At 36.9% G+C, this 70,286-nt stretch overlaps 6 protein-coding genes and 2 long non-coding RNA genes across 12 annotated transcripts in view; 2 read left to right on the forward strand and 6 right to left on the reverse strand.

Annotated features, from left to right (window-relative positions):
- The first annotated feature begins 2,842 nt into the window (after positions 1-2,842).
- On the forward strand, positions 2,843-15,679 carry LOC129740502 (lysM and putative peptidoglycan-binding domain-containing protein 1). Of its 3 annotated transcripts, none has more exons than XM_055732196.1 (4): positions 2,843-3,028; positions 3,248-3,745; positions 12,577-12,804; positions 13,396-15,679. In XM_055732196.1, exons 2-4 carry the CDS (start codon positions 3,683-3,685, stop codon positions 14,071-14,073), a joined length of 969 nt encoding a protein of 322 aa, XP_055588171.1. In that variant the 5' UTR covers positions 2,843-3,028; positions 3,248-3,682; the 3' UTR covers positions 14,074-15,679. The 3 variants fall into 3 exon arrangements, with proteins under 3 accessions (XP_055588171.1, XP_055588172.1, XP_055588170.1); XM_055732197.1 differs by having other exon boundaries at positions 3,431-3,745; XM_055732195.1 differs by having other exon boundaries at positions 2,843-3,745.
- A 4,102-nt stretch (positions 15,680-19,781) lies between these two features.
- Positions 19,782-37,284, reverse strand: LOC129740504 (TRAF3-interacting protein 1). The gene is made up of 5 exons (XM_055732199.1): positions 37,007-37,284; positions 36,647-36,764; positions 31,819-33,185; positions 31,549-31,751; positions 19,782-20,033 (listed from the first exon to the last, which is right to left on the reverse strand). Exons 1-5 carry the CDS (start codon positions 37,136-37,138, stop codon positions 19,883-19,885), a joined length of 1,971 nt encoding a protein of 656 aa, XP_055588174.1. The 5' UTR covers positions 37,139-37,284; the 3' UTR covers positions 19,782-19,882.
- Positions 37,285-40,619: 3,335 nt separating this feature from the next.
- Positions 40,620-41,179, reverse strand: LOC129753123 (uncharacterized). Its single transcript, XR_008738908.1, has 3 exons — positions 40,999-41,179; positions 40,812-40,929; positions 40,620-40,754 (listed from the first exon to the last, which is right to left on the reverse strand). It is a non-coding gene; the product is annotated as an uncharacterized LOC129753123 (long non-coding RNA).
- Positions 41,180-41,782: 603 nt separating this feature from the next.
- LOC129749547 (uncharacterized) lies at positions 41,783-42,375 on the reverse strand. The gene is made up of 3 exons (XR_008738080.1): positions 42,162-42,375; positions 41,887-42,097; positions 41,783-41,822 (listed from the first exon to the last, which is right to left on the reverse strand). It is a non-coding gene; the product is annotated as an uncharacterized LOC129749547 (long non-coding RNA).
- Positions 42,376-47,774: 5,399 nt separating this feature from the next.
- On the reverse strand, positions 47,775-51,409 carry LOC129738028 (uncharacterized). The gene is made up of 3 exons (XM_055729201.1): positions 50,315-51,409; positions 48,541-48,972; positions 47,775-47,783 (listed from the first exon to the last, which is right to left on the reverse strand). The coding sequence occupies exons 1-3, from the start codon at positions 50,978-50,980 to the stop codon at positions 47,775-47,777; spliced, it is 1,107 nt and encodes a 368-aa protein (XP_055585176.1). The 5' UTR covers positions 50,981-51,409.
- Positions 51,410-52,099: 690 nt separating this feature from the next.
- On the reverse strand, positions 52,100-56,742 carry LOC129739564 (uncharacterized). 2 transcript variants are annotated; one of them, XM_055731042.1, is made up of 7 exons: positions 56,632-56,742; positions 56,443-56,570; positions 56,250-56,351; positions 56,064-56,192; positions 52,847-53,039; positions 52,437-52,784; positions 52,100-52,377 (listed from the first exon to the last, which is right to left on the reverse strand). In XM_055731042.1, exons 1-7 carry the CDS (start codon positions 56,735-56,737, stop codon positions 52,340-52,342), a joined length of 1,044 nt encoding a protein of 347 aa, XP_055587017.1. In that variant the 5' UTR covers positions 56,738-56,742; the 3' UTR covers positions 52,100-52,339. The 2 variants fall into 2 exon arrangements, with proteins under 2 accessions (XP_055587017.1, XP_055587016.1); XM_055731041.1 differs by having other exon boundaries at positions 52,100-52,386.
- Positions 56,743-59,713: 2,971 nt separating this feature from the next.
- On the reverse strand, positions 59,714-60,656 carry LOC129739543 (uncharacterized). Of its 2 annotated transcripts, none has more exons than XM_055731022.1 (3): positions 60,525-60,656; positions 60,157-60,306; positions 59,714-60,082 (listed from the first exon to the last, which is right to left on the reverse strand). In XM_055731022.1, the coding sequence occupies exons 2-3, from the start codon at positions 60,286-60,288 to the stop codon at positions 59,876-59,878; spliced, it is 339 nt and encodes a 112-aa protein (XP_055586997.1). In that variant the 5' UTR covers positions 60,289-60,306; positions 60,525-60,656; the 3' UTR covers positions 59,714-59,875. The 2 variants fall into 2 exon arrangements, with proteins under 2 accessions (XP_055586997.1, XP_055586998.1); XM_055731023.1 differs by lacking the exon at positions 60,525-60,656 and adding an exon at positions 60,415-60,508.
- A 7,847-nt stretch (positions 60,657-68,503) lies between these two features.
- LOC129738615 (protein suppressor of hairy wing) overlaps positions 68,504-70,286 on the forward strand; it is a 2,787-nt gene continuing 1,004 nt past the window's right edge. Inside the window, exons 1-3 of the mRNA XM_055729849.1 lie at positions 68,504-68,686; positions 69,302-69,582; positions 69,900-70,286. The exon at positions 69,900-70,286 is cut by the window's right edge and continues 212 nt beyond it. Coding sequence (XP_055585824.1) covers positions 69,313-69,582; positions 69,900-70,286 — 657 coding nt within the window. The 5' untranslated portion in view covers positions 68,504-68,686; positions 69,302-69,312. The remainder of the gene's footprint in view (positions 68,687-69,301; positions 69,583-69,899) is intronic.

Raw genomic sequence — 70,286 nt, forward strand, 5'->3', positions numbered from 1 at the left:
TTTTTTTACAGATCATTTTGATGATGTTCATTTTTTTTCTTGTTTTTGTTGCTAGATGATTGATATGAGGTTTATGTGACATTTTACTATCGATTACGTATCCTAAGTATCTATGGTTCATTTTTCTTTCAATTGGTACTCTGTTTATGTGGATATTCATATTATCTCCTAATCTTGCATAGAAAAGAATGTAGGCTGATTTTTCCGGATTCAACTCAATTTCAAGTTTTTGCAATTCGTTTTTGAAATTATCTAATATTATATTTGTTGTTATTTCAACTTTTGTTTTTGATAGAACGCGACGAGCTGGATTTTTTGTTTTGTTTTGTGTTGCTTTCGCTCTGTCACTTGTCAGCTGCACTGAAACAAGAACTCTTATAAAGGTCCGCAGATAGATAGTTTAATCCTATAAGAGGCAAAATTGATTTCCAGAAGACTAGTTGTTCTTAAAATGGCATTTTTACAGAAAAGTTGGACTTGTAAATGGTTTATTCAAGTTAAATAGGTATTTGAATAAATCGCCATTTTTTCAATTGAGTAATGGAAATTATCAAATTTGTTTTTATTGAATATTATGATTTATGATGTGTATTTGACTAAATCACATCATGTTTTACTCGCACTGAATATCTTATCAAATAATACCGTAGAAAACTACAATACGGACGCTCAAATTAATCGGACAAATCTTAATGTTTGAAAATTTTTTTTTCAGCTCTTCTATTATAACAAGTTATACGGGGGCGCGTTTTATATTTCAGAGTTTTATGAAAAATAAGTCGATAAAATTAAAAGCGCAATAACTTTATCCAAGAATTTAGTGAAAAAATCGATAATAATATTGATATGACATTTGCCATTTTTGAGTCTTGGCCGGATTTATAAAAGAATATTGTTCGTTATTGAATCAGAAAATTATATTTTAATAAAAGCAATTTTAAAACTCTTATTCGGAAACAATTTACTCAAAAAAGAGTTTGTTTTCTGCATCGAGAAAAGGTTGTTTTAAATCAGTTTTCTGCAAAGCCCATTTAAAACTCTTTTGTTTTATAAGATACTTTTAAAGTTGTCTTCAGAACCTCCTGTAGGTGGGCCTTTTTACTCCTATAGGTGTTATATAGATGTTTTAATGGAGTTTATAAAACTTAACGTTATTTTATAGCGAAGTTTCATAGCGAGCTTGTAGATAAGTATAAAACTAAAATTGTTACTTGGGTAATATTACCTATATTCACTACAGTTATGATAGATGAAAAAATGATTTTGTCAAAAATGATTTTTGAGAAAAGGCATAAAGGTGCTGCATACATTTACGGGTAAAAAAATACTAAAAATCAACTAGCTTAAATCATAAAAGTTCATGTTATGATAGATAAAATTTTTAAACTAACAAACGCGTGATGCAAAACAATCATATCCTAGCATATGGAATCGAGATTTAAAAGGTGAATCTTTAAATATTACTCGACTTCCGCTGATAATTCGCCGCCGGATCTCACGGCTAGTGTCATTATCTGCGGTCACCAGTGAGCCGAGATAGGCAAAGTCTTCGGCTTTCTCCAGCTCGTCGCCATCGACCGTGATCTTGTTATTACTGGACAAGCGGGTTCGGTCGGTCTCGGATCCGCAGGCCAGCGTGTACTTCGTCTTGGACGTATTGATCATTAACCCAATTTTTCCTGCTTCGCGTTTCAGTTTGCGATAGATCTCCTCCATCGCAGCAGTTGATCTACCGACTATATCAATGTCGTCGGCAAAGCAGATAAGTTGACTGGATCTGTTGAGAATCACGCCCCGCATTTCACCCAACGTTCGTCGAATAACACCTTCTAGCGCCACGTTGAACATCATGCAGGATAGACCATCGCCTTGTCGAAGCCCCCAGCGCGATTCGAATGAACTCGACAATTCACCCGAAATTCGCATACAGCACTGCGTTCCATCCATCGTCACCTTGATCAGTCTGGTCAGCTTCCCAGAGAAGCCGTTCTCGTCCATGATTTCCCATAGCTCGTCACTATCTATCGTGTCGTATGTGGATTTGAAGTCGATTCCAAAACTATAAATTTTATTCTAATCGCTTTAAACAAGAGAAATCCCATATAGCGATTCAAGCGATCTCAGAAGAGCGGATTAGGGTTGAAATTGACTATAATCGAAACAAAAATTGTAAACTTTTCTGGAATCAACAATTAAACATCTATCGATCAATTTCAGTCCGAGAGTTGAATATTCCAATATCAACAAACAAATTCTACAATGATCAATGGACGCTTATAAGATGTTCGAAAACTATCGAACTTGAAATAAAGGGGATTTCTTTAACGCGCTTAAATCACTGGATTACCCTAATGGGAGAGGTAATTTCCCAATCACCAGGAATAAAAATAAAGGATCTTCTTGCTCCAGAGTGATGATCTCTTTCGCTCTACGCGAGCGCTTTGCTCTGAAATAGAAACTTAATTTTTCTCACCGGAGAATTAGGCAAACGATTCCATAATTCCATGAGCGATTTGAGAATAGAGAGGTTGATAGATACCGGATCAATTCGTGATGGTCGCTTATGGTCATGCCATAATGCAACAATGCTACCATCTAACGAAATATGACCATCGCATCGCGCGCGTTTGTTGTCAGATGGGGCCATTTGCATCAGAGACTGAGCAAACAAAGTAAGTGCGGCGGGACGCAACGAACGACCGTGGGGAACCGGAGAGAAGAAGACGACGCGGACGGACATACCGATCGCCATCAGCGAGAGTAACTAGCGCTCGCTTCTCTTCTATGTGGCGGCGAGGTACCTTTTGGGTTTCCCTTAAGCGCATGTACGTGCAGTCGACTGTTCCATAGAGCAGTGACCAACAAGAGTGAAGCTCGACAACAAGATTACGCTGGTGCATATCAACGGCTCCGTCGGAGTGAACTTTTTTTTACTTCTACTCGATGATCTCGCAAAGATCCAGAATCCGGCATCCAGTGTTTGGCGGAGACAAGTGTGATAAAAGTGTCGTATCTACTCATCCATCCGGTATACTTAAGCCTCCCCGTTTACTGGCCACTAGTAGCGTGCTCTGGTGTATGGTTTCAGATATTCTCAACGCTTACAACTGATAAGCTGTCCAGTTATAGAGCTGAATTCCTCTGAGTGTTTTCTAGTCGAGAGGGAGAGAAAGACTTTATGGATTAATATCATCGAAACAATCAGTTCTGTGATATGTTTTTTTCTTCGTTTTATTATTTTGTGAAGCCTCACTCTCAGCTGTTCGTTGACTATATAGTTGAATCATTATCATAAAGGCTGATGGCTGATGTACAGAGCTCATTTTTATGTAGTGATAACTGATAGCAGCACGTAGTAGGTTGTTTTTTTTCGTTCCGTTCTTTATTTTGGCTGAAGTGAAATTCATTGTTTGACCCAACGACAATCCAGGGACTGTTATCAGTGTTTTTCGTGCATTGTTCCACAAAATTTGGTGATCATCACAAGCTGTCGTCACACAGCAGACGACAAAAGATTGAACGTGTTTTTGCCCAATAATGAATCGTTTCCGTTGCGATGATCACTGACGTGAAAGATCAGCGAAGGTCAACGAATCAAAATCCAAGTGTGAAGTGGATAGTGCTAAACGTTCTGATATAAAATAAAATATCCAAAAAATTACATCACCAAGCAGGGGATACGATGAGTCTGGACACGATGCAGGACCTGGTGAAAAAGTATAAAAATTGGAAATCATACATTAAGGTAAGTGTAGGTACTTTCGTTGACCGACTCGCAGCCGATACGCGGTCAGATTTGTTGATTGGTTTTGACAATTAGCATCGTCTTGCTAACTCTCGTTCCCGACAGCAGCGAAGTTGAATCTGTTTCGATTCTCGAAATGTATCGTTTTGGCAAAAAAAACACTCGATATATATCTATACCTACGTGAATTAATTTTCAGTACGGCACCGCTCTATAGACACTGGCTGTGTGGATGGAAGTTGGTTTTGCCATATACACCAAACCTACTTATTACGAAAAACGGTTGCATTTCGTTTGCCTCCACCAATTTGTGTGGTGCATGTATGTTTCCTATTAACATTTTTTTTTTCATTTCGTGTAAATTTATAAGCTGTCTGTTTGAAAATTGCATAATTTATAAAATCTACCTATCTGTGGAGTATTTTTCCAAACGGCAGTTTGTTTTGCAAGATCAATTGATTCAATGGATTTCCAAGCTTTAATTTACAATAAACTGTTTCTGGAACTCAATTCATCACAACAAAACTTATTCTAGAGTCAAAGTAAAGTTAAAAATCAAGTTATCTCGGATGCATTTGAAATCCAACTCCAAATCTGAAATTTGAATCTGAATTCTAAATCTGAAACCTGAATCTGAAATCTGAAATCTGAATCTGAAATCTGAAATTTGAAATCTGAATCTGAAATCTGAATCTGAAATCTGAATCTGAAATCTGAATCTGAAATCTGAATCTGAAATCTGAATCTGAAATCTGAATCTGAAATCTGAATCTGAAATCTGAATCTGAAATCTGAATCTGAAATCTGAATCTGAAATCTGAATCTGAAATCTGAATCTGAAATCTGAATCTGAAATCTGAATCTGAAATCTGAATCTGAAATCTGAATCTGAAATCTGAATCTGAAATCTGAATCTGAAATCTGAATCTGAAATCTGAATCTGAAATCTGAATCTGAAATCTGAAATCTGAATCTGAAATCTGAAATCTGAATCTGAATCTGAATCTGAATCTGAAATCTGAATCTGAAATCTGAATCTGAAATCTGAATCTAAAATCTGAATCTGAAATCTGAATCTGAAATCTGAATCTGAAATCTGAATCTGAAGTCTGAATCTGAAATCTGAATCTTAAATCTGAATCTGAAATCTGAATCTGGAATCTGAAATCTGAAATCTGAAATCTAAAGCTGAAATCTGAATCTGAATGTGAAATTTGAATCTGGAATACAGAAATTTTTCAAAAATATATATTTTTTTTTAAATATCTGAATCTGAATCTGAAACCTGAATCTGAAATCTGAATCTCAAATCTGAATCTGAAATCTGAATCTCAAATCTGAATCTGAAATCTGAATCTGGAACCTGAATCTGAAATCTGAATCAGAAATCTGAATCTGAATCTAAAATCTGAATCTGAATCTGAAATCTGAATCTGAATCTGAATCTGAAATCTAAATCTGAAATCTGAATCTGAAATCTGAATCTAAAATCTGAATCTGAAATCTGAATCTGAAATCTGAATCTGAAATCTGAATCTGAAATCTGAATCTGAAATCTGAATCTGAAATCTGAATCTGAAATCTGAATCTGAAATCTGAATCTGAAATCTGAATCTGAATCTGAAATCTGAATCTGAAATCTGAATCTGAAATCTGAATCTGAAATCTGAATCTGAAATCTGAATCTGAAATCTGAATCTGAAATCTGAATCTGAAATCTGAATCTGAAATCTGAATCTGAAATCTGAATCTGAAATCTGAATCTGAAATCTGAAATCTGAAATCTGAATCTGAAATCTGAATCTGAAATCTGAATCTGAAATCTGAATCTGAAATCTGAATCTGAAATCTGAATCTGAAATCTGAATCTGAAATCTGAATCTGAAATCTGAATCTGAAATCTGAATCTGAAATCTGAATCTGAAATCTGAATCTGAAATCTGAATCTGAAATCTGAATCTCAAATCTGAAATCTGAATCTGAAATCTGAAATTGAAATCTGAATCTGAAATCTGAATCTGAAATCTGAATCTGAAATCTAAATCCGAATCTGAATCTGAATCTCAAATCTGAATCTGGAATCTGAATCTGAAATCTAAATCTGAAATCTGAATCTGAAATCTGAATCTGAAATCTGAATTTGAAATCTGAATCTGAAATCTGAATCCGAATCTGAAATCTGAATCTGAAATCTAAAGCTGAAATCTGAATCTGAATGTGAAATCTGAATCTGTAATAGAAATGAGGTACAAGTGAGCACTGTAAAGTTAGATGTAAGATTTTATTTTAATAAAAAAAAAAAAAAAAAAAAAAAAAAAAAAAAAAAAAAAAAATCTGGAATACAGAAATTTTTCAAAAAAAAATTTTTTTTTTCAAAAAATATCTGAATCTGAATCTGAAATCTGAATCTGAAATCTGAATCTGAAATCTGAATCTGAAATCTGAATCTGAAATCTGAATCTCAAATCTGAATCTGAAATCTGAATCTGGAATCTGAATCTCAAATCTGAATCTGAAATCTGAATCTGGAACCTGAATCTGAAATCTGAATCAGAAATCTGAATCTCAATCTGAAATCTGAATCTGAATCTGAAATCTGAAATCTGAATCTGAATCTGAATCTGAATCTGAAATCTGAATCTGAAATCTGAATCTGAAATCTGAATCTGAAATCTGAATCTGAAATCTGAATCTGAAATCTGAATCTGAAATCTGAATCTGAAATCTGAATCTGAAATCTGAATCTGAAATCTGAATCTGAAATCTGAATCTGAAATCTGAATCTGAAATCTGAATCTGAAATCTGAATCTGAAATCTGAATCTGAAATCTGAATCTGAAATCTGAATCTGAAATCTGAATCTGAAATCTGAATCTGAAATCTGAATCTGAAATCTGAATCTGAAATCTGAATCTGAAATCTGAATCTCAAATCTGAATCTGAAATCTGAATCTGGAATCTGAATCTCAAATCTGAATCTGAAATCTGAATCTGGAACCTGAATCTGAAATCTGAATCAGAAATCTGAATCTCAATCTGAAATCTGAATCTGAATCTGAAATCTGAAATCTGAATCTGAATCTGAATCTGAATCTGAAATCTGAATCTGAAATCTGAATCTGAAATCTGAATCTGAAATCTGAATCTGAAATCTGAATCTGAAATCTGAATCTGAAATCTGAATCTGAAATCTGAATCTGAAATCTGAATCTGAAATCTGAATCTGAAATCTGAATCTGAAATCTGAATCTGAAATCTGAATCTGAAATCTGAATCTGAAATCTGAATCTGAAATCTGAATCTGAAATCTGAATCTGAAATCTGAATCTGAAATCTGAATCTGAAATCTGAATCTCAAATCTGAATCTGAAATCTGAATATGATATCTGAATCTGATATCTGAATCTGAAATCTGAATCTGAAATCTGAATCTGTAATCTGAATCTGAATTCTGAATCTGAAATCTGAATCTGAAATCTGAATCTGAAATCTGAATCTGAAATCTGAATCTGAAATCTGAATCTGAAATCTGAATCTGAAATCTGAATCTGAAATCTGAATCTGAAATCTGAATCTGAAATCTGATTCAGAAATCTAAATCTGAAATCTGAATCTGAAATCTGGATCTGTAATCTGAATCTGAAATCTGAATCTGAAATCTGAAATCTGAATCTGAAATCTGAATCTGAAATCTGAATCTGAAATCTGAATCTGAAATCTGAATCTGAAATCTGAATCTGAAATCTGAATCTGAAATCTGAATCTGAAATCTGAATCTGAAATCTGAATCTGAAATCTGAATCTGAAATCTGAATCTGAAATCTGAATCTGAAATCTGAATCTGAAATCTGAATCTGAAATCTGAATCTGAAATCTGAATCTGAAATCTGAATCTGAAATCTGAATCTGAAATCTGAATCTGAAATCTGAATCTGAAATCTGAATCTGAAATCTGAATCTGAAATCTGAATCTGAAATCTGAATCTGAAATCTGAATCTGAAATCTGAATCTGAAATCTGAATCTGAAATCTGAATCTGAAATCTGAATCTGAAATCTGAATCTGAAATCTGAATCTGAAATCTGAATCTGAAATCTGAATCTGAAATCTGAATCTGAAATCTGAATCTGAAATCTGAATCTGAAATCTGAATCTGAAATCTGAATCTGAAATCTGAATCTGAAATCTGAATCTGAAATCTGAATCTGAAATCTGAATCTGAAATCTGAATCTGAAATCTGAATCTGAAATCTGAAATCTGAAATCTGAATCTGAAATCTGAATCTGAAATCTGAATCTGAAATCTGAATCTGAAATCTGAATCTGAAATCTGAATCTGATATCTAAATCTGAAATCTGAATCTGAAATCTGAAATCTGAATCTGAAATCTGAATCTGAAATCTGAAAACTGAATCTGAAATCTGAATCTGAAAGCTGAATCCGAAATCTGAATCTGAAATCTGAATTTGAAATCTCAATCTGGAATCTGAATCTGGATTCTGAATCTGAAATCTGAATCTTGAATCCGAATCTGGAATCGTATCTGAAATCTAAATCTGAATCTGGAATCGTATCTGAAATCTGAATCTGAAATCTAAATTTGATATATGAATCTGAAATTTTAATCTGTAATCGGAATCTCAAATTTGAATCTGAAGTCTTAATCTGAAATCTGAATCAGGATTCTGAATCTGAATCTGAAATCTGAATCTGGAATCTGAATCTTAACCTTAAATCAGAAATCTGAATAAGAACTCTGAATCCTGAAATCTTCTTTATTTCTGTCATAATGTGATCGTTGGCTATATAAATAATTGTGTAAACAAATTATATGCTAGATTTGCTATCGCCTTGAAATTCAGACGTTTTAGAAACAGGAAGAACAAATATCACACTAATTCAATGTTTTATGTGTTGCTTGAGTATTTTGAATTTCACAAAATGCATTTTTAATTTTTTTTATTTAATTCATAGATTAACAAACTTGTCGAAGAGCACCAATTTTCTACAATACAAATTTAATAAACCAAAAATAGATAGTTTTCATGTTCATAAATAAAACTGAGAGTTCCTGCATTTTAGGGTTTGAGAAAATTATTTATGATGAAGTTATGAAGACACTGATTTTAAAAACATATTATATATGCGAATATGTTTGTTGCAGCCAAAATAAAGCAACCGTTACCGAGTTTGGACTAGTTTGGATTCAAAGTCGTGAGGTATTGTGTGCGAAAAAAACTGAATCAAATTTTAATGATCATCTTGTTTTTTTCTGAATTTATCAGCTAGTTGCCATCCTTCCTTTAAAACAAGCTGAAAATTAGCACAAACGATTTCACATTCATTATTCTCTCTCCACAAATCAAGATGAAGAATCTATCGATGGATTTTCCCTGTTAAAAAGATGCTTCATCTATCTCGCATATGCTCCATACCCTTGCTGACCACGTGGAATGCCCACGTGGTTCTCGAAAGCTTGCGATCTGGGCTTGGCAGCAAGACCGAGAAGTAAAACTTTTCTGCGAGTAAATAAACAGGACACATATGTAACCAACGGTTCCCCAGACTGCTCAGCCGAGCAAGAACCCCCCTCTAAGCCTCAGGGTCGGCACACTCGATTAGTTTTCGGAACAAGGAAACACCTTAATGCGCTTAGTTAAAGTCCCACCTTTATTTTCCCGATAACACCTTAGTTCACTTTGGCACAATATTCCCCTTATGTGGTTTTTCTCCTACCTTTTGGTCGCTTGGTACAAACGGCAGACCGGGGCAGCAAACCAGCCGACGATGCGGGCTAGAACCAGGCTTGGTCCTGATGTGGTTACGGGATAGCGGTCTCCGGAAGGTCAACGGCTTAGACCCACTTGGCGACGGAATCTGCTTTGCTCTCACGCACTAGCACGGCTGGTCCGGGCTGGACTCCGAAGTGTCGGAATCAGAATTGGCCATGGCGCAATCCTTAACACACGAGGGAGAATTGCGAGGCACTCGAACGACGCACGTTTTTGTTGGGCGGTCGTATACGGTACCAGCACGAGGTTCAGTGTCGCCTAGGTCGACCAGCACGGGTTGACGAACGCTGGCAATGTTGATGGATGGTCGGTTTTTCAAACCAAAACTCGGGGTCCTGTAGAGGGACATGATGGGACAAGGAATTGCGAAAGCTGTTAGTGGCTAGCCTGTACGGGGTCCAACACGGTTGCTACCTGGATGCTCGATATGGATCACTCAAACTTCAGCTGTTGGCATTCAGAGGAACGTGTTATTTGTTCGAACTCTTTCATCCAAATGAAGCGGAACAAGTATGAGGTTTTTGACCCAGTACAAAGGTCAAAGGCTTTGTAGTCCATCCATAAATTCCTCCCATCATGCCCTATTGTCCTTGTTGGCGGGATAATGCTGCTCTTTTTATATTAATTTTAAGTCATCATTTGGACCAATATGTGTTCCGTTGATTTGTAATAAATAATAATAATAATGACTCACAGCACCATCTGTTGCCAAATTGAGTCCAGTTGACCTAATCGCGGAGGGGTGGTGATGCTCTCGGGAATTTTGGGGTGGTCCTTCTTCCTTACCCAGTAAGGAGCCTCCTTGCCATAATACGCGGATTTAAAAAACGATTCTTACTAAACCAAGCAGTAAAGGTTATGCTGGTTACACATAAGCACTATCGGCTTGCGGATTTGTGTTGCGACTGTTGCATCAGCTAAGATTCATGGGAAATTTGCAGTGGAGCAAATATAAATTGGCACACGATCCATCGTATAGAGTTAGTTTTGTTTAGTTCCGAAGTAAAGTGTAGAATATTTGAATTGGTTATTAACAAAGCCGTCTCATTGATTCGATTGATAAAGATGCTATAATTTTTTTTATGTTGCGTTATTCATAAAAATCAAAACAGCTTGATGAATTTTTCCTTGAGGGAAATTTCGATGTGTAGCTCTAATCCTATAGGTTTAGCTGGCTTATTTACCCCTTATTACCATAACTTATTAAACTTGTTTACTCTTTTCTCCCATTCCGAAGGATAATTCATTCCATTCAATTTTTTTGTCAACTTTTTAACTTGACTTATAAGGTCTTCTTCAGTTCTACGGAGTTATTGATAACGCGATGTTCATTGAAATAATTTTCAAACAGAAATTAACAGAATTGTTTTGAAATTAAAGATCAACCAGCATCAGAATAGAAATGTATTATAATTCTAAATTTAAGTTTTGAAATTATGTAACATTTTTAGAATCTCTAGAAAAAAGATGGCTTCTGTATTGTGAATTACAATCTTAGGTTGAGAAATGAAAGCTTAGATCAAAACCCTCAATTTTGAACCCCGCGTCAAAACATGAATTTAAAAAATTTAGACTGTGTATTAGACTGAGTCGATTTGGGGTCATTTTTGAATTTCTCAAACCCTGGGGTCTTAAAAGCTTCGACTCATCCATGATTTTTTGTAGAATTTTTAAGTAACGTTTACATGAGTAAATTTGAACTTTTAGGTTTGTATGGGAAAATTCAATATTTTGTACTGAAAAATCAACATTGTTTTTGTTTCTTCTGTGAACCGAGCCAGCGGACAGTTTTTGTGCCAATTTATAAAATTCCTAAGGGAAATTTTCAGCTGAACAAACTTCGTCGAATGTCATAACTTCGTATCTTATTAGGCAAAAAAGTTATTAGTTATAACGATGTTGATTTTTCAGTACAAAATATTGAATTTTCCCATACATGCACTATGGCCTTACTACCCAGATTTTCTAAAAAAGGACTTGAAAATGTACTGAACTGTTCTGATTAAAAAAACTCTAAATTCTAATTGAACTTGCAGTTTAACCAGTTTAACCCATTTAAACGATAATAATCGCCGGTACAGATGATTGATATAAATGGTGCTTTTCGATTAAAACTGCAGGCCAGTCAAGATTCTGCTCGCTTCAGGCGCTTATATAATCCAAGCAGAGCTGTATATTATTTTCATCAATCATGTGATGGCCTTAAAAATCCTGATTTTTTCTTCTAAGCTGGGTCCTGATTTTTGACTAAACCGCCTGGCATCTTTGGGTTCCAAACCAAAAATTGACACTCGTTCACAGGAAAACTTTTCTGTGAACGTATTCCATGGCTTGTTCGTCGAGTTCGTCGATTTTATGACATTTCTCTTTCTTAAGAAATTGCATTGCTTTTTCCTTTTTTGTTGTGTCCACTTGCGTGTCAAAAAGGGGAAAAAGAAGAAAGTGTCATGTTACGCGAATAAATTTCCACGGATTTTTCTTTTCTTGTGCTCTTTTCGACGCAAATTAAAAATACATTTACTGCGGAGGAATTACTTTATCCACTAAGACAGTTTAGGCTTATTGTGGATCGTGTGAATTTGTTGTTTGCTAAGTAGTTCGATTGCGTCTTAAGCAATTACAATAAAATTGTAAAACTTTCTCCTAATGGCCACTTGAAAACACCCACAACCGAAGGACGTTTTTGGAGAAAATTTTTCCTATCCGTTAAGATTTATCAAAAGAGGTCACTACCAGCTGGTTTTGGTAGTAGATCAAATTGCTACAAACATCGCTGCGAATCGATTTAAAAAATCATCGGAAGTAAACTTTGCTGTCGGGTTAACGCACGGCTAACTATACGTTTCCGGGACTCCCGGGCAGAAACCCTCAAAACGGAACTTAAAGAGCTGCGATCATCGTCTAATGATTATTATTTTAATTCCTCCCCTAAATACGGTGGTGCTTCGACGACGTCCGATGGAATTGCCGATTCTGGCCAACAACAACAACAACTGCATCCGGAAACCAACCGCAATAACAACAACAACAACGTTCAGTTTGTAAAGCTTGTCTCGGACGGGGCCATGGAAGACGAAACGATCTTCGGCGAGAAACAGTCCATCCGGGACTCGGCGAAGACGCTCAAAAAGTACGGGAGCATATCGACCGGCGGTAGCACCGGAAGCAGTCGATCTCCGGTGGCCGCAAGCACAGAGGCCCTCATCCGGCACGACGTGGACCGAACCGATACGCTACAGGGCATCGCCCTCAAGTATGGATGCAGTGTAAGTATCGATTGTTTGCGTATTATAATGAAAACTTGAGAGACCCAAGTTATCCAACAGAAGCTATTTTTTTATAAACTTAATTCTATTGAATTACTTGAAGTGCCCAGTTTTATTTGATGTCATCACTTTTGAAAATGAATGAAAAATAACGTAAAATGATCTCTCTTACCTCATGAATATGTTGTAAATTAATTTTGTTCTAATATAGTTTTGTGATCAGAATGTTGCTATCTTCTCTTCAAATTATTTCAAATATATTTTTAAGTTATTGCTAAAAAGCCTTAAGTGACCGGTAGTAGACGAATTTCCCCTATACATATTTATTGCAAAGCGTTAGATTAACATTTTTCTGAGTCAATCTAAAGACGGAGTTAGGCATTAGAGTGTCAACGTTGAACAATCTAAGGAGTTCTCGGGAACCCTCTCAATGTTATGCTTCACCAGAGAACAAATTAGAATATGTAGGTATTTGTTGGTTCGTTTGTGTGTTTTTTTTTTTATTTGAAGTGATTTAACTGGCGATCCTGTCAACAGTTACCTATTTATAGCTCTTTTATTTGTGTCTTCTGTTTTTTTTTCCTTTTGTAGATGGAACAAATTCGCAGAATAAACCGTCTGCTACCGACGGATACCATTTTCCTGCGAACGTTCCTCATGATTCCAGTCGAAAAAGATTCCCCATTCTATCCGAAGGACCCGGCGGCTATCATTCGCCCCAACTCGCTTTCGGTGCGCTCGGCTTCCCTGGCCGGTGGTCCGTCCACATCGTCCGGCAGTTCCACACCGATGGATCCCGGGATAAGCGAAGAATCGTCATCCGGTGCCGCCATTTCTCCCGAGGAGGAGAGTCGCAAAAACATGGAAGAGTTCCTAGGGAAAATAGACTCGTCGATCGCCTCGATGAGGAAGTACATTGCCGAATCCCAGCGAAACAGTGAGTTCATTTCGAGCCAGAGCGACGACAATATATTCAGCTCCGGGGCCAGTATGAATAGTAGCGGGTACTACTCGAAGCCCCGGGCGTACTCGACCGCTTCCTCCTCGTCGTCAATCTCGTCATATCAGCAGTATCACTTTCAAGGTGGAGCTGGCGGAAGTGGTGTTTCGTCATCCGCACATCACCACCAGCCGAACCACAAACGACAGAGCTCGTCCGGCAGTACCGCTTCCGATACCAGTCAGTTGATAGTGATGACTCAGGGCAAACGGGTGCAAAGTTCGCTTCAGAAGCTGGAAAAGCAACAGGACGAACTGTTCGAGTTGTAGCAGCAATGCTCACATCTGACCCAATCTAATAGTGTTTGTTCCTTGGAAGACGATTGTGAGTCCGTATCATCTAGAATAGAACTTCAAATGTTGGTCGACTGTCGCCGGCCAGCCCACGATCGCTACCATTGTTGGATAAACTTTGGCGGCAGTACTTTGCGGTATCATCGAGCTATGTCATCTTCATCACCATACTTTTCCTTCCGTCGGCTGGCTACCTCCTTTGGTGCAGGATTCAAATCACGCTTCAACAGTATGCTGGCACTACTGATGCGCACTCAGCAGCACAGCGACGCATCGAACCGGCAAAGGCAGCTTCAGTACAATCATTGGCAATTCCAAAATCTGGAAACCGACTAGAAGACGTCGTTGCTGAGCGTTATGGTTCAAGCTTTAAAAAAACGGACATCGTTATGGCAAACGATAAGGTGAAAAGTGGTACGGTAAGTAATCCACAATAAGTTATTATTTAATCATCCTACACCTTGCAAACCATCAATAGACAAAAAAATTAGTTAAGGACAATTAGCAACCTTTAAGACATAATCGATGAGATTTATTCCCCATAGCAATATCAAATAAATAAATGAATAAAAAACGGCAGAGTATGTTGGTGTATCTTCGTTCTGTATTATACTAGCGTTAGAGTAGATCATCAAACCCCAACCCCTAGTTGAAATACTGTAGGCAAAACGTTCCCAAAGTTATATTATGTTAAAAGCAAATCGATTTTGTTGCATACTGCAGCATTATAAAATGAAATTCTCGCTTCTCCGCCAACGTTTCATTGATTTTTTCTGCCTCCATAACCTATATTGAGGATCGAGCGTGTTGTTGTGTAGGGGTGTCTCGTGAAACTTCGGTTTTGCGAACCAATGAGCTCCAGCTGTTGATCGTTGTGAGGATAGGCTATTGAAGATAATTGGGTTCTAATCACTTCGCTTAGCACCTCAGATAAGATGCTGCTAATTGCCGAAGTGTTGATCAGTTTAGAGAAATGAACTTGTTACTGTATGGACAATATGTGTTGTGGCTTAAATTATGGGGTTTTTTTTATTGAGTGAGGTGAGTAAACTTTTAGAAAAATAAGTTTTCCACCCGGAGAAGTTAGCCTATTCCAATGTGATTTGTATTTGGTGTAGTCTGGCCCTTCTTTTTTATTTTATATTGAAATTTTTTACATACTATTAACGTCTCAAGATCGCTTACTATTTTAAGCTGCCTACTCTAAACTTTTATTTCCCTGACCCCTCTATCCACACTTCATTTTCAGCGTCAGCTTCCCACAGCTATTTAAATGCCACAAAAAAAAATATTGAAATTTTTTACATATTATCTCAAATTACCCGATGTGGCTCGGGTCTCCGTAAAAATAAATATGTAAATGTTTTTTTTAACATCTCGGAAGTTTGTAAGGTTTTCCGTTTCTTAACACGTTAAGAACCGCAAAAAATTCCAAAATGTGACAAACTACATCTCGAAAACTACAGGACCATATTTTAGAAATTTGGTAGTTTTGAAGTAGGTATCTACTATCTACTTTAAGTGATGTGTTCGATTTTGATGAATATCGTTACATTGTTAAACTTATAACGTTCGAGTTGTTCTTTATGGAAAATAACGGAGAGTAAGTGAAAACACGAGTGGTTTCAACGAGATACTTAACAAGAGTGATTTATTTGCAATTCTTAAACATCGGACTACTATGACCAATTATTAATTCTCCGATTACTACGATCAACATCCCCCCTTAATCGAGAATTCTTGAATTCCAAGGAAGGACCTGACTTCCTGTAGTTTCTGTACCGGAACCGCCTTGGTGAGAGTTTCCGACATTCGATTAGTTGACTCGACTTGGAATAGTTCAATGGTTTTCTCCTTGAGCCAATAATATCGTCAAACTCGGACTTGTTGCCGAAAACTGCTCTGTTGACCTCTCCGGATAACGGACCACCCGGAACAACGAACCTTGAATCTGGCTGTACCATTTTGTCTGTCCTCCTCTTTTCGGACCCTTTTTTAATATTCGAATCTGCTTCGGGGAATCGAAAAATTTCCTCGTCGCCTTGCGTGCGAATTCGAAATCCTTTGAAAACAACGTTGCAACTATTTGGCACCTTCTTGGTCCGGGGATTGTGGATGCGACAGCCTTTCGTCCCAGTTGAATGACCGTCGAAAATTCCAGCTTCTGACTTAGCTTCCCGCGTCCGACGCTTCACTGTGGGTCTATTCAAATGCCCCATCTTTCTGTGCCAACACGCCAAATCTTCTTTTGGCGTTGCCGCAAATGCAACGTCTTTACCATACCGACGAAGTTTGTAGAGACCATCTTGCTGATCGCCCATCGCAATCACTTCGTCTTTGGAGTTGTAAACCGTGCACGAATCTCTCGTAAACACAACTCGATGTCCGAAACTACAAATCTGGCTTACGGACAATAAATTCGTCGCCAAATCTGGAATGCACATAACTTCTTTTATTTTTAAAGTGCTACACTCACCTAAAACATCTGCTGTGAGAGTTGCGTTTCCTTTGGCCACAACCGAACTTTTCATATTGTTAGCCACGACGATAGATTCCTTCACTGGAAGTGCATAATCCAGTACCTCTCGATTGTTACACATGTGCGATGAAGAACCGGAATCAAAAATCCAGGGATCGTTCGATTTCGCACAACGTTTCCGCACCATGAATGAAGAGTGCCTGTCCGGTTTCTGTGGACACTCGACAGCATAATGCCCCTTCTGGTTGCACCTATAGCACACGATAGCTGACTTGTCTGGCTTCCCGTTCGTAATCTTTTTCGATTGAATTCGATGATTACCATAAAACGCCCTCTCGCAACTCGTCGCATCATCATCCGGCCACTTGACGTCCTGCAAAATCTTTGCTCGTATAGTGTCCGCCGTCATGTTGATTCCTGACGCCTCGAGACCCATCACCATTGGTTCATACTGCTTCGGAAGTCCCATCAGAAGAATGTTCGACATCCACCGGTCGTTGACTTCGAACCCGATCTCAGCTAGCTTGTGCCTCGTGGTCATCAGCGAATTTACGTACACCTCGACCGATTCACAATCCACTAGCCGTATCCCGGTCATCTGCCGAAGAAGGCCAGATTCCCGAAGATATCCGGTTTCTTGAAACGCTGCTTTCAGGCCATTCCACGCTTCTTTAGCTGTCTGCGCGTTCTGTACCAAGCTGTAATTGATTGGCTCGATACTCAGACAGATGGTTGCCAGAGCCCGTTCCGACAATTGCTGGGATGGTTCTTCCGCCGTAATCGCTGCCCATGTTCCTTCACGGATGAGAACCATTTTCATTGCAAATGACCAAGAGCTGTAATTTTCTTGGCCACGCAATCGCTCCGACAAAGGTAGGGAAATGCTGCCACCGGCAATCTGCGCTCTCGCAATCGTTCCGCTTCCCGCTTGACTGCTTCCTGAGAAAATCGCTTGCTGGCCGTTCCCGCTGGACATCGGTGTCCTCGAAAGTGCCCCGCTTCGCACTTGTTGGCCATTCGATCCGCCTCGTCCAGTCATCCTCTTGCCGAAACAGAAAATTTTCACCACGTGTGAAAAATTTTCAACTTGGTTATCTCGTCGCTATGACACCCGCTTCTGGGCTCATAACCTTATGGAAAATAACGGAGAGTAAGTGAAAACACGAGTGGTTTCAACGAGATACTTAACAAGAGTGATTTATTTAAATTCAAATGAATGATTCAAAAGGACTGCTATGATCTATTTTAAATATTTCTCGATTACTATGATCAACAGTTCTCCAAATTGTAATGGTAAGGCGGAAAGCGAGACAACGAGATCTCGTATTTCGTTTGCAATGTGGTAATATATTTTCATTTTATTATATAAATTTAGAAAAAATCCTTTTCAAGTTTTTAATAAAAAAATCATAGTCATTAATATTTTACGAATTTCTAAAAAAATGATTCCTATTTTGGCAAATTGGCTTGTCCAGGAAACTATCATCTTAAGCCGAAGGCAGAATTTTATGTCTTTTGTAAGTGTTATAATTATGAAACATTCATCAAATTTGCCACATATTTTAAAAGGATTGTTGACCCGCTCAGCATGTAGTCAGAAAAAAAATTGTGTTATGTGAACGCGTACACCAAATTAGGTGTTAAATATGTTCTCAAACGTTAAAGAAATGTTGATCATTCGATCACAACGCTTCCATCCTGCATGTTAGCTTGCACCTATACCTCACGACATCGGCAACAGTTCTACATACTACGCTCGTTTTCTTTTTGCTTTTTTTAACTGAAGCGAAGACACAGTATGGTTTTATCTTTGTTTTTCGAATAGAGCCATATCACTACAATTAAATAATACAATCAAATTAAGAAATAACAAAATGGTTGTCTTCAAATAAAATGGCTACGGAATAATTATCTATTTGATGAAACAATTGAATTGAATGAGGCTCACAAAGTAATAGTTTGACAAGATCCTTCACTACATTCGATGTGTTGCTATAGACTCTTCTTTGGCTAGCGTTTCACTTTCAGCCTTTCAGTGTAAAATGTAATAAAGATCCACGCGATATATATCTGTACATGCGGACCTTAAGCTTTGGTCAACATGAAATAAAAAAAAATCTACTTGTTGCCTTCAGTGTTGTAGACTAGCTATAATACCGATCATTAAAGTATTTACCCAACAATGTATCTAATATGTCTTTACCATAAGCCTTGAAATCAAAACAAAACTAACCCGATACAGTTTAAAGCAAAAGTTACTATCCCCGTAACGCAAGCAAATGTTGACTAGTTTTGGATTACATTAAGTTTAGATAGCCCAATTAAATCCGTGTGATATCCCTGTATATTTTAAGAGATTGTTTATTCTTCAATTATCTACACAAATATTGACTAAAAAAAGGTGCGTTTTATTACATTTACGTTTTTTTATAATCTCATCAGGTAACGAACAAATCTTAGAGGCCTACCCTATGAGTCGAGTGACGTGACCGCTAAATTTCTTTTCGCATGAAAATTGAGTTTGGATGAGTTCCGAGAACCGATCTATATCTATTTGAACTGCAGATGCCTGGATTATAGAAGATGGAATTCGGTGAGTCACGTCACTTAACTCTCAGAGTGAGCCCCACAATGTACCTATAATCAACTTTAGCGAAAACTAAGAATCAAGTGAAAGGCAGATTTATTCTACTTAATTGAAACACAAATCTATAATTTCTTGTGCTCTTCATCATTACGATCGATACAAGGTGACTACATTAAGACGAAAAACAAAAAAATAAGCGATAAAGCAACTTAACGGACGACTTCTGGAATACAGTCTGCCACTTGTAGAATCAAAGCTAGTTTGGCGTCACCAATACGAATTAGCAAAGGGGATGAGATTTCGCAATAGCAAACGTACTAAGTATCATAATCGTCCTTTGTTAGGAGGTGTTGATAGTTTTAGGTTTATCGGCATGCGAGAAATATCACATACGTATGGTGTAAATGGACGTGTAAATCAGTGTAAATACGTATAGCATCTGAAATTATACTTATATACAACACAGTAATCAACTGAACAAAACTAATAAACCACTTAATAAACTACAGCAACAGTATTCCATCGAAGTAGAACAAAAGAAATCTTGGAATTGTTTTAAAGCATGGCATTATTTTCTTTCACTGCGATTAGAAAACAGAACTAAATTTTTCCGTTTATTGGAAACTTCTCAAGATATACTTAGCTAAAGTTTCATCCCTAAATTATTTCTCAAAAACTACAAACAACTCGTAGAATAGAAAATCAACAACTACGAAGACTCATATTTCCGTCATATAGAGCCGCTCTATTTTCTGCTCATTTTGTAATATGTTAGCGCGGGTGTCATCGATCTGGTCCCGGTACTCCTTGATGTTTGTTTCGATCTGCGCCAGCTGGTGCTTCAGTGGTTCGATGGCGTTCTCGTTGGCGCTGAGGGATCGTAAAACAGTAGGACTAATCATCAAAATTGGAATATAGCTACTTAGTTAATTATTCAATCTTTTTAGAGATTATAGGAAAAAAACGAGCAGAATTTCATTTGTACGATCCTGTCTGGTGGCATTTTATCGTGCATGTGGAGAATCGATTGGGCGTCCCATAATCAGTCCCATCAAAATCAGGAAAGAGTTAATATGAACCTCCTTCCCTAGCAATTATCTTTAAAAACAATATCTAGGATCAAATAACACTCAAATCCTGAGGTGTCCACCCTATAATGCCCATGCTCAGAAAAATGTGGGAACGCCAGATCCTTCACCTTATTTCGTAGGCACTATTGAACCGATTTTTTCAAACTTTATTACCATCAAGACGCCATTCACCGCCCAGACACCATTTACCGCCCAAAATCACCCTTTTGTGTGTATTTTGAAAAAACTGGGATGTTTTCTCCAAATATAAGACCTGTGTTCTGTGTCGGCATCATTGTTTGACCATTTCACTGAAAAAACATCACTCAATTATGCTAACTATAGCCAGAAATAAAATATTTGGTTTTTCGTTTCCGGTCAAATTATTGAATTCGACGCCTGTTAGCGAACTAAGCATTACTGTACTCCTAGGGCAAAGAGGGTTTTTGTTTACTAGATAGTACCTATTGGACCTAAAATCGACTTGAAACGATAGTTTTATTTTCGTAGAATAGATTTGCATCAAAAAATTTTCGATTTTTTCAATAGTTGTTGTTTTTTGAAGCGTTTAGTGATGGGCGGTAATTGGTGTATAAAAAAAAGTGTGGGTTCCTAATGACCGGTCACGCACAATTTCTTTGTTTTTAACGCATGTATTGTGTCAAATGTGTAAATTGTAAGAAGCATTTAGTTTGATTATGTTAGAAAATGATGTTTTATCGCTGAAAATAACCGGTTACTTGAGGTTGTTTGCCGGGAATCATCATTTTGTCAGTCAACGCACTTTGTTAAAATTTGTACTAAATTTGCGGAAAAAATTTCACAAAATGTATTCTCTAAAGAGCCAAAATATGGTTTTGACAGCTCGTTGTATGGAAAATACTAAAAAGAACAGTTTCCGTGTTGTTCAGATAGTTTTTCCTTAAGAAAACATTATCGATACCCGAAAAAGTCGAGTGGGCGGTAATAGGGCCAGTTGAACACCCAAAAGTTTAGCTAATTATTTCGAAAAGCGTACATTTTTCGCATTCCACTAATTTTTTTATTTAAAGTAGAGCAGTTTTGGGATGTATTGGAAAAGAAAGCGAATAAAAATCTGCCGTCGTTTTTTTATTACACATGTTTGAAGTTGAAAAACCGCTTAACTGGGCGGTGAATGGCGTCTTGATGGTACTTGAAGTTTCAAAAAAAAAATTATCATACAAAACTTAGTATTAGGCTTCAGTATTCTGAGCTAGATATCGAATACTTTTGAAATAAGTTTTTTTTTACTTTAATGCCATTTTCAACCTAGTGAATCTTTAAAAGCCATCAGTTCAGTGTGACGGGGGAAAAAGCAGCATTAGGCTTTATATTTGCACGTTATCCAAAATGAGGAAAATTGTGTTTGTGATAATTGCCCTTTTTTATGTGAATAGATTCTGAGAAATTTTCTATATCTTAGGGCAGGAATAAGAAGGAAAAAATATGTTAAAAAACGAAAATTTAAACAGAACACTGACAGTGTCGAACACTTATGTCCATCAGTGTATGTACTTGGAAATTTGTAATCGAATTAATCTGGATAAATCATGTATGAATAATAGGGTGGTCCACAAATAGGGGTATGTTCCGGAATGAAAACCTGAGGCTTAATAGTTTTTTGACCTGCCAGAAGACCCCATGTCAAAATTAACCTTCCCATGTCGTTCGCAAAATATCCGTTTCGGGGAAATTTGAGTTGTAGTTTGATTTCGTTCTCCTGGCTGTAAATGTTAACCGATTTTGATGATATTATATTCATTGTGTAGGTTATTTGTTCTTATTACTCAAAATTTTAAAATAAAATCGATGTGTATTACCAAGTTATCAGAAACTGGTTCAGAAAGTAAAAAGTCCGAAAAATCAATTTTATTTTTAAAATGCTCATAACTTTTGACAGCTTTTCTGTAGTTAAGTGTTTCATTGATGTTTAAAAACGTCAAGAATCCATCTATCCGACAGTGTATAGATATGTTGGGGTCCAATGAAAGTTTTGACCGCTATCTCAGATCTTCCGGTAGAAAAAAATCAATCTTTAAAAAAACGATATCCAATTTTAGCTTTGCTTAGCTGTATTTCATTTCGCAATTAACCGATTTTCAAAACTCAAATTTCAATTTTTTGACGTTAATTTGATCATTATTTTCATAGAACATACTTGGTCTGTCAAAATTCCAAGTTCTTCAGTATATTGGAATGATGATAAAGAGATTTTAAATGTGCGCTTCGGGTCATATTGACCCGAACGGCATGGGAAGGTTAAGCTTATTGGGTAAACTCTTATGGGTCCTCAACGAGGCTCAAGTTTGTATGGAAATTTGACATCATTTGTTCTAACGAAACTGCAAAATCCACTTGTTTGACCTCAACATTTTTTTTATGCACATGCACCGATTGCATTTTACAAATTTGGTATGGTTTCAAATTTGGATGACCTTTTTTTTGAAACTGATGAACGCAGTAATTAAAAAGACGTCTGAAGTGTTTGGTAGTCTGGTATCAACTAATGTTTTATTTCCCTAACATAGGCGATGGAAGCGCTGCCGAATTTGGATTATGGTTTTCCATTAGTTCAAGTGGGATGCAGCTAAAACTTCACCCAACTTTTGACAGATCTTACGGGTTTTTCTTGAGGAGAGAAAAAATAACTTTTGGATTCCATCGCCCATTGCTTTCTTCGTTAGTAATCAAGGCTAACTTGGTTACTCTAACACCCTTGCTTAACCAAGTAATCCGAGCTTCATACGCAGGTACTGGAACGGTCCTCTGGTAAGGCCTTTTGTAAAGATGTCTGCTACTTGATCCTTCGAGGCAACATACACCGGCTTGATGATTCCATTCTGCACACACTCTCTAATGAAGTTGTATCGTATGTCAATGTGTTTCAACCGCTTGTGGTCTCAGGCTACTCGGATACAAGATTGGTTATCTTTATAGAATATAGTAGGAGTCTAGATAGTAGATTACGGAGCCATACAGCTTCACAGGCAGCTTGGCTTATTGACACGTACACTGATTCTGTTGATGATACGGCAATAGTGGTTTGCTTCTTGGTAGCCCAGGACACCGGTGATCCATAGATCTGGAACACGAAACCAGAAATTGATTTTCTGCCGTCGTTGCTCCCCCAATCAGCATCGACATATCCAATCAGAGGTTCCATGTCTTGCTGGCGGCGTTGATGTACCAAACCAATGTCCGAAGTGCCTTTCAGATACCTCAGAATTCGTCTCAGATGAGTCCAGTGAATTTCGGTTGGAGACGGTTGAAAACGACTGAAAAAGTTCACAACTGCTCTGATGTCCGGCCTCGTCGAAAAAGTTTGATAGGCCAGACAGCCAATGACTTCCTTGTAGGGTTTCTTGGTTGTTTCATCATTTCCGTTGCGTCCTAATTTCTAGTTCGCTTCCATTAGGGTTGACACGGGGTTACATTCCAGCACTCCAAATCGCCTCAATTGCTGATGTACTTCGGTTAACTAACTTTCATTTTTTCATTTTCACGGTCTATCTTCAGCCCAAGGAATTGCTTTGTTTCACCCATGTCTTTCATTTCAAATTTCTTTGATAATTTCTTTTTCAATTTTTCCAGCTTAGCTACATCGTTGGATACCAATAGAATATTATCCACATAAAGGAGTAGTTGGATGAACTTCTTTCCAGCTTCAAACTTGTTAAGGCAGCTGTCCAGTTTCGATCTCTTGAATCCAAGTTCGAGAAGGTAGTAGTTGAATGCTTCATTCCAGCTTCTAGGAACTTACTTTAATCCGCAAAGAGATTTCTTGAGACGGCATACCAAATTCCGATCACCAGCATCATATCTTCGAGAACGCCGTCTTGACGTCCATTTGATGAATGAAGTGGTTCCGTTGTTTCGCAATTGCTAACAATATTCTCACCGTCGTAACTTTAGCAACAGGGGCAAACGTCTCGTTGTAATCCAGATCCTTACGCTGCGAATAACCTCTTGCAACTAGACGGTTAGTGGCGTAACCGATCATCACATTCTTCTCAGCCCTCGGATCAAGCTTATCTCAATGTTACTTGGGAACGCGAGTATATGCAGTACAACCAAAGACCTTCAAGTTGTCCACATCCGGCTTCCTCTTGCACCACATTTCGTAGGGCGTCTTCATTTCTCGTAGTGCTGATGTCTTCGGTTTCCAAGGTAGGCAGCGGTCAGCACTGCTTCATCCCATATCATTCTCGGCAATCCAGTGTCGAAAATAAGCGAACTCGATTCATCCAGCAGCGTCCTATTCATCCGTTCTGCTACACCGCTTTGTTGTGGGGTATAGAGAACGGAGAATTCGATTGAGATGTCTTCTTGACGACACATCTTCTGGAACTTGTTGCTAGCGTATTCACCGCCATTGTCGCACCTCAACCTGGAAATTTTCGATCCAAAATAGGCCGCCACTTTCGCTCGATAATCCAGGAATTTTTCGAAAACCTCGTCCTTCGCTTCCAACAGGTAAACCAACGTGAAGTGTGTGAAATCATCCACAAATGACACAAAATAACGTTCTCGGTTCCACATACTTTGGTTGAACGGCCTACACACTTCCGTGTGAACCAATTCCAACGGCCTTCTAGATTTCGGTTCTTCAACCTTGACAAACGGTTATCGTGTAAATTTTCCAGCAACGCAAGCTTCACAACCGGTGTACAGTTTCGCTTTGGGTATCGTCTCTTTCGAAATGACCATCTCGTTGGACCACAGCTTCTGTAGATTCGTAACACCAAGGTGCCCAAATCGTCGATGCCAAAAGCCAATATTATCTGCTTTAGCCAACATTGCATTCGAATTCGGTTGTGGCATGTAGACGCCCAGGTTGTACAACGATCGATCTCGCATCCCGGTAGCAAATTCCTGTTCTTCTCGATTTCGACCATGCCATTAAAAAACGTCACCTTGAATCCTTCTTGCTCAACTCGTCGCACAGAAAATAAATTGCAACTGAGTTTCGGAACGTACAAAACCTCTTCCAGAACAGCCCTGTACCGTCTTTCGTTGACAACGCTTTCCGCTCGTACAGTACCAGCATAATTCGCTTCCACTGACCGCTTTTGGCAACGATGATTCGAATCGGTTCCGATAGCATGTGCACTGTGCAGTTCTTCAAAATAGGCCTCGGAATTTAACATATGGTTCGTCGCACCCGAGTCTACATACCAGTCGATTTTCGATTCTACTTCCGCTTTCTTGAAAAGTAGCACTTCTTCGCCACTCGCTGCCTGAAAAGTAATATCCGTTTCCACACCAACGTGAGCTTCGCCTCTCTGCTTTCGACCAGGGTGTTCTAACGAATCCTACACTCAGAAAAATACTATTATATATACCATAAGATTCTCTTATGAAGTGGCGCCATAAGAAAAATCTATGAAATTTATAAGATTGTCTTATGAAGCGAATGAATTCTTCAGATGAACACCTGCTTCAATGAGAGGTTGTTGCTTTTCATAAGAGGGTCTTATGGAAACAGAAAATTTTACGTTTGAAGAGAAAATATCAAGATAATTGATGTTAAAAACGATCAGTTTATTTTCGTGGGTAATTTGTTGTTTGTTTACAATAACATCATGATCACCATAAGCACATCAAGGCACGGTTCCAACAGTCATTCTGCCGCACCCCATTGAACTTATCATTTTCGCCGGTCAACATGCTGAAAAGTAAACATAAAAATATGTGTTTACCTTAACAAATAATTAGAACGTTCACAAAAAAATAAACTTACCATGTAGAATAACAAAAAAACTTTCAACTTTGAAAAAAACTGATGGCTCCACAACTGGTTAGTGCTTGGTACAACAACGAGAAAATGACTGATGGAATGAATGTGTTCATTATTTTTTCACAATGCCGCTTCTTCTATTTTTCATAAGAACTTCGTATAAATATTGAAAGAATTTCATAAGACTCTTATGAAAAATAAGTTTGGACGCAAAAAAGTGGTTCATAAGATGTATCTTATGAAATTTATAATAAGATTTCCTCTGAGTGTAGGTTAAGCCTTGCAGGTTCTACAGCATCCAGGGCGGTCAGCAATGGGCAGATCGGTCAGCACCCACGTCTCGTTTTCGCTACTGCAACTCTTCTTTCATGGCTCGAACTCAATGCTCTCTGTCGGACCGACACAGAACCTCGTCGTAGGTAATTGGATCGTCCATCTGCTTCGCATCATCGGCCGTCTCGGGTGGCAACTGAGGGGAAACACTTTTACCAGAAAAGGATCCATAGCTAACGAAATCAGAATACTTGCCTGGATACCTGCGCTCCCGACCGCTGCGCCTCAACCCTTGCTCATTAGCTGGTCTCTGAATTTGCGGTGGGAGCGCATTTTCGACAGATCCGGCACCGCCACCAGCAACTTCATTTCCAGCATTATCGATGCCAGGAAGAATAACGACATCGCCCGGTTGTCGTGCGTCTGGACCAGCACAACCAACGCCTGACTCGATGACTTCCTCGAATTTCAGTTCGAAGAATTCAACGGGTTTCGCATCACACGCTGCGCGTACGTTCGCCTCGCACTCAGCCAAAACCACAACATCTCGGCTGATCTGGTACTCGTTGCGCTCGGGGTCATACACACGATAGCCTTTGGTATCTTCACAATACCCAACAAAAATGCCGTTCTTTGCCTTGGGATCAAACTTCCTGCGCTTCGCTTTCGGGATGTGTGTCGTCACTCTTGAACCAAACACTTTCAAGTGACGAAGATTCGGTTTGATGCCAGACCACGCCTCTTCCGGCGTCTTGTTGTCCAAACACCTCGTCGGACATCGGTTGACGAGATAAGCGGCCGTCGCGATTGCCTCTGCCCAGTACTCCTTACCAAGCTTCGCATCGTTCAGCATGCACCGTGCTTTCTCCACCAGTGTACGGTTCATCCTCTCCGCGACGCCGTTTTGCTGCGGCGTGTATGGACAAGTCGTTTGATGCCGGATACCCTCGTGCTCCAGAACCTTTCGGAAGCCTCGGTTTGCGTACTTCGTCCCGTTGTCGGTACGCAGGATCTTCATCTTCTTGCCGCTTTGTCGCTCAGCATTGGCCTTGAATTTCTGGAAAGCCTCAAGCGCCTGGTTTTTGCGTTCGAGAAAATAGGCCACCACCTTCTTGCTCGCATCGTCGACAAACGTTGCAAAATAATGGCTGCCTCCAAACGATGGCACCTCGATGGGCTAACAGAGATCGGAGTGTACCAACTCCAACAGCTCCGTGGCTCTTGACTCGCTGCTAGGAAACGAAAATCGTGCCTGCTTCCCTTTGAGACACGACTCACAATCGACAATCGCTTCATTTTGGAACTCCATACCGTTGGCCATTCGCTTCAGTTTCTTCAAGCTGCTTTCATTTAAATGGCCTAGACGTCTGTGCCAAAGTTCGATGCTGTTCGCCAAAAATGCTTTCTGCGGCCGACTAACTCGATACAGACCACCTTCTTCGGTACCGGTGATGATTAGCTCGCCGCTCTCGTCCCAGATCTCGAACTTGTTGGCCATGAAAATCACCTTATGACCTTTCTTGCAAATGGCGCTCACCGATAACAAGTTGGTTGCTAGGTCAGGAATTTTCAACACGTTGGCAACGTCAACTCGTCCTTTGCCAGTGTCCATGCGAACCGTTTTCTTTGGCAAAGCTTTCATGTTACCGTTGTTTGCTGTCCCAACATCGTGCTCCATGGTAACCACATCAACAAATGTGAACGTTGGCTCCGGAATCCAGATACCATTCATCCGCTTTGACGTCTCCGATGGCAAAAATGTTGCAGAATCCCTTGGGCTTGCTTCCTTTCGTCCTCTTGAGTGGACACTTGACGGCAAAATGTCCCGGCTTCTCGCAATTGTAGCAAAGCTTCTCGTTTTTGCCACCCTCCTTCGATTCACTTGATTTCTTCCGGTTCATTTTGCTGTACAGAGCACCGTCCGTGCTGCTGCTGACAGGGCCACGTCTTGAAGGATTTTGGCCTTTACTGCATCCGATGTCAACGCCGTTCCGGAAGCTTCGAGCCCCATTATCATAGGCTCGTATTGTTCGGGAAGGCCCATCAGCAAAATCGCCGCTACCCAGGAATCGTTCACCTCGAATGCCACGTTTCTGAGCTTGTGACTGGTGCTCATCAACTCGACCACGTATGCCTCAACGCTGGAACAATTGACGAGCCGCACCGACGTGAATTTTCTCAACAATCCTATCTTCCTTGTTAGCCCAGTATCTTGGAAAGCAGTTTTCAATTTCGCCCACGTGTCCTCGGCACTGACCGCGTCCTGCACCAAACTGTAGTTGTAGCTTTCTAGGCTCAGGCAGATGGTGGCCAAAGCTTGCAGCTTCAAATCTTCCGGCACACCATCACCACCTCCTTCCACAGCAGACCAGCTACCATCGCGGATCAAAATCATGTCGTAGGATGGAGGGAGGGTCAGCAGCAAATAACAAATTGCATCTCGTTCGTCAATTTTTACTCCACTCGCCTTCAAATCTCGCAAAACCTTGTCGGTGGCTTTGGATCTCAACATCTTCATGTAGCTTCATCGTCAGCAGTTTCCGGCGGAGACAAATTTGGCTTTCCGTTGGAACGTGTTCTTCACTGATGAATCTTCAGAGTGTTCCACATACATATCTTTTACAGAACGCTTGCCCTTCACGTACTCAAGCTGGCTTCCGGCAATCCGATGAACAATCACCGATTTGCATTTACGATCTTGCTGCAACCTTTCAGCACGCTTCGCGACCTTTGCAATCCGTACTTCTGGTGTGTCCCTGGCCAAATCCCTTACATACGGTTCTTCACTTGCGCAACGTTCCACGAAATCAATGCGACCCTCCTCTTGCAACAGGATTTGCATCCGGAACAACCAATTGTCGATGTTGGTTATACCAGAACTCACAGGTCAGAGGCTGAGCGTATAACCTGATGAACGCAATAAAAAGACGTCTGAAGTGTTTGGTAGTCTGGTAACGACTAAATTTTTATTTTCCTAACATTGCTTTCTTCGTTAGAGCAAGTTCACTTGTGTTGGGAAAATGTGGTAGAAATTTCGACACTTACGGCACATTTAGAAAATTTTCCCATGCAAACACATTTTCAAGATCTGTGGAATTCTAGTTTTTTTACAACACGTGTTGTATTTTCGCATGCTGTGATGCAAAAATAGCAATATTTCTATCACATACGGCTGTAATAGAAAAAGTGGTGTTAAAAAAATACAACGCCCCAAGATCTTAAAAACATTTTTGTATGGTAAAATTTTCAAAACGTCAAAATTTCTACCACTTTTTCCCAACACCAGTGAACTTGCTCTTAGTGATCAAGGCTACCCAAGTAACCATTAAGCACTTAAATAAGCCGCATTTGGCAAGTATATCAGCATTTCAGTGCCTTTTAGCCGAATAGAATGTTTTCAAATGCCAATAAGCCCGCTGACATTCAAACGGCGAACAAGCACTAAAAGAGCTATGAGACCTTTTGTCAGTGCCTTTAACCGGCCTTGTGCATGACATTTTCAGTTTAATAAACAAATGGTGTGTTTTTATTATAAAATCCTAACATTTTTCAAAGCAGTTGCTGATTTTTCTACTGATAGACAAATAGTGATTAGAAATGAGAACGAAGGGTAAGTGGTTCTGGAAGCTGAAGATTAAAAGGCTCAATCCTGTAGAAGATACTGTAGGATTTATCCGGAACATCGGAATATCCGTGCCGACCCTGCGAAGCAATCTCCTGCCGAAGGATTGTAATTTCGGAGCAGCAATCGAGCCGGAAAAACCACCAGCGGCTAAATTCCTGTTCCCGAAAGGTGCGGCCTCAGCGAAAAAAACAAGCTGGAGTCCCCTAGGTGTAAATCATCTGCTGTTATGCTGTGCTGTGAGTTTTGTGCTATTCTCGATTAAGAAACAACAAGTGTTAATTTATGTGAAGTTCAAAACAATCCGGAATAACCGGAAAGAATGGAAATAAATTCTTAAAAATCAATCAATGTTTCTGTTTGTTTTCTTTCTGCATTTGTATAGAACTTAAGAAAATTACATTTTTTTAGAATGGAATATTGATGAGATCATCTTAGACAGTCTTGGAGCAAGTTAATTTAAATAGGTCAATTTTCCTAACAAAGATGCATGGGTGAAATAGCAGAAGAGGCAAAGGGGCTGATAAACGTCGACCACGAGCTAAGATCAGAGTTCGGTTCCTGTTTCTGTAGTAAATATTCCACTCGGTAGAAAAAACAACAACTAAGCCAAGAAGGGTTGAGGGAGATAGGAAAACAAAAGAGCATGGGAGGGGAAAAGACAGAAAACATCAACAGTTTTTTTTTCTTTATTTTTCATCCAGTGGGTTGTACCCACTGGAAAAATATTTTGACATTTCCCTATTAGCCGTATATCGGTCGAATTGCAGGCCAAAATCGGCTTTTGATCAGCCCTTGAGTGATACACAGAACTATTTGACTCAGTTAAGCTTTTTCTATATCCCGCTATAATGCCAACTTAGAGCCATTTAACATGGCTTATTGGTTACTTGGGTAACTTAGTTACTCTAACAGAAACGTGATTTCATGTTTTTTTTCTTTATATGCTGCCAAATATTCCTATTCTGGAATTTAAAAAATGAATTAGACTGAAACAAATTTCAAATCCTTCCTTTGTCACTCGGAGTTGGAACATCGCGAGGGAGGGTGGAGAGATAAAAAAATAATTGTGGAAGCAATTTAACGAAAGCTTAATGCAACGAAATAGCATATTATATCATTGCACAAAATCTATAAATCAAGTAATTTTTTATCGAAAAATTCAATAAAATCAAGAACATCAAGAATCAAGGTGAAATAACTCCCATCTTCCAAAAATTGTTTTTTGGACTTGTAAACTCTCAGATATTTATTTTTTTCGTAATTTACATAAAATACTTCAAGCTTTATTCCCCCCGTTCGGTTTTTTTTTGGAAATTTCAAAGGGATGGGGGAAAGGTGGCAAAAGAAGAAATTGATATTTGCTCTAGCCTTATTCGGTGATGTTAATAAAGAAACAAATACTTTTTCCAATCATGTCGAAGTGATGTCGTGTCAACTTCTCCAATTTCGATCTCATACATTTTCTATCAGGTTAATGAATTTGAAAATTGTATCGTTTCCAGTTACCCCGATGAACGGTTCTACAAAATATTAAATGTATATGTAGTGGTGAAAATGCTCTAAATCAATAGTTCAATAACATATTCTTCCGTTGAATGCTACAAATTAAGGTCAACATGAAAAAAAAAATCTAACTTATAGTAATCGTCCTCCACATACCTGCGTTCCTTGTTCAGCTCAACTATTGACCGCGAATAAATTTGCTGCCAATTGCTGAGCTCGCGTTCCATCGAGTCGATGTCTTCCTGGAGAAAATCCATCAATTTTCCCAAAGGATTTACCGATCGAGTGAGCTTCTGTATCGATTCCCTCAGCGTTTCCATTTGCCGCTCGGATGATTGTCGCTGACTGTTGCTCCACTCCTAGAAAATTTGAATGTATTTTTAAGGGTAAATTTTCAAGCAGCTCATGATATTGTATGTTTCTTACGTTATCAACTTTTTTGATCGAATCCATCGAGCCTGTTTCCGGGCCCGCAATGTTGGAAAATTCCTTCTGAGTTTCCAGAATCTGTTGAACCAAATGCCCTTGCTCCTGCTCTTCTTTGACTTCGTCCATTTTATCGGCGGTACCGGCACTGTAAGCGTCCCCCGTTTGAGTAGGATCTTCGATCACGATCAAGTTTTCGCCATCATCGTCGAGCAGGTCGTTGTTGAAAACTTCCATTTTAACGTTGATTTCGCCCAGCTTGGCAGTTTCGTTTGGTTGTAGAATTATCTCAACGTTCTTTTCTTTGCGTCGAGGTGCCCCTGGTCTGGCCGAAGGAGGTCTCACACTTGGTGGCCTTAAACTTGTCCTAGGCCGCATCACACTATCAACCGACTGTTGTCGGTTTATGGGTGGTTTGGCCGAAAGTCTATCATTGCCTATCGTTTCAACGGGATCTGAATCGTGGCGAGCTATTGGCTCAGCCATTATGCCACTATTTTGGCGGCTAGGACCTTGTATTTCCAATCCGTTGAACTGATTTAAATCTGCTAAAGCATTGTTTTCCGATGCCGTTAGGCTGTTTTGCTTTTTCAACGAAGATCGCCGACTGGAGTTTCGCTCCATCCGTCTTAGCTCAGCTTCTTCGTCTATGACTGCTACCATTTCATCCTGATTAGGTGTTGTTGGTTTTTTGCCATTTATCTCTGGAGCCACCGACGGTTCTCTCGAAGCCTCTTCAACAGTTGATTGAGCTATTGTTTGCAGTTGTGGTTTTTCGACTACCTCCTGTGGTTCTTCTTTAATGGATTCAGATCGTTTCAACACCTTCTCTTTATCTTTAGATCTTGATTTTTCCAACTTTTTCCTATCCGATGAAATTTTCGTTTCCACTTTGCTTGTTTTGGTTTTCTCGACTTTAGTTACACCGGAGTTTTTTTCCTTGTCCTTAGTTTTACTAGTTTTCTCATTCTTGTCCTTTTTTGTTTTAGCATCTTCCTTCTTAGCCTCTTCCTTTTTTGCCTCACCACTGGCTTCATTTTTCTTTGTAGCATCTCTGATTTTATCCTTCGGCTTGTCTTTACTTTTTTCTTTTTCCTTGTCTTTCGGTTTTTCTTTTTCTTTAGTTTTCTCCTTAACCTTCTCCTTCTTCTCGTCTTTTGCCTTGGGTTCGCTGTTTCTCACAGCTTCTTCTTTCACAATGTCAGCAGCATCATCCGTCTTCAGGTAAGACTGTATTGCGCCCGCACTGTCTAGCTTGTTATCGAGAGCATAACCGATGGCCTGTAGCAGCTCATTCGTTTTTTCCGGTTCAAGTCCGGCCACCACTTTCGATGGTCGCACCTTCAACTCCCTTCCGGTGACGGACTCTGCATGAGTGTTGAGAAAAGTAAGTCAATTAACAATTTATTTTAAATATTGTTTAGTGGCAAGTATTCTCATTCTTTTCTGACTTTTGAAAATTGAGAATTGTGCTGTTTAAAATATAACCACGATTTTAATTTGGCTTCATGGCTTAGAATTTTCTGTTTTTTAATGTTGGTGTTCATTGGTTTAACAACCAATGAATGAGTTGAAGAGTTTTAATCGTTCAGACCTTTGACTAAGTGTGAACCTCAAACTAAGTGCTTCAGGTATGTAGTCATTATTGAATTCAAATTTTTCCAAATGAACCGTAACCAACCCATCAACCTTCATCTAGAGCATGGGTGGCCAACATTTTGAACAGGCGGGCCAAATTTCAGAAATGAGATGGGTTGGCGGGCCAAAAAAAAACAAATCATATCAGATTTCTGATAACGCTATAAAAACATTTGCCTAGTTCACATCGAGTATAGAGTCATCCTAATAAATCTTTTTGTTGCTTGCATATTCTTACAATTTTTGCTCCGTTTTAAAAATAGTAGAAATATTGCGCAACACGAAATGAATTATCCCTCCCAACTTGTGTATGCACGTCATTTTTGCAAGAGATGTAAAACCTCCTCGATTTTTCCATCCCAGAAATGTCAAATCGCGTTACTACAATGGAGATTTAGTCAATTGTATGGTCTCCAAATATAGAAAAATGACCGTTCATTTTCCATTTTTTTCAAGTTCACCGTTCTCCTTAAAAAAATTTGAAAAACAAATAAAAAAAAACGCCGAATGGAATATAAAAAAAAGAAACATTCACAAGCTTTCGACATTTGAAAGATTTTTTTTCAAATTATATTGATTTTCCAAAGTACGGACCTCAACTCAATCCAACTCTTTTCAAATGTTACAGTAACTCTATTTGACAAGTGTATCCGGGAAGCCTTCTACGAACAGGATGAATACATATTTGACTGTTTTATAATCTTTGCACCTTTTTTAAGTGAAAAAGTCGTTCTTCTGAGCGATGTATCAGTACCAAACCAGTTCTAGTTGAACCTACTACCCAACTGTAAATTCTGTCAAATTTTTCATTATTGATGTACATAAATACGGAGCACATTGCCAATTGAAACATATTTTGATTTGGATTAATTTTCTTAAATATACCCTTTACTGTTAAAGCTTAGCAAAAAACAACAAATTGGAAAAAATTACAGAGCAAACTTTTGATGTTTTACATACATTACATAAGTTATCAAATTTTGATGGATGAAATAAGTTGATGAAATACAATTTGCTACGATCTTACTATCTTCCTGAGGTTATTCAAACTCCTCAATATTAAAACTAGACTCCGCTTGAATGTCTTCACACCAAAACCTAATCTGAAAACATTGAAAAATGAGTGATGGAATTTACAGATACTGTAAAAAATACCGTACAATTTTGATAATTTGAAAATTGTAATAGTAATTGTTTTTTTTATTCACCGATGGTATCTTTTTTTTGTAAATTTATATGAGGCCCCCAGAGCCAAAGGGGTAAAAGCACAGGTATAAGTGCAAAAAATATCAATTTTGAGTAAATAATGCCAAGCGATGCTCCATGTTTCAAATTAGATTCCGTTATTTTTTCAGATTTTTAAAATTATATTCGCATAATTTTACGTATGAAAGAAAATAGCGAATGTCCGAAAAATGTATGGAAAATGGCCAAACACAACAATTTAAAAGCGCATTTTCTCGAAATAAGTTTTTATATACTTTTACCCCTTTAACTTACATTAATTCAAAAAGATTTTCAGATCTTTGATTAGAATTTAGTTGGTGTTGATTCAGATTTATCTAAATGATATATCCAGACCAGGAAAAAACGTCAAATTCTTAGAACATGGCTTTAAAAAAGGAGCTTCGCGGGCCACAAAAATTTGTTCTCGGGCCACATGTGGCCATGGTTTGGCCACCCATGATCTAGAGTGTCCATCCCGGGAATTTCCAGTAAATAAAAAACCCGGAGAAAGATTAAAAATACCGGGAAAAGATTGAGTTTCTGAGTTGAAGGTAGCTTATAACCTATGTGAAAGAAAAAACCCAAGAATACATGGATTACGATGTTTACCATACAAACATTCGTCCAAAAAAGAATGAAATCGTCTGCTGGGCGATAATGAACCTCATTTTCTACCCGGCACCATTTTTGATCACGTTCATCGATTTTGACGAAACTTGGCCTGGTATTAGATCAAACATTTTAACATCTTTGGACCACATTTCAAGATTTTTCAATGGAAATTGTCGAAGATACAGCAAATTTAGTGAAACAATTCCAAATTTCCCTTTTTTACAAGAACTGCTGTCTCTTTGTTTCTAGTCATTGTAAAAACTTCAAATTTTGTGGAGCGTTAGTTGGATAGTTGAACTAGATTCCGTGAAATTTTCATGGAAAAATATTATCCGAAGAATCTTTTTTTAACGCAACTGTATGTATGTATGGTAGCCATCTGGGTGCGCGGTCGTCCTGCAGTTGTGGCTAAGGCTTCATCAACAAGTCATCGTAAGTTACCATATATTCAGTTAATAAGGCTGGAACGAATATGAATTTCTTCTTTTGTCACTTCCCTTTTTTATTATCCACACCCCCCGCTCGCGATGTTCCAACTCCGAGTGACAAAAGAAGGATTTGAAAGTTGGTCCGGCCTAATGTCATCAAATTATGCCGTGGGACGGAAAAATATTTTGTCAAAAACAGTTCTCCGCCTGAAGGACAAGTTTGGCGTATTTGCAAGCGGTGATTTGTTCACTAACTTGAGTTATTGTCAATATTGAACTCAGGTTTGGGGGGTGGCAGTTCTCAAGTTTGGGTATTTTCGATTTTCAGTGCAGTCACTCTCAGGAGAAATTTGACCATGTGTAGGAGCTTCGCCAGTCGCATGACGGAGAAATGTTGATTGTTGTCGTGCTTTATCCGCCATGCGAGTAGTGAGGCTCCGTCAATTGAGTACGGTGTCGGTCGTTTGATGATACAAAAATAGTCGGGTCAAGCGTGACGGGCGAAATTTACCAACCCTGGCCAAAATCAATTTTGAGTTAAGTATACCCAACGATTCTTCATGTTTCTATGTACATCTGGTACAAAACTCAGATTTTTTATATTTTTTTGAACACTCTTTTAATTGAATTAAAACTGCTCGAATTCGAAAAATATATGAAAATTCGAGCACCTTTTCACACCTTCAAAGCGCGTTTTATCGAAACACCCAAGATTTTGATTCCAGTCAGAACAAATCGCTTTTTTGGACCACCCTATTTGACATTTTACAATAATTTCACTCCACCGGCAGGTTTCTATGCCAACTCATAGCGACAGATTTGCGATTGTAAATAAATAAATAAACAAACCCTTTGGCCTACCCTCGTTTAATCACTACATATTTACTACCTGCTAGTTGAAAAAAAATATCCGCTCAACTTACTAGTCACATCGACCAACTTCTGCAGGAAAGCTATTTTTGCATCGCGATCTTTTATGTTGTCGGACACCAGCTCATCAGGCGTGTACAATCCTTTGAAGAATTCCGTTTCCTTTATGACCTGTGAAACAAAGTAAATAGACCAAAAAAACACCACTTAATAAACGAACATTTTTTTCTATACATAAATGTACAACGGCTACAGTAAAAAAAAAGTATTTATACGAACACAAAAAAAAATCAAACAAACGCATGACGAAACTCGGTCACTTAACATGGAAAAATTAACAATCGATATTTCGTCATTTAAGAAGGACATTTCCTTCTCACTGTGCTCTGCAGACTGATAGAATTGGTACCAACCACGTTGATGATGTCGTGCAGGAACCGGAAAGGTGGCTTCTTCAGAAGCTTATCCGTGAGGGCTGGTTTCTTTACGTACTTGCCCAGCGAGGTTTGGGTCTTTTTCACGATTGCAGGATCTAACTCAGACATTTCAAAGTTTAACAACCGGACCGCAGCTATGAATCAGCATGTTATAAAATTTCTGTGCTCAGAGGTCAATCGAGGAAACTGTTAATCTTTTGATTGTAAAACTTAGACCGATGACAACTGGTGACGAACTGAAACTGTTTGGCACAACTTTGAGTTGTCCAGTCGTACGGAAATTAGGCTTAAAGTTTGTATCGCACCAGCCGTTACCAAGGAGATCAACACGTTTACCGATAGCGCGCCAACGTGTTTCCCCGACCAGAAAAAAGTATCAAAACAACATTTTACAGACGATGAGCGCATATTTGAGATTTGAGGGGTGTTGGAAGGGCCCAATGAAGGTGGTGAACTCGTGTTTAATCGAATATTTTTCATAACTTTTTTGATTTAAATTTAAATTTTAAATTTAAATTTTTGATTAAACTTTTTTCATTTTCTTTATAAACTTATTTCGATACCCTTTGATTTAACTTGACACTGCGAATCTATAATTTCTCATGAAAGAAAATGTTAAAAAAAGATGAATTCGAATTTTGTATACCAGGTAGCTAATAAATATCGACTTATGAACTCATTACGGAATATCTCGCAACATCTATAGAAAGGGTTGCAAAAATATAATGCCTATTTAGCAAAACCACGCAAAACTCTGTGCCGAAAAAGCGCTGAAAGGTGTACTGTACCAAAATGATATGATTGGAAAAGCACTACTGGCATAAAGACTCGAGCTTCAAAGCAAAATGATGCATGCACTGCATTCAAGCGAAACAAGAAAAACATTTTATGGGATTATCATCCTATTGGCCAGTTCAAACCAAAAAATATAGTGAAAATTGAACTCACTGCAACATTTCATCTCGCTTGCCAGTCCGATATCGTACCCAGTGCACCATCTGAGTCGGTTAGCAAACGACAGTTTATTGTATTGACAAGCTTTCAAATAACTCCGGCATTAAATCTTAAACCGATAATTCCACTTCCAAAGAAGTTCATTATTGGAGTAGAGTCTTATTTGTGGGTGTATAATTGTCGTTCTATAAATGGAAATAATACACTTCCTGTTAGGTAGAAGAAAAAACTTCTCAAATAGTTATCTAAGTATTTTTTCTGAGCTTCTTCATATTGACGCCAGGTTAACCATAATACTTTAGATAAGTTTTTATAAAAATGGGCATAAATGTAGAACTGATTTTAAAACTATGATTTGATTTATTATTCTATTCTATTTCTTTGAAAAACGGTTCGGGAATATCGTGTTATGTTTATCAATTATGAAATTTATTTCTCATTCTGAATTATGATCGACGAATTGTTTTTCTAATTATAAATGTATTTCGAAAATAAAATAATGTAATATTATCTAAACTCTGGAGCTTTTGGAACCCTACTTTCATTGATTTACTCTTGAATTTCAAGCTCTCATAAGAATAACACCACTATGAGAATAGCACCAATATGTGTTTGCTTGTTAAAATATGAATGATTGAAAATTACGATTTTTTTCCACAGTTTGTTCTGAATTGCTTAACGGATAAATCAAGCATAAGTTTACTTTTTTTGGACGTAGCAATTGGCGTTGAGGACCAAAAATGTGAAAAAGGGGTGCGAAATAAGAATAGCACCACTTGAGTTTTTCAAGAAAAACAAATTTTTTTTTTTAAATTTACTGTGTAAAAGTGAATAATAATGCTTCTACGAATTAATATTTGAATAGATAACTGCATTTTAAGAGTTTTCCAGAACTCAAAAGTTTTCAAAGGTATTAAAAGGGGATTTTAAGAGATGCTCCTCTAGCGTTAAGGAATTTGATATTTGAGCTATAAAATCAAATTGCTCAATCAAACTTTATCAAATTACTTGATTTTTTCATTTTATTTTATTTTTTTATTTTGAGGCAGGAAAAAGCCCCCTGGAGCAGTACAGTTCATCTGACTTCTCCAAAGGGCATAAAACCTCCTCATCGTTTTTATTTTGCATTTTTTCAACTTATGTTTTTTAGTAAAGTTTGCGTACATATTTTTGTAGTTTTTCACGTTTCACACTTCATAATTATTCATTTTAATATTGATCACTAACGATAGTTGATGATAATGGCGGTGGGTGGCGGTGGGTGGCGGTAGGTGGCGGAAGGCGGTAGCGGTAAGCTGTAGGTGGCGGTGGGTGACTCGGTGGTGGGAAGAAAAAAAAAATATTGCGAAACTGGCATTAGTCGGATGTTTGCGCAGGTTCATGATGAGGACTGATAGCTGATGGTACCTCCAGCGAGATTTAATCTCTTTGAAGGAGGTACACTAGGGTCACTGATCAGTTAGGGACGTATTGGCGGATGGTTTTTCAGATTGTGTAGTTAGAGATTTTGTTACGAATATGTTGTTTGCACATATTTTTAAATTTGATAAGATTCCTTTCTTCTTTCAAATTATTTGGCAGCTGATTGTACTTCGACTTGGAGAAGTAATTGTAAGATGATTTAGTCAGGTTCGACTTTGGACATCTAACTTCCAGCATTTGGTTTCTTCGCAGATTGTAGCGGTGGTTACGGATTTGTAGTGTTTCGTTGTGATGGTTTGACGGGTTGTGCAATTTATTGTGGATTTGAACGAGTCATTGTAGTTCTCTCAATGCTAGAATGGGCATTATAGATTTCGCAGCTTCTGTGTAAAGACTTATTGTTGGGTGCAATCGTGTTTTTTTGTAGATTGTTTTCAAGCATCGATTTTGAGTGACTTGAAGCGACTTTAATTTTGTTTTCGTGGCACTTCCATATATCGCTACCATGTAATTCAATCTGGATTGAACGAATGCTAAGTACATGGCTTCTAACTGCTCCGTAGGGACAAACTTTGATACTTTCCATAAGAGGCCACAGGCAGCTCTGATATCGTTTTTTATTTGGTTAATGTGGGGGTGCCAAGATAGTTTGTTATCAAAAGTTAGGCCCAGATATTTATAGCTATCGACGTTTTCTATGACAGTCGAGTCGATGGTCAAAACTCGGTGCTCTTCAAGTCGTTTTCTACACACTTAATCTTTTCTCCTGTGGTCGGGACGATTTAGTCCTGTATTTTCAACAGCTGAAATTACAGGACGATTTCAGGACAGAAAAACAGCTCAGGAAAACAACTGTCAAATTCACCTGTAGGTTCCAAACGGGTTTCTCCTGTGATGTACAGGTTTGTTATGAAAAACTTCCGAGTTGTCGAGACGGATTCTTCCCGAGAATTGTAGGAAGTTCCGAAATCGTTTAGCAGTATCCCCTTTTTAATTATTCAAAAAAAGTTCATCGTTGTTCTGTTTTGGAGAAAAAGATATCGTTTCCAAACATGAGTTATTTATTTTAAAATATTTGTTGTCATTTCATACAGAACACACATATCACTTGAAATCACTTGAATTTTAGTGGAGCCTCCTTAATTGGTGAATATCTGGGCTGGCATATTTGTTCCTGCTGTTTAGCCGGGAGTTGTTGAAGCTTCCTTGCATACTGTTGCGTTTTTCCGTTCTTTCTGTTTCCATGTCAGAAAAAATCACCCCTTTGCAACGCCTCGCAGTCGAAATCGCTGACGAACGCCGGAAATTTAGCCTAGTCGAAATCGCTGACGAACGCCGGAAATTTAGCCTAAATAAAAAATAAAAATTAAAAACAAAATTTGTCCATATTTCACTAAATACTTACGAGATGCTTCCGATCGGCAATTTCATCGGCTTAATTGGCGGGAATAATCTCTTCAACGAAGCAAGTCGGCAAGGTGGGTGAATCCGATCTGCAGGGTCAAGATTTTGTTTCGATTATGCTGTCGGGAAAAAGAAAAAGAAAATTGACTTCATCGACACATTACGATACCGATGAAAATATTAGTCACCTCGCTGCTTGAATTACCGCTTCCGATCCCTCCTCTGGTTGTTTTTTGTGCCCGGAAATGCTCGCGTTGTTCTTTCCGGCCAATTTAAATTTTGGAGCTTTTGTGACGACACGATTCTGCACGATCACCGAAGAAAAAATATCAACAACAAACAGTAACCGAAATAATTACAGATAATGAAAAAAGCGCGAAAAAGCTGGAAAAGAGAAAAAAATATCTTGTTGCTTTTTTTACAGGATAGAAAGAGAAAGAAAATTTGACAAAGAATGTTTCTACCGCGTCTACCGTGATTCAGGAGAACACCTGTCCTGAATTCACGGGGTTAGTTCGAGTTCCTGTACACTCGTAGAAATGTCACCCTTGATTTCAGAAGGAATGGAGTGTCATGAGATTCGGGTGAGATTTCGTTCGAATTTCGTATGAAGTGAGCAATTTCCCTGTGATTCGAGAAGTCATTATCCCGAGGGGAATAAATGCAATCTTAGTGTGTACACACTTAATCTTTTTTCCTGTGGTCGGAACGATTTCGTCCTGTATTTTCAACAGCTGAAAATACAGGACGATCTCAGGACAGAAAAACACTACAGGAAAACAACTGTCAAAATCACCTGTGGAATCGGAACTGTTTCCTCCTGTAATTTGCGGGAGGGTTCGAAATTTTCCTGTAGCCTCGAGACTGCTTTCTCACGAGATTTACATGACATTCAGGGATTTATTATGCAGAAAATTGAATACATAAACATTTTTCAAATTATAACAAAATTTATTCATGTTTTGATGAGAAAGGGATGAGCCTGGGTGTTCGTTTGAGCACAATTTTTTGCCTGGAAAAAAATAACAAAAATTTTAGTTTCATAATCAGATATTAACTACTTAGAAAAAAATTACCTTCTTTAGCCTTTCCATCCAGTTCTTGGAAGCCATTTGGTGTTTTTGGACAAGCAACCTGATGAAGTACTGCAAATGTTGCAAAGGTTAACTCAATGTCCTTTAATCTTCGATTTCAAACACCACCGGTGAATCATTTGTAGCAAAACAGCCTTCGACAACCACCTCGGTTCCATTAAACTGTGGCCGCACTTCGTTGTGTGCATTTTGTCTTTTACGAAAGAGAACATTATTTTTTATATACCAATAATATAACTACGCTATAGGAAACTTACTGCACTTTCAATGCTGGATTAGATGATTTTCAAAAGATAGACAAAAACTAACGTGAAAATACATTACAATTCCTTAACAGCTGCTGGCACAGGATGGCAAAGGATAAAAAAAATAAAAAGCGCGGTAGAAAACGGTTGACAGATGCGACGATCTTACGTAATACAGGACAATTGTTCGACTGCCTGTGCCTTCGTAAAAATTTCATTGCGAATTTCAGGAGAGCTGAAGCATCCCGTGCTTCGGGTTAGTTCCCATTCGAACTTCGTTTGAATTGAGCAGTTGTCCTGTGAGACGGAGAATCATGATCCCGAGCGGAATAAATGCAATCTTAGTGTGTAGGTGAATGGAACACCATATACTTTGTCTTGGACAGGTTTAGCGATAGCAAATTTTCGGCAAAATACCCCATTAACATGTTCATGTCATGTTTCATCCGGCTAATCAAATCTTCTGCATCTCTTCCAATATATGTGAACGATGTGTCGTCAGCAAATAAGCGTGTTTTATCTTTGAGCGCTAATTTCGGTAGATCGTTCACGTATAGTAAGAACATTAGTGGTCCTATGTTACTACCTTGGGGTATACCAACTGACATCGGTAGAAATGTACTTTGGATATCGTTTATTCCTACGTATTGGACACGGTCGGATAGGTAACTCCGAATCAGATCATTAGCTGTTCCTCGTCAGCTAACAGCTCGTGGTCTACGGTATCGAAGGCTTTTTTGAGATCGAGAAAAAGAACTGCAGCAAACTGTTGATTTTCGAACGCATCGTAGATTTCGTTAGATAACTCACTTGCAGCGGTCACTGTACTAGATCCTGTTCTAAAGCCATACTGATGACTGTAGAGAAGTTGATGTGACTGAAGGAAACCAATTAATCTGCAAACTAGCAGTTGTTCCAATTACTCAAGATTGAAAGTATAGGTCTGGTCTGGTCTATAGTTGTTAACGTCAGTTTTTTGTCCACTTTTGTGTATTGGGACGATCCGTGCAATTTTCAGAAACTTTGGGAATGTACCGGTCGTAATACTTTCGTTGAAAACATTTTTCAGAAGATCAGCAAAAAGAACATGATGCCTTTTCACAAATAAGGCCGAAATTCCGTCTGGTCCTATGCTCTTTTTTGCATCCAAGTTATGAATTTTGATCAAAACCTCCTGCTCAGTTGTTGGAGTTAGAAAAATTGATTCGGATAGGATAGAGCATTTGTCAATGTTCCATATTTATTTATGTTGCGTTGACTACAAATTTCGCATTCGCAAAAAAATCGTTGAAGTGGCTGGCAACTGACAAAGAATCGCTGGTGGCCTTTCCGTTTATGTTCAGTATTATTTTATTGGTTTTCACATTTTCCAGATTGGTCAGAGAGTTTATAGTTTTCCACATTTCTTTTTGACTTGAGGATTTGAAAAGAGATCCATAGTAGGTCTTTTTGGCTATCATTTTCGCTCGTTGAACTTTTTTGGACAGCTGCACAAGCATTTCTTGGAGTTGGGAGTCGTGTGGGTGGCGTTTGCTTCTGGCTAAAAGGCTGTTTTTAGATTTAACTAGCTTCCAGACATCATAGTTCATCCAAGGGCAAAAACCTTTTACCCTGGCACAGACTTCTACCTTTTTCGAATATTTTTCAATAAGATTCTTATGCAGATTGACAACATATTCGAGTCTTTCTGGAGCAGGGCTTGTGGAAATATTGCGAGTTAAATTTTCAAATTCTTCGTCCACTTTGGAATAATCAACGATAGTTTTCTGAAGCTGCGTTTTGGAAATTCGTCTATTAACATTCATAAGTAGATATGATGCAAAATGATGAAACATAGATTTGAGGCTGAGTTTGAGTCCAAAAAGCAGGTTGGAATTCCAAAATACTAATGTTTTTTAATAGTCAAACACTATTTCTCTAGTTTTAAGTCATAGATGGCAGCACTATCTTGCCATTTAACCAAATTCATGCCCATTCTCGAATACACTGAACAAAATCGGGCTATATAATATATCGGGTCAATCCAATAACTTCTATAAATTAGGGTCTTGATAAAAGATAATAGCATTTCTAATGAGAAGTAAAAGAAAATCCAATAAATTCTAGCACTTGGTTTTGGTTGATAAAAATCCGTCTGAAACTACTAAAAGATCCAATAAATTCTATAAGGCAGTCACCCGTAGTAAAATGCATAAGAAGATCCAATAACTTTTATCAAATTTAAACCATTTAAATAATATCGATTCTAAAAAGGAAGATTATTCGTTCGTAAATTAATCATTGTTCATTTTCAAAGCTCAATCCAAAATACTGGTAAGTAGTTTATTTTGATCTGCAATGCAATGAAATATTGTGATTATTTTTATTCCAGAATCCATAAATGCGGAAATGGCAGGATTTATTTTATTTAATTTCGCTCGATGAAATTTTTTCTGCAGCTCAAGAAGAAGACGATCTATGTGAGGGGAAAACTTTATTCGCAGCTTCGTGTGGCTCAATCAAAACATCCCGCTTGATGAGAGGACTTTTTTTTTACATCGCAATACGTCAGGATGTACATATTTCGTCGGTAAGTTCATATAGTTTAATTATTTTGAAGGAAAAGTAATAGTGTTAAAATACATTCCAGAACAAAAGTCCATTAACCATATTTTATGGATACCACCACACGGCAATGAGCGATGCAACACAGAAAGAAACACCAGCTGTATTGAAAGTACGGCGAACATCCAAAAGTGCATGATATGGAGGATGCGGTATATATATTAATTAAAAAAAACTAAATTTAAGGAAAGTAAGTAAAATAAAGCAAAACAAATTTTTAGCAAAATAAACATTAGTAAGTTTCATTGGACCCCACGATACCGTTTCATTTCATCTGCAAAAATAATAAATCATATCAACTTGCCACACTACTGTATTTATCGGAATTTCCAATGAAATCAATCCTTCAACCATTTCAATAGAATAAATTTTTTCTAGTACTGGTAAAAAGTATTGGATTTTCTAGTAGTGCAAAAGCATTGGAATTTCCGATATTCTTTATAGCCAGATTTAGTTCAGTGTATCCGGGATTAATTACACGCTAGAAATCATTAAACCATTTACGTTTCAAAAATAACCATTTTTGACCTTTTCCCAGGAAATGTCATTTTATGAGTTCTCCATGAGAACTCATAAAATGACTTTTCGGGGAGAAGTTGGAATATGGTTATTTTTTAACCGTAAGAAAGATTCCATAGCAATTAGAAAATGGTTATATTTCAACCGTAAGAGCAGTTTTGCAAGATTTGTAAAATAAATTACAATTGTTGAAAGAATTTGGAAAAAAAGATTTGTCAGAATATTTATTTCATTTCTTTTACGTTATACTTATAAACTATATAGCACATTATATTGTTTTATTTGCCTTTTATAATATTGCAGCCCAGTTTGGGCAAATACTAAAAGCAGCCGAATCACCCGGTAGCCGAAGTGAAGTTCCCCCAATGAGTGCTGCGGATGGCCAATGCCATTATCATTAGTTTGCTATCCGTTAACGAGAGGGGGGTCGATTCATCTACGCCCAGCGGGAGATATTTTTCGAACATTCCGGCCCGTTTTAGCTCCTTCCGGATGGTGAAAAAACGATCCCTTTTGAACTTCTTAGAAACCATTTCATTTTGTAGCGTTGGACCGGTGAATTAGTCCTCGTCCTCGTCAATTTTGTTGGTGTTTCAAACGGAATTGAACCGGCGGCGTCCAATCGGTACCCTGAAAGTTTTTCGTTCACAATTACAATTACAATTGTTTATGATGAAAATTGAATTACATCACTTGAATAATTCAAAAATCACTTGAATAATCGATTTAAATCACTTACCTTTCCCCATCTATTACAAATTCGTTGTTTCTACAATTTCCAAAACCGATTAATTGGAAAACAAGATGCACTTCTGCGGAGAAAAAAAATTTGCTTTAAGGGCGTCCAGCTGCAATGTAAACCGCTTTCAAAATGGCGATACAGGGAACATCAAATTACTCAACCATTTTCTGGTTTATACTCGAAAACTACCAAAATGGTTAAAATCCTTTCAGGAAAAATTATTGAAAAATAACCATATTGGCGGTTTCGAAGTAAATATCATAAAATGGTTATTTAAGAACCATAAATGGTTATACAAAATCGAGCGTGTAGGGAGTGCTGGATGATTTTGGTCAAGAAATAAATACATGTACCGTGTGAACGCTTTGGAATTTCTACACGCAGAAAATTTTATTTTAAAATTGATAAGAATTTGATCGAAAATAATAAAAATTTTGGTTGGGAAAAAGCACAAATATATTTTGCGTTAATTTTAGTCAAAAATATTGGTGGATGCAATCTCAGTGTTTTTATTGAGATTATTAACGCTGTTTTGTGGAAATAATTTTTATTGTGTACCAAAACAACAAAATTTTCGCGATTTAAATATAAATTTCTTTTTTATGGAAATAGAAAATACGAATGAATTTGAAACAATCGATTATTTTTTTTAAGATTTATAAAATGCTTACGGATTAAAGCCAATAACATTATTTTAATTCAAAACGAACCCATGTGATTTTCTCAAAATTAACAATAAAATAATCAAATTAATAATAAATATTTGCATCTAAACAGCTCTGTTTTATATTCAAAATCATAATTTATTTCTAGTTATTTGTTTATACATGGATTTGGGAGACGAAATTAATTTTAGAATTAGGTTTTAAAAGCCGTATGAGCCAACGTTGAGTTTACGAGCTAATTTCCTACTAAAGAAGTGTAAAATTGCCAGCTGTTCAAGCCGAATACTATTCGAATAAAATTAAAGAAATTTAAAATACCAAAAGCATTTTTAAACTCACATTTCTGGCTCATGCGACCTGTAATAAACTAATTCTGATCTGTTCTTAGGATTTCGGATGGACGAATTAACCTATGTGGCACGTTTTTTAGTTTTGTAATTATTACATAGCTTGGAAATTATACAGCATTTCAATGGATATATGATTTCTATTCTATATGTACGAAATCTACCATTAAATTATTTAATTCGTAAAAATAACATTTTCTTAAGTATAATTTTTCATTTAACATATGCAGGTTAATTGGATTGATTTGTAGTTTTTCAACGTTTTTAATTATTATGTTTTGTCCAGGAATAACGTGATAAGATTGAAGGTGTGTGTCGAAATAGACGCTTTGAAAATGAATACCTTTTAAAAAAATTTGCTGATTTGCTGTACTTAAAATTTCTACAATTTTACAGATAATCATAATACTTTTGTATTTTATGCTTATAAAGGTACCTTTCTCGAAGGTCCACTCGTATATCGAAAAACTATCTATGAAATTCACATCAATTGATGTTAATCCTGTAACTAATTCTAGAAATTTTTGATTATTGGCCAGGTTATTATCAACTTCATTTCTTTTTCCAATTGTTAACTTGGGTGCTATGAAGTTTTGATTTGTTAGATGGAAAACAAATTTCAAATTAGACTTAATGGCTAAAGATAAACATAAGTTACTTTTATTATTATTAACCCTTGCATATTGTTTAGGCTCCGTATGTTTAGCCTCATACCTCATGCACCAATTCAATCTAAGAGTACCGGTTTTTAATACAGCTGTTGGGTAATGGGTCATGAAATGATGCTTAGGTTTTAGTGTATCAAAAAACAATTCTTTGTATTTACAATGATGCTCTTCAATTAAAGTTTTCAAGGGATTGATTAAATCAATTGGAATTTCGTCCAACAATACAATGTGCAAAATATTTAATAGAACTTTTAAGTAATCCCAAACAGGATCAGATAGTGGAATTTTTTCTCCGACTATCAGTGGCAAAAACTGAGTAAATACTTTTGCCTCACTAGCAGTTAGTTTTAATTCTTTGCTTTTAATTTTTCTTTCCGTAAAATCTCCTACTATATTTCCTGAACTTAGCTTTCCGAAAACAAACACATTTTTCCTATAGTTCAATTCATGGATAGTAAAATAGTTTTTTACATAAATGAAATAATGCAACGCGTGTTGAAGACCGTATAGTAAGGCTCCTTCGAGGATATCATGCATGATATCGAAAACAAAATTTTCAGTTACGTGAAATGAAGGTAGTCTATTGAAAATACATTCTGATTTCAATCCTGTTTCAGAAACATCTGATTGCTGCAAATCGCTTTCGTAGTTTTGCTTTGTTCTTAGTTCTGAATCTATTTGGACGCAATCGACTTCTGTTTGTTTTCTTGTCCTTTTGCAGACTCTGCAAAAATAATTTGATCTAAAACTTTCAACAAATCCTGTAATTCCATTAAGGGCTAAATTATCCCCTAGAATTAATGCGACAACAAAAAAAACTTTCAACGTCGACCCTTTATAACAAACTTCTAAGCCGTTGATTTCTAAATCTTCAAGAACATCAATTAGTTTCGCAAAAATCACGTCAATATCAAAATGTTTTTTGTCTAAAGTTTTGACAAAACCGGCCGTTAAAGTGTTTGATAACTTTGATAAAACATAAGTCGGGAGACACGGAATGTTGTAATATATTCCGCAGATAGACGTGTTTTTACTATGAGTAGAAGCAGTGTCGGACAAGTTAAAGTCATCCGTGAAAATATTTAGAGGTAAAATGATGCCCGACTCGAATCTCTGAATTTTTTGTTTCCACTCGGTGCCGTCGATCACATTCCTGATAATAGAATCATCCGAAGGAGTAATGGATCGCAGAATTAAATCCATCATGTTAGGAGATTCCAAATACTTTGTTAAATGGAATTTAATAGGAAGAAGAACACCTTGAGCGTGATCAGAAACCTAATAAAAAAGAAATAAGAGAAAAATATTCATGAGAAAAATGCAGAAAGAACAGTAAATATACGAACATTGATTTATTTTAACATTAATTGCAACAAAAATGAATCTTAATCTGAAAAGGTATAGAAACTAAACCTGTTGTTAATCTTAAATCTGAATGAGAAATACTCATAAGAAACCTGAATCAGAATTATTAAGTCTGAATACAAAGTCAGTATCTGAATCCTAAGGCTGAATCTAAATCTTAAATCTGAGGGCGAAATTTTTATTTGAAAGCTGAAAACTGAATCTAAAATCTGAATCTGAATTTTGATCTCTCAATCTGAATCGAAATTATTATTCTCAAATTCGAATCTGAATCCGAAAGCTGACGTCTAAATCTGGAATCTGAAGCATAAACATGATTCAGTAATCGATCATCAGAAATCGAAATACAAAATGAAAATGTAAAGACTGAAACTGAAATTAAAGTAATTAATCGAATCAGGACTCCAACAGAAAATAAAAAAGCTAAATCTGAAATCTGAATTTGAAAGTTTAAGTCTGAATCTGAGGTCTTAAATTTGAATCCAAATCTATGCAAATTTATGCTCCTAATCAAGAATATGAATTTTGAAATCTTAACCCGAAATCTAAATCTGAATCGAATGTCCGAATCCGAAAACTGAAGTCTGAATCTCAAATCTGAATATGTATTTCGAAATTGAAATCGGAAACGGAATATAAATCTAAAATCCGGAATCTGAAATACGAAACTAAAATTTGAAACAAAAATCTGATATATAATTTGAAACGAAAATCTGAACCTGAAATCGAAATTCTGAATCTGAATCTTATATTTCAAGTCTCAATTAGAAATCTGAAGTCTTAAGTCTGGATATGAAGTCTAATATATAATATGGAATCTAAAACAGAAATCCGAACCAGGAATCTGAATCTGAATCTGAAAAAAAATCTGAAACTGGATTCAGAAACAGAAATCTTAATCAAAAATCTTTATCTCAATCTGGTTCTTAAATTTGAATCTGACATCGGAATCAAACCTCTGAATCTGCAATCAATATCAGGAATCTGAATCCGAAATCTCTATCGTAAATCTGAACTTAGATTTCGAATCTCGAGTCTGTATCTGATTTCTGAAATTTGAAATATAAATCTGAGTCTTAATCTGAGATATGAACCAGAAATCTAAATCAGATAGCTCTGTCAGAAATCACTAAATGAATCAGAAACCTGAATCTGAAGTAGAAATCTGAAATCTATATTTGAAACAGAATCTGAAATAATTTTCTAGTCAGACAAAATTTCATTGTATTAAATTTAATAGCAAACATTTTCTTACCATTTTCTGGACGTTGCTCCTTACTCCAGGTTTAAGTTGATTGCTGATTGTGAACACGATGGGATCTTCGTAAATATCTAGTGCTTTTAGTCGCTGGAGAAACTTATATTCCGACTCCTGAATTCCGGATTGCAGAACCCTCAGTAAAGTGGTCTTTAAATCTTCAGATAAGTTTCCTCCATCTGCTAAACGCAAAACTGTTGTCTCCATTGGTTTTATAAAAAATCTTTCAATATCTTTTTGTAAATCAAAAACCAGTTTTCTGGGTACGCTCTCTTTGCTTGACCATTTCAAATAAAAGTTTATACTCGCTTTTTGCATTTGTGATGTCAATTCATCGATATCAACATCTTTATCATTCTGCGTATTGTTATTCCTTCCACTTTGAAGAAATCTTTCATTGCTTTTGCCATGCTTTTCGTTACCGCACCCCTCAACATCTTCTATCATGTTGGAATTTTTCCTATTAATTTCAAATGCAAAATGCAATCCATAATGTTTTTTATAATGATCTCGAAAAGTACGGAAATTGCCAAAAGATCTATCGCAATCGCTGTAGTTACATTGATATAAATTTAAATTGTAATGCATACGTTTCACGTGATTTAAAAGTAAATCGAAGGTGTTCGACACCCACCGACAATTTTTTACAATGCAACGAATCATTTTAATTAATTTCGAAGATATTGCTTCAACGAGATTATTTTCGATTCCCACGGAATGGAATACACCTCGAAATCATAAATACAATGGTCCAAAAAATTCCAGGGTCCAGAAGCTTCTTCCGGGAAATTCAATCCATACGTTTTGAAAAGTTTATAGCAGATGTCTAACGCCTTCAGAAATGTTCGAAATTCATAATACGTTTCTTGAAAATATACAAGAAATTTCAAGCAGCAACTGATGCTGGGGCCAACTGCTATCAGAAGCGGTTTCGGCTGGAGATTCCTCTGTTGGTAGCGTGTTGACAATCTTTCAATGTACCCTTCAACCTCGGAGAGATCGGTGAGAAACATTAAATACGCTTCTCTTGTTTCTGCGAATGTCGGCCGCCAACGCTTTAAGCCTTTTTTCAAACATACCATGGGACTGGGTAGAAGGTAGGGGGAAGTGTTCCTATATGCGCATATTGGGTAATATGCGCATACAGCCGATTGACGATATGGCTGGAGATTAATCATATCTAATTAGTGCAGTTTGAGGGTAATACGCTTTTAACACATGGCATAAAAAAATTAAATTATTATATAAAGTCGAAAAAATTTAAAAATTCAAACAAGATTTTTGTCAGTTTTGTTATAATATATTGAACTTTAATTATTGTGCATACAGATTCTGTGAACAAAAATTTTAGTGGTTTTTCTTTCTTATTCATCTGGAAATCGGAAATTCAACAAATCGAAGCTTTTGGCAAAGTTGTAAATGATAAGATATTGGAATAAGAGACAGGTTCTGAATGCCCATATCAAGGTAGGTTAAATGCCTATATCAAGAAAAATAGATTAGTCTTATAAATTTTTTACTTTCTATCACTTATACATGAAATCTACGCTCAAATCACGATCTTACAGCGAAAAAAGAAGAACTTCCTACTGATCCGATAAAAATACAATATGAACAAAATATTACCCTGAAATATGGCCATATGGCATACTTAACTATGTTTTATGCAAAAGAACTAGTGATGTAAAAAATTTCACCAAAATTTCGGCCTCGACGTATGCTTAACATCCGTTTCTTTCATTTTCAATTAAATAATATCAAAATATTGCAAGTGGTAATGAAATATAGCTAAAAACATAAATATGCGCATTTAACCCGCCGTTTTCGGAAATCGGCTATTTTGACTTCTTTTATTATAAAATTATTTTCACAAAAACTGTAAGAGATTTTAACAGAAAAATTTCACTAACGTATATAAAACAGATGTCCGCTCATGTGCATATAGTTTTCAGACTCCTATCTTTTGGAGTATAGGAGAAAATGAGTGCTTTCCTTAATATGCGCATATAGCCTTCCTCTCCCCTATGTTAGAAGCGTGAAAATGATGCAATCACGACTGTCTGTAAAAACTTTGTTATTGTTAGTTTTTTATTGGCAAGCTGATGATTTGAATATTTACCATCGCTGATAGTTTCCTTTTCGAGAATCCTTAGAAGGCTTTTACCTCCATTATCGAGGACGTCAACTTCGAATACTGAATACAGTTTTTTTATTATACCAGGCCACGTCTGAAACAATAATTCTTCTTTGTTGGGAAATCGAAATTGAAAATCAATTTGAATTAATCCATAAGCTTGTGGATTCCTCAAAATGGGATATTCGTATAAAATATCTTCGATGGTTCTTTCAGGTTTGTTTAATATTTCATAAGTTCGTATGTCACTGGAGCTAATCCATCTAGTTTTGAGCTGTTCCCAGTCTTCTTCGTGGTGGCGAAACCGTAATTTGGTTTCTTTGTATGCCTCCTCTGAAAAATAAAAACAAAAAAAATGTTCAATCGAATTAAAGAATGGGAATAATCATTTTTACTTATAGCTGGAGTAAAAACCCTTCTACAAATGACGACTGGTTCGACGGGTTTGATGATATTCAAACGACGATTCTGAGTAGCAATGGGTTTATAGTTCACGTTGCGATCGTATAGAGTTCCTTTAGCATACTTCCCTATATGTCGTTTCGTTCCATCTGCTTTGACTTCGAACGTTGGGCGAAACCATGTGTACTGAAAAAAAAGTTTTGAAATATTGTTTATTTCTGCTTATTTAGTGATATATTTGTGTGTATGTTGTATATTTGAATTTGATAATGTTTTACATGAAAATTTTTATTGAAGATCAAATTTCAGTTGAGTATAATTGATCAGTTCACTCATGAAACAAAATATTAACCTCCAAAAATACCAACTATACCTAAGGGTACATTTATGTATTAAATTTTTTTACTTATAGGAAATTTCCATCCATCTCATCCTACGGTTTGAAAATTTCGCGAGTTATTCAAAAATAAGTACATATAGTAAACTTAGACCCCCATCCCCCTCCCCCTCCCCGTCCTTCGATCACCCCACACTGGACGGAGTGAGGAGACTAAATAAACATTTGTTGTTAGTAGGTGTGGGATATACCCAAATATGTACCATCGTATGCAACTTTGGTTTGCATGATCAGCTCTCGAGTTTTTTTTGTAAGAGCCTTAATCTTCACTGAAGGAGGGCAGGTATTGAATACATTCCCTAGTTCAAGTGAGGGAAGGGTAGAAAAACTATTACAGGAACCTTCCCCGTCCTTAAAAGTCTCCATCAGCCAAGTTTCGAGCAAATCGGTTCAGCAGTTTCCGAATCTATTTCTTTTATTCTTTAAGCCAATATGTATCATTTTAAAAGTCCTCTGGTGTTACGTTACTGCACCAAGGATGTTGGTTTAAAAACGCATTATTTGTTCTCAAATATTGTGCGTTCGTTAAATTGTTGAAACAACTCTGAATTTGATTAGAAACACACCGACGTTAAACAAGTTTATGCATGCGAATGATTTTCAAATGAATATTTTTCACGCTTTCACCACTGTGGCGTTTTCGGTAACCGGGTTTTCAAAATTGATGTCTTGTTTCGCTTCGACTAGTATTGGGAACTTTGCATGACCTCACACTGTCAATATCAGTGAGTTGAATTTGAGGAATCATCTTATCGACAAAATTTCGCCATAATCCTGGCTTATGTATTGCGAGTGGCCATCTCAGATGAACATATTGCCGATCCTAAGACTGATCCTCCATGCTTCACTGACCTTTCCGAAAACCTGAAAAGTAATTAAAACTTATAAAAGAAATCTTTTTATGAGGTTGTGCCACGTTCGTCGGAATTCCATTTTCCGTCAAACTACGATATTTAAAATTACCAGATTGTACAAGATTTTAATTTACCGGGGTGCCATTATCGGGAGTGAACGACTAACCGGACGACAAGTTATTAACAAATATCGAGAATGCAGGGAGCGACACAAATCTGTTTTTCAAATCCAAATCAAATAAGTTTCGCAAATCCGTGTTGCTAGTGGCAACCCTCCTTTGGCAGTCCGGAATATGATGCATCCGGAAAATGGTATTCTAATGTGATACAACCTTATTATGAAAATATTTGAACTGAGTAAATGTCGCATGTCGCCTTCTTTCCAAAATACACGAGTATGAAAAATGTAATCCAGTCGGAGTTCACCGGCCCAGCTGAGTTCATGTACAGCCTATTGCAGGAGTAACACAAAATTAATTTTCACAATCAATATAAATAAACATTTAAGACTACTCACCAAATAGTTTGTCCATATTATTCTTTCGGCACACAAGCAACACAAAACCTGTTCCAACATTGAACAACAAAATACAAAAACTTCAATCTTTTTGTTAATTATTTACCAAAACATATGATCCAACTTGTTCAATGCTGGAGAACTTAGCTAGGGATGGTAATACCGGTATTCGGTATTTTGTTTGTGTAAAAACCGGTATTGAGGACTTTCATCCTAGCAACATATTGCCTATTAATTGTATTACATTTACTTATAAGCATTAAGAATATTCCAATAAAAGTAATGTCTTAAAAAAACGTCGAACAAAACGTACGGTTGCCGGGCATGTCCTATTAAAAACGTCCGATTGACGAGCAAGTACTGTTCAGCAAAAGCAGCTCGCTATCGGTTTCGGTATTAATCTTTTAATTCAGAAATAAAAATTCCGTTTGGTTATTTTCAGTTATCACTCTTGGTCTCAAAGCTCGATTTTACTTAAGATGTTATTTTTACTTGTAGCGTTTCGTTTGTTTCGATTTTGATTTCTATTTTTCCGAAATCTGCACCATTCCAAATGTTTCATATACACTTGTAATCTGAGTCATTTTTTAAACTTCTTTTGCTGTCCGGAGACGTTTAGTAAAACTGTTTGGAGCAATTGAAAAGTCCCAGAGATCGGAGCTTCATATTGGCTTAATGTTTATCATTTGAGTTAATTTTCTAAATTTTGAAAAATACACACTAGCTAAGCAAAAACTTGAAAATGTTCGATATCAGCGGGTTTCCAACTTAACATGCTTGTCAGTTGTTTAATCTATCAGAATGAAATTAATATTTATCGTTGCAAATTGCAGTTTAAAAATAACATCTATTATGTGATACGGTATCAGAATGGTGTTAACTTAATAGCGGCACGTTATCCAAACAAAGGGGAAATTGTGAGACGGAGTTTTGGTCTCATATTCTGATTTGGTATTAAAGATTCCAATCAAAATATTTAAATAACATACCTTAGGCTCAGTTGGAAATATTTTGTAGAGCTCCAAAGAGCGATTCGCTAGCTCCTGCCTAGTTAATTTTCCAAATTTATCTTTGAATTCATCTACCACGATGTGCGTGATAATTTTTTTATGATCCTTTGGGAGATACTTCGTCTTGCGATACGCATCGATAACTTGTTTGGCTTTATCGGACTTATTTATGAAATATGTTGCCGAAAATTTACTTCTAGACAAAGGCACTTCTATTAAACTTGAGTTTTCCAAGGTGCCGCAACCTGATGTTACTGTTAAGTCCTATGAAATCCGAAAATTTAAGAAATAGAAAAATTATTTCAGAATTTCCATTCAAATTATGTAAATGTGAAGGTATTATCTACCAAGAATATTAGAAATCGTTATAAAGATTGAAACGAGTTTAAACATTTAAGTTATAACACAATGAAAATAAAATTAATGTCTTACCAGCGATTTTTTTATTACTGATGATCCTGGTATGAGATCGACCGATACCTCGTCGACTGGAGTTCCAGATGCCTCCAAGTCCAATTCGATGTATTCCAAGACACTTAAATTTTTCGAATAGTTGAATTTCTGGAAGAGATGAACTGTAAATGTGTAGGCTGAAAAATACAAATTGAAACCACTCACTGTTTGTTTTAGGATTGGAGAACCATCTGTTGCGAGGAAAGCTCCTGTACTCTCGGTATCCTCATGCGATTTGTTGTCATTTTGTGAGAATGGTGTCAATTCCTAACGCAAAAATGAATAAAACAAGAACGATAAATTTAGTAAGTTAAAATGCGATTTGTGGATGTTAAAAATCAAACTAATCATCATTTACCTGGGAAATTCTCCATCGGTTCAGACCCTTAATGCATTTTACCCGATCTAAATCGTACGGTGACGGCAACAAATCTTCCAGTTTATGGCGATCAACATGCTTCAAACTTTCTATGTCGTATTTGCTATCTGTAGGGAAAAAATGAAGTGTAAAATTATCAAAAATGTTTAACCTAATAATATGGATTACCCATAACAATGGTTATGCCCTCATCGGACATCCCAAAAGACCGGAGCAATCGATAGAGATCCAAATCGAGATTTTGAATCTCGAGGATTTGCACTTTAGAACTCATGTTAAATGTGTTTTATCTGAAAAATTACAACTAAATACGTTACCCTCAGGCAAAAGAGCTCCCGATAGCAAAGTCATATTTCCAACTAAATTTTCTTCAGATGTCGAGCTTTATCTGAAGAAAATTTAGTTGGAAATATGACTTTGCTATCGGGAGCTCTTCAACTAAACTTCACCCTCTCAACTCCGAAGACTTGAACAATTACTTTAGACTTACCTTAAAACGCTTAAAACCAGACAATTTCACAAATTTCACAAAATTACACGACCGAAAAAACTAACGCGGCTACTTGTCACAAAATGGACGACAAATTGACTTCTCCCGTTTTTTTTTCAATATCTCTTCTACACCAATGTTGCCAAACAATGCACTTTTTCATTTGAATTTATTCTAAGCATTATTGAGTGAAAAAAAAATGACAGTGTAATTTCAATAAAATCATTATTGGAAAATGATAAAATCAAATAATTAAAACGAATCGAAAATTTTCTCTAGTGTGGTATTTTGATTTAAAAAATCGAGTTGAGTTGAAAAAATTTAATTTAGAGGTTTATTTTAATTTGATTTTTTTATGAGAACTACTCAAAATTATGCATAGATTTTATTAAAAAAAACAACAAAACGTTTTGTTGAAACCAACCCCCGTTCTTTTTCTGCGTGTAAGATCACTAAATCCAAAAAATAAATTAAAATTGCATCAAGGTTACTAAAAGTGAATTTTTTGGACCGATTATCAGAATAAAGTTATCCCAAGTAACAATTTTAGTTTTATACTTATCTACAAGCTCGCTATGAAACTTCGCTATAAAATAACGTTAAGTTTTATAAACTCCATTAAAACATCTATATAACACCTATAGGAGTAAAAAGGCCCACCTACAGGAGGTTCTGAAGACAACTTTAAAAGTATCTTATAAAACAAAAGAGTTTTAAATGGGCTTTGCAGAAAACTGATTTAAAACAACCTTTTCTCGATGCAGAAAACAAACTCTTTTTTGAGTAAATTGTTTCCGAATAAGAGTTTTAAAATTGCTTTTATTAAAATATAATTTTCTGATTCAATAACGAACAATATTCTTTTATAAATCCGGCCAAGACTCAAAAATGGCAAATGTCATATCAATATTATTATCGATTTTTTCACTAAATTCTTGGATAAAGTTATTGCGCTTTTAATTTTATCGACTTATTTTTCATAAAACTCTGAAATATAAAACGCGCCCCCGTATAACTTGTTATAATAGAAGAGCTGAAAAAAAAATTTTCAAACATTAAGATTTGTCCGATTAATTTGAGCGTCCGTATTGTAGTTTTCTACGGTATTATTTGATAAGATATTCAGTGCGAGTAAAACATGATGTGATTTAGTCAAATACACATCATAAATCATAATATTCAATAAAAACAAATTTGATAATTTCCATTACTCAATTGAAAAAATGGCGATTTATTCAAATACCTATTTAACTTGAATAAACCATTTACAAGTCCAACTTTTCTGTAAAAATGCCATTTTAAGAACAACTAGTCTTCTGGAAATCAATTTTGCCTCTTATAGGATTAAACTATCTATCTGCGGACCTTTATAAGAGTTCTTGTTTCAGTGCAGCTGACAAGTGACAGAGCGAAAGCAACACAAAACAAAACAAAAAATCCAGCTCGTCGCGTTCTATCAAAAACAAAAGTTCCCCACGGGGACCGCGGACTCGACTTGTAATTCTGCCGATGATGTTCGCGAAAGTGCAGTGTGACCGATCGGGACCAAAGCATGAATTGGAACGGCAACCGGATCCTGGTAAAAAGGAACATGGAATCAAGAGGAACAGCAAACAGAAGCCAAAGAGCAGGAGTATGGATTGTAGCCAGAACAGAAACCAACTGGGAGGATGCTGTGATGGATATTTACTTCCGGAATAGCCCAATTTGGCCTTGGAATAAGCAGCTTTCGTATCGTGGCGATTTTCTGCAGCAACGAGTGCCGGATCCAGTCAATCGATGAAAAAAACAGCACCCGTAAGCCGGAGAATTTTTACAGCTTCCGAAAATGCCGACGAGCAGCAGGATGTGGTGAATTAACTCAATAGAAAAATTGTGTAATTGTGATTAATAAAGATCGATTCAATGGCAATTTTGTTTTACAGTTTTCGGACTTTGGTGTAAATAACATATCCCTATGAATGGAGCTGTTAGAAGAGAAGTAAATTTCTGAGATTTGAGGAAATTCTTAAAAAAGAAAAACTGTAGGGTGAAGGTCCTTTTGGTAAAAACTGCTACCGTTCACTTGACCACAAAAGTTCAATCTCTGTCTAACGCCTACTTCCTGCAAGCTATCAAATCACGGGGAATTAATTGCTTTATTGCTCCCGGCGAATCTGAGGATGGTAATTTCCTTTGATGCCAGTGTAAACACAACATATTGTTTACACTTCGATCAAATTTGAAACGTCAATTTTGATTGGTGTTGACTGAGACCTTTTGGCTTTTTCCAAGATAATTTATATCGGTTTCATAACGTGGTTTTGAATTTGCTTTATAGTGTACTTAAAAACCATTATATAGATGGAAGATAAAAATGAACTTCAATTTGGATGATGTTTTATAAGAAGGTTATAAAGTGGTTGTGTAGCTATCCTGAAGATAGTTTATATAAAGATCTTCTGAAAATGCGCTTTAAAACCTTTAATGCTTATCGAATTCCATTAAAAAACCTGTTTCATTACTTATAGAACCATCTGGCATTCAAAATGTTACTTGGGTATACCAAACGTTGTTATGATAACTTTTGCAGCAGTTTTCTGTGAATTCTTAAGATGTTTCATGCGAAATACTGAAAGCTCACGCGAGATCTATAAATTTTCTACTAAGCATCTGCTCTATCTATCCGTCATTTAATATGAATCTTTAATTCTTCGATCAAGGATTTTCGTCGTAACGTTCACCGCAATGCCATTAAACTAGCATATAATAGACAAAAACTAGTTGAACAGTTTTTTAAATATTTTATTCCTATTTTAATATAACATTTATTGAAAACTTTGGTTACAAATCATACAATTTCAGGAAGGAATTAAAAACCAACGTTCGTTTTGTTTCGAATATTGATACGAATGTATAAACAAAAAGATGTACAAGTAAATTTCAGTGAATAAACTTCAGATAAATCATTCCCGAAAGGATGATTACCTCCATTACAATGATTAATATCAAGATCAGCTTGTTGTACACCACATTCCTGTGCATCGCTCTCAAAATTGAACTCGATTTCGATAGCCCATCATTGGCACTTTCCAACCTTCTCTGACTGCGTAGTAAAGATTCTCTTTGGACTTCCAGCTCTGATATGACCTGGTGAAAAAAAAATGATAAGAATTCTACATGAGGCATCTAGAGCTTTTTTCACATCGATCGGATTTTCTTACTTCGTGACCAGTCTGTTCAGTTTCGATGGTAATTTGATTTGATCGGGCCAAGCTAGCGGAAGTGCGCTCCAGGATTTGACGTCCTTCCAAAACCTGGCGTCGGTTGTGTTCATTCCAGTCGAAATCGGCCATTGTACGCTGCTGTGGTACCTGGGATCAGATCGAAATCAAAATTCACAAAATGAAAACGACTACTTATTGATAAACATTTAATAACACAAAACAAACAATTTCCGGATTTTATAAACAAAATATAACCCTATAGGAAAACGAAACAATGAAAATTTCGCTTTTGCGTCATTCAGTAGGACACCAATTTAATTTAAAACGAACTGTCAGTTTTGTAAAAATTTTCGACTCATTTATACCTTTTAGACCATGGGGTTGTTTTTTACATTTCTCACGCGCACTTCATGTACAAATGAGAAAACGGGCAGCCGGTCTTCTTCTTCTTCGTTTTAGTTTTTTTGGCCAGAGAATGAAACTCTATAACACCACTTTTCACTTCATTCGATTTAGCGTACGCGGTTCATACACGCTAGAAACTATTAAACCATTTACGATTCAAAAATAACCATTTTTGACCTTTTCCCGGGAAATGTCATTTTATGAGTTCTTCATGAGAAGTCATAAAATGACTTCTTAGGGAGAAGTTCGAATATGGTTATTTTTCAACCGAATGGGATTCTGGAGGAGAAGTTGAAAATTGGTTATTTTTCAACCGAAATTCAAATGAGTTAGATTTTTAGATTCATGAGGATTTGTCATAAAATTTTCGATAAATATCGTCATTTTTCGTTCAATCGCAAAATCACAGAAACCGAAGAAAGAGTAGTGATAATATTTAGTATATTTTTGTTCTAAATATTTTTTTTGGCGACAGAAATCAAAGTCCTTCTGGGACGGTACATTGTTTTCGTGCCAGCTGTTGTAGAACATGCTGACTACAAACTATTCCCTGAAGCTTGCTGTTGGGCCTAGACAAGTGGAAGCCTTCAAACGGATTGGCTGACTGAAGGACGTTCTTTTTAGGTGCTTTCAAATTAATTGGGGCCGGATGATTGTTGGTAATGTTGGCACCGGTAGCTGGTACAGGAGGTGAAGCCATCATCGGTGAACGTGGCGCAGGAGGAAGTAGCTTGTAGAGTTGATGATTCGGCTCCTGGAAGTAGCGTATGGGGTACCAAAAAAAGATGAGGACTGTATCGCTGATCGGCAGCGAAGCCAAACAGGAAACGCTAACAACTGCGCTGGAAGTGGTGGTCTGTTATGCTTTTGATGACAATTGTGCTAACACTAGAATTTCGACGTCCTAAAATTAAATAAAATATTTTAAAAGAAAATCGTAAATATATATGTCAGAAAATATTTTACCAATTTTTGTTCTAAACGGGAGTACTTGTTTGATTGCCCTCGGAGTCTTCTTGGCAGGGACACATGATTTTGTTGCGGTCTTTAAAGCATGCAGTTAAAGGTGGTTAAAGCCCCAGGAGATATTTTACTTCCGATTCGATGGAATTGTCGGAATGAGATTTCATCTTTTTCCGCAAGGCATCGAAACCTTGAAAGTATCCGGAGTGGTAGACATTAAGTTGAATTTTAGAAGGGTGACGGCAAACAAATCTATCACGTCGAATTTTCGCATTTCGGTATCCAGCTGCTCGTCCGGAAGTTATCATGATTTGTCATCCTGAAATGGCATAAGCAATACCGGAACTGCTGACGATCCACATATTGAGAAGAATACAAACCTCATGGCTTCTCTGGCCTGCCAGCGGTAGCCCGCTGTAGGATGTAGGGCATTTTTATGATTCTAAACAGGATGGCCATAGTACCTGATAGCTGACTATGAGAGGAAGAATGGTATTGAAGATTGGCCATAAGTTTCCTACAAATAAATTTTGTTACCTGTCGAACTCAAGGATAATATTAGCAATGAATTACCTTCCAGCAGCGGGTGTGCTATGTTATTTGATCCTAAAATTGAAATACTTTTAACCCTTCCGGTGAAATCCATCCGATATCGGATAAAAAACTTCCGAACAACGCGTACAACTTTGCCATTATACAATGTTTTTTTTCGATTGAGGTTAAATTTTCATTCTTTTTTTGGTTAATAACCGAAAAGTTGGAATATGGTTAAAATTGAAACATGAAATATTTAGGAAAAATAACCATATTGGCAGTTCTGCAGAAAAAACTAAGAAATGGTTACTTTTCATTCGAAAATGGTTAAATAAAAATGAGCGTGTAGATATGTGTACAGTGTTGCCAATTTGAAATTTTAGATTTTGAATTTCGCTTTTTCTAGAAAGCTCAGAATTTCTTTCATTCGATTTTCGTCGAAATCTCGAATCAACTCGAGAAGGCTGCTGAATTTGTCCCAATCATAATAATTCCGTAGATGATTGTACTTTATGCAGTTTAGAATAGCATGTTCACTAGTGAAAGGTACTTCACAAAGATCACAGATTGATGTGTCTCGTACTCGCATTATTCCTAACCAATATGGTGAGAAATCGTGGCCACTTAAAAGACGATTCATTATTCGAACCTGAATATTATTCAGATTGGTATTCCAATACCAAGGCTTTTCATTATACGAAGATTGAAAACGATAGAACTTCGTTCCCTTATTTGTTATGGTTGCATATTCCTGGTACCATTCATTAATTGAATGAAACCATTCTTTTTTCGCTATGAGTGTCTTGTCACTCAGACGCAATTTGTTTATCATAACGCATGGACTCGATAATCCTTGCTTGGCTAATTGATCCGCTTTCTCGTTCCCGACTATTTGGATGTGTGCTGGTATCCATTGAATAGTCGTTCTTTTCAACTCAGCTAGCGTTAGTATCTGGTATGTCAACTCATCGAATTCATTTAATTCAAGGTGGCTTTTCAATATCATACATGATGCTTGTGAGTCTGTGAGAATCAGGTTTCTGGTTGTGGCTTCTAAATCTATATTTTCTAGTCCTGTTTTTATCGCAATCAGTTCAGCTGTAGTGATTGAGACTTCATTAGCCAATTGTATACTAATTTCTTTGTTGTTGTATAATTCAAAAACTCCTATTCCACACTTATCTTTGCTTTTTGAAGCATCCGTGAAAATTAAATTGTAGCAAGGGTATTGTGTGTTGAGCATGTTCGTAACTTCTTTTCTCATTACATCTGCTGACTGTTGCTTTTTTCTAATCTGTGTTTCTTTGATTTGTTCTTGGACTGTGACGGTGATTGGTTTATCATTAATTCTTCGCTGTATGTATATTTGTTGAAATTCATTTGCATTCTTAAGAAATACTTGTTCAAGGAAACTGTATTGTCTTTCCAAATTTCCTGTTCTACTTTCTAACGATTGTAGTTGTTGCGCTATTAAATCGTTTCGATAAATATGCTGTGTAATACGTTTTTTTGCAAGATAGATTCTCTTAAGGTGTAGTGGGCCTTCACCTGAGATGGCTGCCAAAGTATTTATAGGTGTCGACTTTGAACAACCAGTCGCGATTCTGAGGCATTGTCTGTTTGTCACTTCTAGTTTGTTGATGTAAGTCTTATTTATTCCTCCGTAAATTGTCGAGCCATAATTTAGAAAGTTTCCATATAGAGCTTTATGGTATAGCATCATTACTCGCGGAGTAGCTCCACTTTTGATGCTTCCTATGATTTTAAGCATTTTTTGCCTTTCGTGTACTTTTTCAATAATTGTTTTTACGTGTGTGCCATATTTTAGGTTTTGGTCTAATATTATTCCCAGGTACTTATAATTCCTGACTGTTTCCAGTAATTCACCATTTATCTCAAGGTTTAGTGCTTTATCACTGTTTTTAAAAATCATTGCTTTAGTTTTTGAGCAATTGATAATTAGTCCTAGATTTGATGCTTTACTGACAAAAACATTTATTAGTTGTTGCATTTTTTCAATTGCTCGATTCTCATTTTTAAGTCTCACCAACTTGAAGAAGTCATCGGCGAATTGAAGGGTTAGTTCATTGGGGTCTAAGTTTGTTTCATGGAGGCTTGAGGTGTATATATTGAAAAGAGTTGGAGAGAGAACATCTCCTTGCGGTAATCCACTAGAAACTACGTGTTCCACTCGTCCTTCTTCCGTGTTGATAATAGTTTTTCTATTTATAAGAAAATTGTATATCCACGTAACAGTGTCTGGACTGAAGTTATTTTCTTTCATTATATCTCGTAGTTTATAGACATTGATAGAATTGAAAGCATTTTTAAAATCAAAAAATACTCCAATTACTGTCATCCCTTTTCTTTTGCTTTCCATAATGAAGTTTGTGGCATATGTAACGCAGTGTTCTGTTGACATATTTTTACGAAAACCGAAGGATGTTTCTGGGAGAATTTTAGATGTTTGTAATTTTTTGTTGATATCTTCTAGTACTACTGTGTTCAGAGTTTTAGTAATGGTAGAAATCAGAGCGATAGGCCTATAAGATGCTACTTCTTCTGCTGGTTTTTCTGGTTTCACTATAGGAATAATTTTTATTTCTTTCAAGTGTTCTTGAAGACATCCCTTTCTCCACATTTCATTCATACAATCTACGATTTTTGCTGTAGTTTTCCAATCCAAATGTCTCAGCATATCATAGGTTAGGTAATCAGTTCCTGGAGACGATCTTGCTGGTTTTTTTCCTATTATAGATGTCCATTTAGTTGTGTTAATAATGGCGGATCTGGTTCCTTCAGCGGGAGGAATATTGTTTTCTGTTCTACTATCTCCAAAGTTTAAAACCAAGAAATTATTAGCTAGCTGTTTGTTTTGTAGGATACAGTTATTATTTGGGTTTTTAGTTGGTAAGGTTTTCAGATTTTTGACTAGTTTCCAATTGTGTCTCATGTTTTGAGGATCAATTGAAGCTGATAGTTCTTGGAGTTTTTCCCTGATGTGTGTTATTTTTGCCTTTTGAAATTTTGCTGAGGTTTTCTTCCACTCTATTAAGTTTGTATTGTTACAACATTCATGGTATCTTTTTAGTGCATTTTGTTTTTCTGAATAGAGTTTTGTTAGATCATCGCTCCAATAGTATTTGGCTGAATGATCGCTTGTTTTTTTATTATTTGTCAGTATCACTTTAGCTTTTCCTGCTAGTTCTTGAAGATCTTCAAACTCCCAGTGTTCTATTTTTGCAATTTCCTCTCCTATTGATTTTCTGTCATAATACGTTTTAAGTTTTTTTTTCCACTGAAGTTGGGCAGTTATTTTAACAAATAGATGACCACTTCCACCAAAGGATTTTTGTTGCGTTGACCATTTGATTGTGTTATATAAATTCGCAGAACAAAATGTTAGATCGATAGCACTAAAACGTTGATTATTAACACCAGGGATAAAAGTTTTTTCTCCATTATTAAGTAATAGTAGATTAGAATCAACTATAGCTTCATGTATAATTCTTCCTTTACCTTGAGTTGTTTCACAGCCCCATATTTCGTGGTGGCTGTTGAAATCCCCTCCTATAATCACTTTATTATAATTGTTTAATTCTTGTAATAAAGTTTCCATAGCGGTTTTCAATTCATCTATGTGAATACGAGGATTAACATACACAACAACTAGCACAATATCCAACTTGGTCATCTTAATACCTAATGTTTCAAATTTCTCAGTAGTCGTCAGATTTAGTTTAAAAAATGGGAATTGATCACAGATATAAATAGCCACTCCTCCATGAGAATCTTCTCGTGGAGAGAGTATGCTATGGTAGCCTCTTATGGTGTAACGATTTGAAGTGCTTTGATTCGGGTTCACCCAGATCTCCGATAATAAAGCTGCTTCATATTTGTTTGTGTTAAGCTCGTGTATTAATTCGTTCTTGTTTTTATAAAGACTTTGTATGTTTGTTTGAAGAATTTCAAATTTGGTCTCCATACTTGATTTTGTGTTATGGACCACCTTCTTGGTGGTCAGCAATGTTTTTCAGCTCCCCGGGGCAGCCGGTCGACACACATGGTCGTTTTGAGGTTGATTGTCCCAAAACTGGAATGTCTTGGTGGCATAATATCACGAACTCTACCAGCGGTAAATAGGACAATATCATCTGGACCTCAGGACGGATCAGGAGGGCCTCTCGAAAATCAGGACAAATCCTGAAAAAATAGGACACCTGACACCCCTGGTGCTTATTAAACACGGAAAATAAAAAAAAGGTAAAATTTACCGAGAAGTGAGGTGATTTTTTTTCCACCCAGCTTTCTCTTTTTTACCTTTTTTTGCATTCACCTAGCAAAATAGTAGGGGAGAGTAGGGTATCGTGGGCCATGGGGAAACGTGGGCCACTTTTAATATCTCAGATGTTTGTTGAGATAAAAATCTCAAACCAACTGTCATCGTCGTCGCTTTGCGTGAGCATATATTCCTATATGTTGTTGACTGAAATACGCATCATATGCTTCTTTTATTTATCAAGCTAAAATAAGTTAGAATAATTTACTTACTTAATTAAAAAAACACCAGCTAATTTGATAGATGGGGAACCTAAAGTGTATAACAAAAATATGCTCATACGCTTATGATCGTCATGATCTTTCACGTGGAAAAGGAATTTTTGATGAAACATCAATAAGTCACACAAACGAAACCAATTTGCAAATCATAGCTTGTGGGGAATCGTGGGCCACACATCTTGAATCACCTATATTTTTATGATTTTTTACACATTTTTCAGAACTTAAAATACGTTTTTCCTATCTGTAAAGTTTTCTTATGCCAAATGAAGAGTTATGAAAAATATTTTGTCCATCCTATATGAGAAATTTTGCCAAAACGTTCGCGAACCAGGTTTTGGAATCTATACGATCATAAACAGCTCTCTTTTGTATTTCATCATCTGAAATTGCTTTAAAATAACGAAATGAATTAGGAAATCACAGTTTTAGGTCAACTCATAAACTTTGCATGTTATTTGGTCAATTTGGATTTGGTGGCCCACGATTCCCCACCATTTTTCAAAATCCAAAAAATATTGCTTTTTTTTTCAAACAGTCAGAATTTGGGGAAAACAAAACCTTATGATACCTTGAAAATGTAGAAACCCATACCATTTTTTATTTTTATTTTATCTTTTATAATAAAGAAATTAAGGAACAACGAAAAAAGTGGCCCATGAATCCCCACTCTCCCATAAATAATACCGTTTTCTCATTTACTAATTTAAAAGGTAAATGCTAGTTGGTTTGGTTGGTTTCTGCATAAAAATAAAACAAAAACCAAATTTATTTAAAAAATTGATATTTATTTTAGATAAATAGACTTTATGGTTGAGGCAAGTCCTTGCTTAGCCAGGCTCGAGGTAATTCGACTTCGTGTTCTTCCGAGCCACCATGGCCACTTCTCCGTTCTACTAAACCGGTAAGGTCCGGCTTTTCCGGAATGATATCTGGAGGATGACGTGGAATACCCATCGAAGCTCTGTGGGTCAATCTACAACAAAATCAAAGTATCATGACGAGAACCAGCACAACTAAATGATATCTAAGAAAACACTTGCCATTCTATTCCGATTTTGACATATTGGGCACGAAGCAAAACTTGTTCTTGACTGACAAAATAACTTAACCTAAATAAACGGGTTCGGCAAATAGTTACTTTTTTCTAGATGAATTGTACCGTTTTGTTTAGCTCAATCCAGGTCAAACTAACCTCGGTACGAGGTAAGTTTAACCGTTTTTGGATTTACCTTTTTTTCTAGGTGATTTGTACTTTTTTATTCAGCTCAATTCAGGTTCATCTCGCTACGAGGTAAGATTTGCCTTTTTTGGATTCACCTTTTTCTCGGTGAATCGTACTTTTTTGTCTGCTAGATTCAGGTAAACTTTACCTCACTGTGAGGTGAGTTTCACCTCGAAAAGGTAGAAGTTACCTTTTCGGCTTCCACGAGCGTTCATCTGCTAGCTCGGTGAATTTTACTTTTTTTTTTATTATTTTCTGTGAAGTGTAACAATCGGTCGATTTGAAATCCATTGCATTAAACCTATACTCAAACGAGTAGGTTGGAAAGTGGGTTATATTTCCTATGGGGTCGATGAAAAAACAGAGTTGTCATTTTTCGTTCGATTTCGCCCTTCTGGTTTGCGCTTTGTTTTGTTTTCCCGCATCATCGCACATTTTGTTTTGATTACCGAGGCGAACTTTTGAAAACGCCTCAAAGGCGGCAAACACGTGCTGACGTGTTCTTCTGGTTGCATACATAAGCCATCGGCCACATTCACATATCGTTGGTGGGTAGAGATGCCTCGCCATATTTAATCGTATACAGCTATATCAGCCGCCGTTCAAGTAAAGCGGCTTATTCTTATTTACTTTTACACGCCTGCGTTTATAGTCGTATTCGTGTGAAACTTGCACTCGCTTCAGTTCAGAGTGAAATAAAGTCATGGAACGCTGACTAAAGTGCGCTGAATTTTATTGGTTTTTCATTCGATTTTTCAAGTTTAATTTTGTTGTTAATAGTTTATTCTGTTACTTTTTTGGAACACAATTTAACTGCTAACTGTTTGCATCGAGTGTAAGGTAATGTTGAACTACTGAACTGGTGGCATCAGCCAGCGAATGCAACAAGTCGATCACGAGAAAACGCCATTTTTCATACTTTCTCGCACCTTCGTGTCGTCATTAGAATTTTTAATCGCCCGATTGTCCGATTCATGCGAGACGTAAAATTTGGTGCGATCGGGGGCATTCTGTGTATGCAATCGAATTGGAAAATAATATCATTTTATTTGCCTACCGATAGGAGTTAAAGAAAGAGACTTTCAAGGATTGCTTTTATGTATGATCCTTGCTTAACAAGGGATTTGAGAAGAATTTATTTTGATCTCCCGTAACAATCAGGAGAGTCAATGTAAAAATTAACCAGATAAATTTTTTTTCGAGTTTGACGAAAACAATCGATTAATGGTTGTTTCATAATTTTCTTGGTTGGTCTCAAGAATTGAATGTCCCAAGAACTAACAATTTTGTCTGTCTAATTTATGCAGAATCCAATGCCTAATTTGTGAAAAAATATGATTGATGGTCTAGCCTGACCTGATGAAAAGGCATGTGCTAATAAGTTTTTCGTAATTAAATAAATTAAAAATAAGGTAAAAAAAAGTTAATCTAAAAGTGTTACCTTTCTATGCACAGGGAAACACAAAATGCCGAAAGTAACGTATGAGGAAAAATTCCGTATCGATGTCTCGAAGACGAATCTGGGTGAAGGCGGCGGCGATGATGGGAATGACGCAGAGGACGCCTTCGAGCTGTACCAGATCGATGAGAACACCCAGGACACGTACGGTATGAGCCTGATGGATGAACCGAATGCCGAACCAGATCTGGTTGAGACACCTGACGGGCGTATCGTGATCGAGATGAAACCCAGCACAACCTGTCGGATGTGCCAGAAGGAGTTTACGACGGTCAAGGTAGGATGTGCTATTTGGGAACACTGAGCTTTAACTTGAATTATCTTCTAAAGAGACTTGTCTTGAATGTTTTTTTAATCAGGACCCTCAGCAAATCGAAAATGTAGTTTTTCTGGGACATCCCTACTCAAAATCTCGAGTATGCGTACTTTTCCCTTTTTCGTCCTTATTCCTGCATGTCCTTCAATACGATTCACTAAGTAAGGTGTTAGATGCCGTGTAATATTGCGTACTTATTGAAATTATTCATTTACTACACCGACAACAAACTGAACCCGGATAGTCTTTTGAAATTGACTTTTTTTCCCCTTTTTTAGTCAGTAAAAGAACACCAACTTCGCTGTGAAGGTGGAGCAGATCAGTACCAGGACACGCTGTACAAGGAAAAAGTGGCTGCCATGGTCGGCCAACCGGGAGACGAATTCTTCAAATATTGCAATCCCAATCCGAAAAATCCTTGCTACTGCTGCGGAGAGGAAGAATCCACGGCCCACGTGGGCCACATCAAATGCAAAGTGTGCCCTAAATCCTTCAAGGCTTATGAATATTTGGAAAAGCACCTGAAAACCGTACACGCCGAAACGAAGGAATTTGCCTGTGAAAAGTGCAACGCCACATGTCGCACGAAGGAAATACTGGAAGAACATCTGCTAACACACAACGAGGGAAAACCATTCTCCTGTAATCAATGCGGTAAGGATTTT

The sequence above is a fragment of the Uranotaenia lowii genome, chromosome 1 (genome assembly GCF_029784155.1).
Source record: "Uranotaenia lowii strain MFRU-FL chromosome 1, ASM2978415v1, whole genome shotgun sequence".
Taxonomy (NCBI): Eukaryota; Metazoa; Arthropoda; class Insecta; order Diptera; family Culicidae; genus Uranotaenia; species Uranotaenia lowii.

Coding starts and splice junctions, on each gene's coding strand:
- LOC129738028 (XM_055729201.1), bottom strand. CDS start 50,980: ATGATTCGTTGCATTGTAAAAAATTGTCGGTGGGTGTCGAACACCTTC. Junction 48,973..50,314: donor GGAGCAACGTCCAGAAAATG/GTAAGAAAATGT, acceptor CTTTTTTATTAG/GTTTCTGATCACGCTCAAGG.
- LOC129739564 (XM_055731041.1), bottom strand. CDS start 56,737: ATGAGTTCTAAAGTGCAAATCCTCGAGATTCAAAATCTCGATTTGGAT. Junction 52,785..52,846: donor GGTTTTTACTCCAGCTATAA/GTAAAAATGATT, acceptor TTTATTTTTCAG/AGGAGGCATACAAAGAAACC. Junction 52,387..52,436: donor AAAGGAAACTATCAGCGATG/GTAAATATTCAA, acceptor ACAATAACAAAG/TTTTTACAGACAGTCGTGAT.
- LOC129740504 (XM_055732199.1), bottom strand. CDS start 37,138: ATGTCTGAGTTAGATCCTGCAATCGTGAAAAAGACCCAAACCTCGCTG. Junction 31,752..31,818: donor CGATCAAAAAAGTTGATAAC/GTAAGAAACATA, acceptor CAAATTTTCTAG/GAGTGGAGCAACAGTCAGCG. Junction 20,034..31,548: donor GAGCTGAACAAGGAACGCAG/GTATGTGGAGGA, acceptor ACGATCCCTCAG/CGCCAACGAGAACGCCATCG.
- LOC129740502 (XM_055732195.1), top strand. CDS start 3,683: ATGAGTCTGGACACGATGCAGGACCTGGTGAAAAAGTATAAAAATTGG. Junction 3,746..12,576: donor ATTGGAAATCATACATTAAG/GTAAGTGTAGGT, acceptor AACAACGTTCAG/TTTGTAAAGCTTGTCTCGGA. Junction 12,805..13,395: donor CCCTCAAGTATGGATGCAGT/GTAAGTATCGAT, acceptor TTCCTTTTGTAG/ATGGAACAAATTCGCAGAAT.
- LOC129739543 (XM_055731022.1), bottom strand. CDS start 60,288: ATGGCCGATTTCGACTGGAATGAACACAACCGACGCCAGGTTTTGGAA. Junction 60,083..60,156: donor CTGAACAGACTGGTCACGAA/GTAAGAAAATCC, acceptor TTTTTTCACCAG/GTCATATCAGAGCTGGAAGT.